The sequence below is a fragment of the Carya illinoinensis genome, chromosome 1 (assembly GCF_018687715.1).
Source record: "Carya illinoinensis cultivar Pawnee chromosome 1, C.illinoinensisPawnee_v1, whole genome shotgun sequence".
Taxonomy (NCBI): domain Eukaryota; kingdom Viridiplantae; phylum Streptophyta; class Magnoliopsida; order Fagales; family Juglandaceae; genus Carya; species Carya illinoinensis.
This window is the reverse complement of record NC_056752.1, coordinates 19,338,580-19,399,527: the sequence shown is the minus strand read 5'-3', so window position 1 is coordinate 19,399,527 and position 60,948 is coordinate 19,338,580. Positions and strand designations below refer to the sequence as shown.

The following is a 60,948-nucleotide window of genomic DNA, read 5'->3' as shown; positions in this document are numbered from 1 at the left end:
TAGAATGGTTTGTGTTTTGAAAGTATCATTTTTGCATTATTTCATGTAAAGGCTTCACTCACTGCTTGGTGCATCCTCAAGTTACTATTAATCTGTAGGAGATTGATATTAAGTTATAGACATTTAATTGTGTTATTTTGTGAAGTCATATTCAACTTCTTTTATTGCAGGATTTAATATTCAGAATTTCTACTGTAGATTAATAAACATTGTGTTTGCCCCTAAGTTAAATGTCGGCACAATAAGTTAACTGCATGCTTTGTTATGATTGTTGATACATGGTGATTAATATTTTAGAATTTCTCCATTTTTTATGAATCTTTTTTGATGTAGATGTTTTCATATTTTCTTTTCCTTCAAATCCTGAAAACATGCGTCAAGAGTTGGTTGTCCATTTATTTTCTGGAAAATATAAAACAAAGGGAATTTGTATACCCTGTTCATTATGTTCCTTTAAACCCTTTATGATTTGTCCCTTTCCATATGGCACACATTATTTAGTCATGTTTTTGACTTCCTAATTGCCAATTAAACTTGAGCCAATGCATGGTTTTTCCATGTTAGGAAACCTACTTATCAAAAAGTTGTTTGGATGCTTGGTTTTCACGATTGCAAAAGTTGGTTTTAGAGTTAAAACTAATACTAGGCAACTGCCATGTCCCATTAGAAGTCACTTACCAGCTGAAATTTTGTCCCAAAATTTGGAAGAAAACTAACTATACTAAATATCATCTATGAAGCATCTTTGTTGCTTGTATTTGCTACCATTCTATAGTTTTGTACTTGACGTACCCATAAAAACAATTGAATTGGGAAGAGAAGTAAAGCACTATCTTTAAATCCCCATGATCATGTAATGCTTTGGTACTTAGGCATTAAGACATAACTGACATTCCATTAATGCTTTAAGTTATAATAAATAAATGAAGTTCATTGGACTTAACAGACTACAAATCTCAAGAGGTTTCTTTTCATAGAATATAAATTCATTTATGGACTGCACTAGGAAAATTCTGTATTGTGCATAAAACATTTCCTTTTGTTTGAATCTTTAGGTGTCAAAAACCATTGAACAATGCATTAGTTTGAAGTACTCCAAGATCAAAAAAGAGAAGACAAAAAAAAAAAACTACATCTTTTGACAAACTATCTATCACTAGAGTTTTATTGCCTCCCCATTTAGTCTTAGGCTCAATTGTTTTTCAACCATGTTTGAATGTTTGAATTATTTAGATGAAATAATTAGTTTAGAAGTAAATTAAATATGAATTGTTGCATATAGTTTAAAAAAACTCCTATTTTTTAAACAAGTTTGGACTATTTTGCACATATAAAAAATGGTGTGAAGAAGTTCTTTTGATGCAATTTGTCAGCATGGGAAAACCCATCTCTCTCAACACCATCTAGCATAAATCTCGCAATTGTGGTATGTTATTAGATTTTTAAAGGCTATTACATTAGTCTCGTACTTGCTATTTATATGGTTATTTTTGTTATGTTAGGATATCCCAACAATTGCTCCAAACTTTCCAAACTACATGCATAGTTACTATGGACCACGTCCTGCATTTTCACCTGCTCTTATGTCATATCCAGATGCATACCAATATCAAAACAACATTCAGATGGTTAGAAACTTCGGTTTTTTTTTTCTCCTTTTATTGGAAGTTTAATTGCTGTCATGTTTAGCATAATGCTGGTTACTCATTTCAATATGGGATGAAACCTCCGACTCCTCTCATGGCTACAAGCTCCGAAATGATTGAAAGATTTGGTAAAGAGGATACACCTGGGTGTAGGGATGGTGACACGCCATGTTCCTTGTCTAGAGTTCTTGAACAAGTTAAAGAGGATAGGCCAGATTCACTGGAAACCAACGATGGCACTGCTGGGACAACTGTGACGCCCCCAATTCCTACGTACGGACACGTGGAGATCGAGGCGTTGGGATGATGACAACACGGGATCACCATCCTATCGCCAAGTGCCAAGTGTGTGTACATGCAACAAGTATACAACAAAAACACGCAGAGGATAATAAAAGTCTTATAACTAAGTACCAGAATATTTCTTTGTTTAATACAAATCTGATTAAAACATACATAATCAAATATTACAAGTTTCAAATATCGTTTCAAAACCAAACTACAAGGCATAAAACTCCAAATCAATACTCTAGCAGAGCCGCCTCCTCGGGCTCAGCCTCTTCCTCCTCCTCGATATCTGCATCAAAGTCTATAGTACCAAAATGGTGCCGCAGGTAAGTAAAGATCTAAACGCCACAAGATAAAAACATATTATACTTAAAAATATGCATGAAAGAATGCCAAATGTACATATCCCATAAATCTATATTTTTTTCACGCACGCCAAAAATCCCATTTGGCTCCAAAAACATATTACTTTCCAACTCATGCCAAAAGTCTCATTTGGTCTAAATCCAACTCAATTCAATATCCAATTAATCCGAATGCACCATGACCTCCCCTATGGGTCATCCGCACACCCTGGCTCCCATCGTCACACCACGAGTAACGACCATGCGTGTGACTTCGTAACGAGCAATGCCCAGTTCCACGCCCCACGCGTAGTTAGCCAAGCATCCTCTAGCCCTCGCCAGCAAAGGGCCACGAAGTCGGTACGAGAGCGTTGATTCCTACCCGCTCCTGTTGTCGCCCAGCGACAACCCAGGGGACGTTACTCAGTATATTACTCTCCTGAGTGACCAGAAGAGCTCCACATAGATAATACCCTATCTCGACTTAGGGTCGTGATACACATGCACCCGAAAATCCATTTACATAAATAACACCAATTTTTCTCAATTTAATAAATGCACATGAATGCATTATGCAACGCACACCTTAAAATACAAATCATTCAACCAATCACAAAATCAACAATAACAAATAACTCCGTCCTCAATCCATCCGACCCCTGACTTCTCGGACTCAGTCCAGAATTAACCAACCAATTAATGAATTTATTGTAAAAGTAATAATATATTTAAATCTAAAATAGAGTTTGAAAATTACTTACATCACTATAAGATAATTTTCGAATGATCAAGGAGCTGCAAACGGCGGAAAAAAAGTAACGTAACAATGTAAAATACATTGTGGTTGTGGGTTGTAAAATACCCACTTTTGAACGGGGACAAACCAAGACTCGAAATTTATAGGGAATGGCCTAGAGATGTTTATGAAGCTAGTGGAAGTGAGTTTTGGCCGTGGGTGGCAGTGGAAATGGCGGTGAAAGTGAAATAATGGCAAAACGGAGTTAAGCTCGTGGGAGTTGCTCCAGCAACGGATTGGGGCCGAAAATTGGTAGTTTAGGACGACAAGAGGTAAGTGATAAAGTGGTGAAGAAATGGTGGCTGGAGGTGGAACGACGGCGGCATAAATGCACAAAAATCGTGCGGCTTGGAGGGGCTCTCGGCGGCAAACGGCCGCTCGGATGGAGATGAAACTTGGTAGGGTGGTTCACCGGCCGGAGGGGAAGGTTTCTGGGTGGGTGGTGTAGACCACATCACTGGCAAGTGGCGGTGCTAGGCGGCAGAAGCTGGACAACGATAGTGAGAAGAGAGAGATGACGCAGCGCACAGGAGAAAAAACGGGGAAGAAGAAAGAAAAAATGAAAGAAGGAAAGGAAAAAGAAAAGGAAAAGAGAAAAAGAAAAAGAGAGAAGAAAAAGAAAAGATGGGAAAAAGAAATAAGGTCCAATCCTCACCTCCGGAATTTAAAAACTGATCCGACGAAAATAATTTTAAAAACTATAAAACGACTAAAATAATTTAAACACCACATCAAACTAAAATAAATCCAATTAAAATAAAATAAATTAAAATAAAAGAACTAATTTTTTAATTAAATTAAAATACTCATTCAGTGAAAATACACGTAAAAACGAGGTATCACATCCTCCCCTTAAAACAAATTTCATCCTCAAAATTTACAAGATCAAACACTAACTTGAAACAAGCCACATGATTCCATTGAAACCAAGTTTAAGAAAAGTACCGTCATTTACTCAAACAAATAGGGATACTGCTCCCTCATATCAGCTTCTCTCTCCCAAGAGAAATCTTGAGCTAATGGATCTCCCCATGCCACCTTTACCAGAGGTATTGTCTTGGATCTCAACTGTTGCTTCTTTCCAATCCATAATCTATGAAGGAACAATCTCATAAGGTCCGGTTGCAACTGAATACGCTCTGGGTTGACAAAGCGCGGCTCTTGTTGTCCAAAACTCTTCTTCAATGACGATACATGAAAAACATCATGAATTTCTCCAAAATATTCTGGCAATGCAATTCTATAAGCGACGGATCCTACCTTTTCAAAATCTAAAAAGGGCCGACATATCTCGAATCCAGTTTCCTACTTTTACCAAAATGCTCAACTCCTTTTATGGGAGAGACTTTAAGATAAACCCAATCACTTTCCTCAAAAGATAACTCTCTCCTCCTTGAATTTGCGTAACTTTTCTGACGACTCTGAGCTACCGTCATTTTATCCTTTATAATCCGAACTTGATTTTGCATTTCCTGAATTATTTCGGACCCAATTATTTTATTCTCCCCGACTTCATCCCAACACAATGACGATCTGCACTTCATAAGGAGCCATCTGGATGGACGCATGAAAGCTATTATTATAAGCAAATTTTATGAGCGGCAAGTGATTTTCTCAACTTCCTTGAAATTCCATAATACATGCTCGCAACATATCTTCAAGGGTCTGAATAGTGCGCTCTGATTGGCCTTCTGTCTGAGGGTGGTATGTAGTACTAAACTTAAACTTAGTACCTAAAGCTGCCTGCAAACTTTTCCAGAATTGAGATGTGAACCTTGGGTCCCGATCCGATACAATACTTTTTGGTATACCATGCAACCGCACTATCTCTTTTAAATACAAGTGAGTCAACTTACCTAAGGAATCAGTGTTATTAACATGCAAGAAATGAGCACTCTTAGTCAACCAATCAACAATCACCCAAACCGAGTTCTTTCCACTAGGAGTCCTCGATAAGCCCACTACAAAATCCATCGTAATGTCGTCCCACTTCCACTTAGGAATAGGGAGGGATTGGAGCATACCAGCGGGTCTTTGATGTTCGGCCTTGACTTGATGGCATGTGTGGCATCTCTCGATATACAAGGCAATATCCTTCTTCATTCATTCCCACCAATAATTTTTCTTCAAGTCTTGATACATTTTCATACTGCCAGGATGAACTGAATAACGGGCCGCATGAGCTTCTGCCATAATTCACTCCTTGAATTCTGAATCTTTGGGGACTACTCTACGATCTCAGAATCGAAGAATTCCATCCTTATCCATACTATAATGCAATGGCCCTCCAGATTTTCTAACTCTTTTTTTTATATCTAATAGCTTCGGGTTCTTCCTTTGAAGAGTCTTCAATTCCTCAAAATCAACTACTCGAATATCAAGAATTGAAGATAACACTTCCTCTTGCTTTGAACTTTCAATAAGAAGTCTTCTCATCCCGCAAAGTAAAGAATCAAATCCTGACGATTCACCTTCATCTTCCAAGTGCGACTTTCAACTCAAAGCATCTACAACTATATTTGCCTTCCCTGGATGATACTGGATCTCGCACTGGTAATGACTGATTAACTCTAGCCATCGCCTCTGCCTCATGTTCAGTTTCTTCTGCGAAAACAAGTGCTCCAAACTCTTATGATCGATGTATACTTCACAAACTTCTCCATACAAATAGTGCCGCCAGATCTTAAGAGCAAACACAATCGCAGTCAATTCTAAATCATGTGTCTGATAATTATTCTCATGATCTTTTAGCTGATGAGATGCATAAGCAACAACCCGTCCCTCCTGCATAAGGACATATCCCAATCTAAATTTAGACGCATCACTGAAAACTACAAATGGCTTGTGCGGTTCTGGAAGTGCCAATACTGGTGCAGTTGTCAATCTCTTATTCAATTCTTGGAAACTTCTCTCATACTTGTCTGACCAAATAAATTCTGCATTCTTTCTAGTCAAAGCAGTGAGAGGTCAGGATAAGTGAGAAAATCCCTCCACAAATCTTCTATAATATCCGGCTAGTCCCAAGAAACTCCGAATCTCACGCACGGTCGTTGGACGCTACCATGACAAAATAGCTTCCACCTTGTTAGGATCAACAGCCACCCTGTCTCGGGAAATCACATGCCCAAGAAATTTAATTTCCTCCAACCAAAATTCACATTTGCTGAGCTTTGCATACAACTGGTGTTCTCTTAATTTCTCAAGAACTAGACGAAGATGATAAACATGTTTTTCAAAATCTCAGAAATAAATTAAAATATCATAAATGAAAACTACCACAAAGGAATCCAAATAAGGTCGAAATACCCGATTCATTAAATCCATAAAAGCTACAGGGGCATTGGCTAACCCAAAAGGCATCACCTTAAATTCATAATGCCCATATCTCGATCTAAAAGCAATTTTGGGTATATCCTTATATCTTATCCGTAACTGGTAGTATCCTGATCTCAAATCAATCTTCGAGAACACAGCTGCTCCTTGAAGCTGATCAAACAAATCGTCGATCCGTGGAAGAGGATATTTATTTTTGATGGTCACCTTATTTAGTTCTCGATAATCATTGCACATTTTGAGAGTACCATCTTTCTTTTTAACAAACAGCACTGGCGCACCCTATGGCGAAGTACTTGGTTGAATAAATTTCTTATCTACCAATTCTTGCAATTGAACCTTCAACTCTTTTAATTTAGCTGGTGCCATATGGTAAGGGGCTTTATGTACAGGAGCCGCTCCAGGTTCCAAGTCAGTAACAAACTCTAACTCACGAACAAAGGGTAGGCAAGTCATCCACAAACACGTTAGGAAATTCTTCCACAACTGGGATATCTATCAATGACTTCTTCTGAAACGGCGTAGACACCATTTGGACTAAAAAGGTATTCGCTCCACAAGCAATCTCTCTTCTCGCTTGAATTGCCGATATAACTACCGGCTTTTCTTTTAGTTTACTTCCCGTAAATTCCAAGTAATCACTCGACTTCTACAATTAATACTCACAGAATATCGATATAGCCAATCCATCCCAAGGATAATATCAAATCCCAGTAGCTTAAATACAACCAAATCTGCATCTAGAAACTTTTCACCAAAATTCAAAGGACAACCCAACACAACTTTGGAACATCACACCACTTCGCCATTTGGTAGAGTCACTACTAATGATTTTGGCAAGGGTCCTGTAACCAAATTGCATATCCGAGCGAAAGTGGAAGATACAAACGACTGAGATGCACACGAATCAAACAAAGTGCAAGCATAAAATTCATATAAAAGGACTCTCCCTGAACCAATCATATTAACCAATGAAATCCAAATATAAAGAAGAAACCAAATCGCACCAAAGATCAAATCCAAAATTAAATTAGATCCATACCTATAATCACTCCAGCATCATGGGTCACTGGTGCCTCATCATCAACATCTCCGGGTGTAACAGCATATACCTGAGCTTGCACTGTTTGCCTCTGATTAGTTCTTCCACCACGTCGACCTCCACGACTTCCTTGAATTCTAACAGGGCACTCATGAGTGAAATGTCCCTCTTGGCCACAACGGTAACAATGGGTTCCACCACTTAGCCGACACTCATCCTCATGAGCTCTATTACTCCTTCCACAAACTGGCACCCGTCCTCCTATATGCACTCCCAAGGCTACTTGTGGTCCGGTTTCGGTCCGCTGAACAAATTTCTGAAGTGAACTAGAACTACTTCCTTCGCCCGTAAAACTCCGCCTTTTTTGTCCTGGAGGGGAGCCCATACTCGAATTAATCTCTCGCTCTGCCAGAGTGGCCAAGTCAACTAAATCCTTGAAAGTGGAAATCCGATGGCAGACCACCATTCTGCGTATATCAGGTCGCAGACCATCCTGGAAACGCTCGGTCTGCATCTCCTCCGTGGCGATGAGATGGGTAGCAAATCGCCCAAACTTTATAAATCTTCGGGCGTACTATTCCACGGTCATACTTCCTTGGACCAAACTTATGAACTCTTTTGCTTTTTGCTGCCTTACAGAAGCAGAAAAGAATCAATTATTAAATTCTTTCTTAAAACGCTGCCAGGACACAGCGGCAAAAGACCCAAATTCTGACTCCAACATTACTCTTTTTGTATCCCACCATTTAGAAGCAGTGCCTTGCAACAAATTACTGGCTTAAAGTACTTGTTGTGCCTCAGTGTAACCACAGATTTCAAATGTTCTTTCTAAATCTCTAATCCACTTTCCAGCCCGAAATGGATCCTTTTCTCCTGTGAAGGATGGAGTTCTATGCGCTTGAAAGCGCTCACATGTACATCCAGCTTGCACCACTCTACTAGGCTCTCCTTGTTGTGGCCTAAAATTTTGCTGCATGAATTCAGTCATTTGCCTTGGCGCTTGAGCTATGGCATCGTCTCTCGGCGTATCATCACAAGGCTCTTGAGTAGACTTCTTGGCCTTACCATCTTCCTGCCATAACACAACCTTTGACCCTCTTTAAAAAAAAACGAATAAAACAAACAACATAAAACCAAAACCAACACCAAAACCACATAACAAGAAAATAAAATATACTAGCATGCAATAACATAACTAAATAAAAAAATACAAACAAGCTAACTCAAATAAATTCAAATCGAATAAAACAAATCAAATAGCAAACTTTAATTAAAATAAATTTCAAATCACAACTTTAAAACTTGCTGGTACTACACCTACGGGACATGTGGTTTTACCCAAAGCCAAACCGCTCTGATACCACCTATGACGCCCCACATTCCCACGTATGGACACGTGGAGATCGAGGCGTCGGGATGATGACAACATGGGTCACCATCCTATCGTCAAGTGCCAAGTGCCAAGTGTGTGTATATGCAACAAGTGTACAACAAAAACATGCAGTGGATAATAAAAGTCTTATAACTAAGTACCAGAATGTTTCTTTGTTTAATACAAACCCGATTAAAATATACATAATAAAATATTACAAGTCTCAAATATCGTTTCAAAACCAAACTACAAGGCATAAAACTCCAAATCAATACTCTGGCAGAGCCGCCTCCTCGGGTTCAATCTCCTCCTCCTCCTCGACATCTGCATCAAAGTCTACGGTACCAAAATGGTGCTGCAGGTAAGTAAAGATCCAAATGCCACAAGATAAAAACATATTATACTCAACAATATGCATGAAAGAATACCAAATGCACATATCCCATAAATCCACATTTTTCCCACGCACGCCAAAAATCCCATTTGGTCCCAAAAACATATTACTTTCTAACTCACAACAAGAGTCTCATTTGGCCCAAATCCAACTCAATTCAATATCCAATTAATCCGAATGTACCATGACCTCTCCTATGGGTCACCGGCACACCCTGGCTTCCATCGTCACACCACGAGTAACGACCATGCGTGTGACTTCATAACGAGCGATGCCTAGTTTCGCGCCCCGCGCGTACGTAGCCAAGCATCCTCTAGCCCTCGCCAGCAAAGGGCCACAGAGTCGGTACGAGAGCGTTACCATCCCGCCTGCTCCCGTTGTCGCCTAGCGACAACCCAGGGGACATTACTCAGTATATTACTCTCCTGAGTGACCAGAAGAGCTCCACATAGATAATACTCTATCTCGACTTAGGGTCGTGATACACATGCACCCGAAAATCCATTTACATAAATAACACCAATTTTTCTCAATTTAATAAATGCACATAAATGCATCATGCAACGCACACCTCAAGATACAAATCATCCAACCAATCACAAAATCAACAATAACAAATAACTCCGTCCTCAATCCATCTGACCCCCGACTCCTTAGACTCAGTTCGGAATTAACCAACCAGTCAATGAATTTATTGTAAAAGCAATAGTATATTTAAATCTAAAATAGAGTTTGAAAAATACTTACAGTGCTATAAGATAATTTTCAAAGGATCAAGGAGCTGCAAACGGCGGAGAAGAAGCAACGTAACAATGTAAAATACATTGTGGCTGTGGGTTGTAAAATACCCACTTTCGAATGGGGACAAATCAAGACTCGAAATTGATAGGGAATGGCCTAGAGATGTTTACGAAGCTAGTGGAAGTGAGTTTTGGCTATGGGTGGAGGTGGAAATGGCGGTGGAAATGGCGGTGGAAGCGAAAAAATGGCAAAATGGAGTTGAGCTTGTGGGAGTTGCTCCGGCAACGGATCGGGGCCGAAAATAGGTGGTTTAGGACAGAAAGAGGTAGGTGATGAAATGGTGAAGAGATGGTGGCCGAAGGTGGAACAACGGCGGCGAAAATGCATAAAAACCGTGCGACTTGGAAAGGCTCTCAGTGGCAAACGGCGGTTCGGATGAAGGTGAAACTTGGTGGGGTGGTTCACCGGCCTAAGGGGAAGGTTTCTGGGTGGGTGGTGTCGACCACGTCGCCGGTGAGCGGCGGTGCTGGGATGTAGAAGTTGGATGACAATAGTGAGGAGAGAGAGAGGACGCAGCACATGGGAGAAAGAACGGGGAAGAAGAAAGAAAAAGAAGAAAAAAGGAAAGAAGGAAGGAAAAAGAAAAGGAAAAGAGAAAAAGAAAAAGAAAAGATGGGGAAAAGAGATGAGGTCCAATCCTTACCTTTGGAGTCCAAAATTGATTCGACAAAAACAATTTTAAAAATTATAAAACGACTAAAATAATTTAAACACTACATCAAACTAAAATAAATCCAATTAAAATACAATAAATTAAAATAAAAGAACTAATATTTTAATTAAATTAAAATACACTTTCAGTGAAAATACACGTAAAAATAGGGTATCATAACACCTCGATTAGACCAAATGGATGGTGGTGATTTGATTGAGGAGCCAAAAAGGGGGATGGAGTTTGATTTTTTTGAGAAATTAATGAGCTATTATAAGCTATATGCTAAGAAATGCGGGTTTGGATCCATGACACAAAGAAGTGAGAGGGATGACGATGGGAGTGTCAAATGTGTCACCTTTGGTTGTGCTTGGGAGAGAAAGGCTCGGAATAAGACGATGAATGTTGCCAAACCACGTTCGACAGGAAAGACTAACTGTAAGGCAAGGGTTAATGCCTTAAAAGTTGAGAGAAAGATGTGGTTGACTACAGTTCATAATACCCACAATCACGGACTAAGTCCACAAAAATCCTGTTTCTTTCGATGTAATCGCAAAATTAGTGAGACTGTAAAAAGAGTACTAGATACTAACAACCTGGCTGGCATCCGAATGAACAAGAGTTTCAGATCTCTTGTTGTTGGCATGGGAGGATTTGAGAACCTCCCATTTTTGGAAAAAGATTGTCGCAACTACATAGATAAGGCAAGACATCTACGACTTGAAGTAGCTAGTGCTGGAGTGTTGCGAGACTATTTTTCTAGGATGCATTACAAGAATCCTGGATTCTTTTATTTGATGGATTTAGATGATGATGAGAGGTTAAAAAATATCTTTTGGGTAGATCCATGTAGTAGGGTAGTTTATTAAGATTTTAGTGATGTGGTAACATTTGACACTACGTACCTGATGAATAGATATGGGATGCCCTTTGCACCTTTTGTTGGTGTAAACCGTCATGGCCAGTTGATTCTCTTGGGAGCAGGGTTAATTTTAAATGAGGACACAAACACTTTTTTATGGTTATTTCAGACCTGGCAGCAGTGTATGGATGGTATTGCCCTGCCAACTATTATTACTGGCTAAGATAGAGCAATGAAAATTGCAATCGCTATTGTATTTCCAAAAGCCAGCATAGATTTTGCCTTTGGCATATACTTAAAAAAGTCTCCGAGAAGACTGGCTCCCATCGTGCCTACAAAAGTGGCCTAAAAACTCAGCTGATGAAATCTGTGTATAACACTCAAACTATTGAAGAGTTTGAGAAATCATGGAAAAAGTTAATTAGAGCGTACACCTTGCAAGAGAATATCTGGTTACAAAGTTTGTATGCTGTGTGCACACATTGGGTACCGATATTCCTAAATGAGTATTTTTGGGCTGGCATGAGTACAACCCAGCAGAGCGAGAGCATGAATGTATTTTTTGATGAATATGTTCATGTGAAGACAAACTTGAAAGAGTTTGTCAACCAGTTTGACAGTGCCTTGAGAAAGAAAATCGAGAATGAAGTCAGCGCTAATTTTCACTCATATAGCATTACAATTCCATGCATATCTAGATCCCCAATTGAAAAAAAAATTCAAGAGTTGTATACGAATGCAAAATCCAGGGAAGTTCAGAAGCAAGTTATGGGTTTAGTAGATATGGATCCTTCTCTATTTGGACGGGATGGTGTGAAGAAGATCTATCTAATAGAAGATGAAGTTTGTGTTGATGAGTTTACTAAACATGTTACATATTATATGGACTTTAATGAGGAAGACTGTGATGTTAAGTGTTCATGTGGGTCATTTCAGATGAGAGGGATACTGTGTAGGCATGTGTTGGCCATATTCAAATATAATGGGATAAAAATTTTGCCAGATAGGTACATTTTAGATTGATGGAGAAAGGACATCAAACAGATATACATGTTAATCCATAGTACCTATGACACAAGGTATCAAGGGGAAGATACTAACAGATATTCAACTCTATTGAATATTTGTTATCGGATGATTACTCTTGCAGCAGGTTCAAAAGAGCATACTGAGGATGAAACTAAAAAGTTATATGCAATGATTGAGTTATATGGTGACACCCGAGAATCCCCTTCAATGGCCAAAACGGCTTCCATGAGTTATGTGAGGAAAATGCAGACCACCATCTCTGAGTGGAGCATCCAGGATGGAGCAAGACATGCAAAAAGTTAAAGCGAAAACGAAGAAAGCAAATGTAAAGTGAAAATGTAAAGAGATTCAATATTTTTAATAATAAGAACTATTTCCATATACATGTTTATTTGGGTTGATTTATTTATGCAAATATTATAATGACATAGAGTTTGTACTTGTTACTTGATTATTAGTGAAATGGAGGATATATGTCAGCCCAGGACACATGTAGGAATTTATTTGAACCATCAGAGATAGATTTTTCCAATGTTGGAAACAGGCAAGTATACATATTTTACTTTTGAATTGCTGAATTATTTGGAAAAGTAATTTTTAAATATGTTATACTTGTATTTTCCATATTTTTGTTCTCTATCTATCACTAGACTGTTTCAGTCAACTCAACGTTTGACATTAGTGGAACCCAAAATATGGTTGGAAGTCAAGAAAGTGTAATATTCTTAAATTTTGATATTTTAATAGTCATATTGATGTCACATTAATATTTTGTATTTATTATTTACAGATACAACTTGGTTTGAATGGATCACAACCTGTGCAACCTGGGTTGGATGGATTGCAATTGATGCAATGATATGGTGGTTATACTTTGTGCAAATATATTTGTTAAAACTTTACACCTTATAGTTCAAATTTTTAGTATGTGCATGAAAAGTATATGCATAGTCTGTGGATGCAAAGTCTATTAGATATGACTTCTTAATAACTGTTATTAATTTAGTTAGATGCAGGAGTATTATCTGTGGAGCTTGTGCTGGTTATTTTTGGATGGAGCTTGGAAGAAATCACAGACTAGCAACACCCAGTTTTTGATAAGTTTTGTAACTATTTTTGTAAGAAGAAAGCTTAGTGGTTGTTATAGTTTTTATAATTATTTTTGTAGAAAGAAATAGTGGTTGTTATAGTTTTTGTAATTATTTTTGTGGGAAGAAATATTGGTTATTATGGTTTTTGTAATTCTTTTGGGGGAAGAAATATTGGTGATTATAGTTTTTGTAATTATTTTTGCAAGTTGAAATCTGGCAAGTAATATACGATTTGAGTAGGATGATTATGCGGTTGCCAGGAGTATAACCTGCCATATTTACTTGCCAAAGAAATTGCTCCAATACAGCCATCTCTTCTTGCCTAATTTTGATTTTTTTCTTTTTTTGATAAGTAAGAAGTTGTTGGTTTTCCCTCCCTTTCTTCCAGAGAATGACTACAAGATTAAAGTCTGGACCTACAAGTTGCACATGTGTCTTTTCACTCTTCTCGGACATCTAGATTATATTTGCACAGTGTAGTTTCACCATGAATACCCATGGATTGTGAGTGCCAGTGATAATCAGACTATTGGTATTTGGAATTGATAGTCACGCACTTGTTATGTGTATCTGTTTTGACGGGCCACAATCACTATATTATGTGTTCTTCATTCTACCTTAAATGCACTATGTTATATTAATCAATAAAGAAAATTATTTTTTCCAACATTAATATATCTTAAACTGAAAAATTATTTTTTCCAACATTAATATATCTTAAACTGACATTAGTTTGAAAAAGTGGATTAATTAAAAAACAATAATGAAAGGGTGCAATTCCTAAGCATCCATTCCAAAATACATTTCAGCCATGCCTCATCCCAAAATCCACTAATATTCAGTACTAGTTTTACACATCAGTAGTAATTTTACACACTCAGTACATTTAAGTAGCAATACCCAAATAATTTCAGCAAGTTCAGTTACACATTAGCAAGTTTAGATGTTGTCACCAAAGCATCCATGATCAGCAGCCATGTGATGGATAGATGGTGGCAAAAGAATGATGAAGAGAAGGTTTAACTGAAACATAAACAGCCCACATCCTTTAATCAAATAGCAAAACCAGAAATGAGTTCTCAAATAGTTAACTTCAACAGGAATGAGTTAATGATACAAGTGAATATTAGCAAAACCCAAGAAACAAGTGAATATTATTAAAGTCAAAGTTGTATTCTAGATTACATCCTTTTTTATTCTCAGTAAAGTACTTAATAACTCATAGGATTTAAGCAAGCACCACAATGGCATCTACTATCCTCCAGAACACTAGAAGGAAAGCACTAATTCCACATTTCCCATGCATTGAAATGCTATGCCTATTGTCATCATTAACAAGAGAATTGTAGATTGCCTATTGCAAAGCATTGAGCAATGCAGATACGTATGATTGAATCAATCTAGGGTACTAAGGCTATGCCTATTGTAGATGCAAATGTAGATTCCATGCAAGGAAGAACATGTATACAATTTTAAATCCAAGAAACAAGAATGAACAGCAGTCCTATACAATTTTGACTTTTATACATCTACTCTCTAGTAGATGTATACTCTTGCACATGTAAATGAATGAGCATGAGTAAATTGCTCTGCCAAAAAGATATCTTGAGATGCCAAGTATAACAGTTCATATTGTGGTTCATTTGATGGGCCAGAGTTTAAAGACAATCATTTTGTTGTTCACACGCAACAAAGGATGGGCATTCACAATCCGAAAGACCCCATTCCTCTCCTCGTAGAATAAAGTAAACAGGACAAATGAAAATCTCAACAATTAAATGGAAGCAAGAAATTACATGAAATTTCAAAATGAGAATCGCTATGGATGTCTTTCTAAAGTGGAATTTATTTCTAAAGCAGATCAGTATACTAAGATGAGACAAGGATTCATGTAAGAGCGTAGAATCAAAACAACCATGGCAGTCTAAAGAAGAGTGTTAAGTCTAAATAAAATTGTGAGACCCATGTAAGAGCACAACGGGTCTTTCCTTCCTACTCGTTTCATTGTATCAAACAACTAATGCAAGTATCAACGTAATAAAGAAACCTATTCACATGCCAAAATTGATTATAGGAGAATTGCAGAAAAAGCATGAAATGAAGAAAAACAACAGTTGATGCTGCTGTAAAATATTCCAATCATCACCTATAACTTATCTTGATGGCCCTCAAGATACATGTCTGAGTCTCATTTACAAGCCTACCTTCATCTTGCAAGATATGAAAGTGATAAGAAATTTAATGAGAAAGGTCTAGAGTAAGGCAAAGTGGACATAACCTTATAAGCAATACATAATAGACCTATTTCAGCAATTGGTGTTCATTTGTTTTATCCTTTTTCAGAAACTTGGTGTCCCTAATTTATAGCAACATTTGTAGCAGATCTTAAAGAAATTAAATAAACTAGCTAAGTCGCACAAAGACTACCCCTTTCAAGTCTATAACCAAAACCCACATACCATATTATAGAAGAGTGATAAATAACAGCTATCAGATCCAAAACAAACACCACGACAAGTAACAGCTTGGAAACCATGCCTTCAACCCCAAAAATTCCCATTATTTGAAATCAAAACTCTCAGCTCAATCAACAATAAATTAATGCATGTTCAATTCCACCAAAATGGGCCTAAAAACTAAAAAAAAAATTATACTCCACAAATGCAGAGATGAAATACCTGAATTAGATCACCAAGATGGAGTATATGCAAAAATCGAAGCTACTATAAGTCCTTTTGCTGAAATTTGTAAAAAGAAAAATCGAAAGGTCAGAAAAAGTGCTCGATTGAGTTCGGAGCTGAGAATATGGCAATTATGGAATATGTGAGCACACAAAAATGGAAAAACTGGAATCAAAAACCCAATTTGAAGTTTTAAAAAATAGCAAATACTCGAAGAAGATCAGCTTAGAAACCTTGTGATTCAAGACAGAAATGCAAGAAAAATGCAAGAAAATATCCTTAAGCAGTGATTTCCTGGATCATCTACCATCCTAATTTGGGAATTTATTAGACATCTTCAACAATACCTATGCTTAAAGCATCCACATTGGCTTCATCAAAGCCATATTTAAAATTTGATGAAAAGTACATGCTTTCCATAAATTCATAACCTTTCTATCCATAACCCACATTGGATTAGCCATTAGATTCATCAAAATAATAATACAATATTATTTTTAATAATAATATTTTAAAAATATAATTTTGTTTTCATATTTTGCAATTATACCAACCATACGTACATTAATAATTTAATTTGAGACTTAAATTATTGTTTCCTAACTAATTTTTTTCCTCAACCTAATTACCCAACAAACTCATTTTGCTAACCCTCATTCTACCCAACAATTATATATAAAATTTATGAAACGAACAAATACATCTACAATTTGAAAAAATCACACTTAAGTGCAATATTAGCGGCCACCAATTCATCTAGTCAAAGATATTGAAAGCCCATTCTTACAATCCAGTTTGCTGTTTCATAAAGGTTGCCAAAGTCCTTAAGGTATAACTAGAGAGAGAGAGAGGATTTGCCCAAGCATGAAAAGCAATTCAATTAACCAAACCACAGAATATCGATCCAAACTGAGAATGAAAACAAGAAAAACATCCCTAATGAATTGCATTGTGGAGTTCCAAGTTCACCTTCAGTTAAAAAAAAAAAAATCTCAATTGAATCTCAATCCCTTTATTAGTTCTGCGATTTAGACACCAATTTAACTAGGCCAAGAAAAGGTAAAAACATAATCTAGCTAAAGATAGAGGCAACCACCATAGACAATATATATTCTCTCTATACCATTGCCTATGCTTAATATTCCCAAGACCAACTTGAATAAAAGGGCTGCAGCAGTGGTAGAAAAATTGCCATCTGATTGTTTGCCTACTTGATGTATTGAGAGAGAGCATCAAGCTCCGTTTTTGACTTTGCAAATCTCTCTTTGTCATAAGCATCAACCAAGTACATCATGGCATCGACCTATAGAATAAAATGATCACAAATGATCAGTGAGGAACCAATACCATCACATAAGTTGTTTGGCCTTTTCATGTATCACCCCTATCAACCATAAATTGCTAAAAATTGAAGTTTTATGCCTTCTAAACCCAGAGTACGTCAACAAGAATAATAATTGAAGAATACTCGGTTTGCCTTATAAAATATACACAAGGTACCAAGACAAAAAAAAGTTAATGGTGCAACATGTTAGAAACCATAATTAAATGCCCGTTTATTTTCTTCTCTATAGTTTTCGTGCAGAAACAAACAAATTAAACACATGTGGGAACATCCATGCATTTGGGAAAATTTTAATTTGGAATGTACACAATGGTTGGAAGTTCCTGTTTGGTTTAACATGTAGCGTTTGGCCTCATTTATCTGGGTTTTTCATAATGGTAGGCAAAAATTGTAATTTATTTTCCACTTTTATTTAAAATAAGCAAACAAATTAAGCATGGCTCTCTTTAAATAAGAACATTATCTTACACACCATATTTAGCTATCTTCAATAAGGAATATGTGACCTAATTTACTTAATTTTAAACGTAATATGGTGAACTCTAAAGCATAAAGAAAAACCAAGCTTGCAAAGATCACCTAAGAATCTTCAATAGAGTTAATTACTTTAAACAAAACTTTCGTAACTTTAAATTTTGGCACATAATATGCAACTTCCTTCGTAGTGAAAAGCAAATTTTGTTTTTTTTTTTAGTTTTTCTTTTCTCGTTTCTATATATACAAGCATATTTTCTAGGAAAAATATTAGAAGTGGTTGGATTTGTGGCTTGACAGAATTATGACAAACAATGAATTGATCGAAAAGTAAAACAAAACTAATAACAGACTAAGAAAATAATGCATAATACAAAAGGAATACTATGTACTTGCATTCCTTCTGGACCGGATAGGGGCGACTGTCTTCCTTCTTCTGTCACGACCATATTCTAGTATTAGGGCTTCGGGATGAAGGGAAAATGGACTTGGTTAGGGTTACAGTTTATGGTTAGGGTTAGGATTTGGGGATGAAGGGAAATGGGCTGGGTTAGAGTTAGGAGGGAGGGATGTCTACTGGGTCATCTTCGAGGGAGGTGAGAACTTGGGATGAATGGAAATGGAAGGGCTTCGAGATGAAAGGAAGTACTCGGGATGAAAGGAAGATACATAGAGGCACAGAGACAAAAATGTAGAAATACACAGAGATGAGGCTTCGGGGTTTGAAGGTCATCGTAAATCGAAACATACAGATGGGGCTTTAGGGCTTCAATGGTCTTTGTAAATCGAAAGCACAGAGAAGAAAGGAAAGGGCTTCGATGATCTTTGTTAATCGAAAACATAGAGAGAGAAGGAGCTTGTCCAAAAGCACAAATAGTGAAGGAAAGGGCTTCGAAACATAGAGAGGGGTAATACGAAACTAAGGAAAAAATGGAGGGAAATGTAAAAAACACAAAGAGCAATACTACATACAGTCGTAGAATTACAAACGCTGCGTAATCGCTTTGAAAAAAAGTGGGGTTCACGATTAAAAATTTATTTATTTTCATGTGAGTCCCATATTAATTTATTTTTTTTAAAGCGACTGTACGCTACTTGTACAATTACGACTACAAATATCATTTCTCAAATACAAAACGGTTCCGTTTGATTTTTTCCACGTCAGCATCGCTTGCACGGCGCTTGCACGATCCGCGTTTAGCGTTTTTCTTTTCCCAAAACTTATGGACTTTGCTAGACGCAGTCGACAAATACAATCGGCATGCAGTCGGCTGTACGGAATAAATAAAAAAAATTATAGTTGTACAGAATGAATAAAAAAAAGTTATAAAAATAATTTTTTTTTCATATAGGTCCCATATTAATTCATTTTTTTCAAAACGACTGCACGTCGACTGCATTTACCGACTGCACAGATCATTTCTCTTCTTTTCCCAAAACTTGTATACCGACCGGGCAGGCAAAATTGGTCGTGGTCCTTTCGGGTGGGAGTGTGCTGACATTTCATTCCCGAATCACTTGGACAAAGTATGAAATGAAATTTTGGTATATCTATCGTTCTCTTTGAATTTGTTTGCTAGTCTCTTTTCCTTTCTTTTCCGTCGTGCAGTCGTTCTGCAACGGAGCCCGGAATGAGTGATGAAAGCGGGAGCGGAGAGACAGGCGAGCGCTGCTGCATTTCACACCTGTTCTTGAGAGCCGCATCCAATAATCCTAACAAAATCGCGGTCATACACGCCTCCGGTGGGGCGCAGCTCTCCGGACATCTCAAGCAGCACGAAAAATTGCCGTTCCCTCCCGTGTACCGTGGTGATCGGTGCTTCACTTACTCTGATGTTTCGGCGTCCGTTGATTCCCTTAGTGCTCGCATCAGCTCCATTCTCTTCCCAGCACAAGGTTTCGTTCTTTCCTATGGAAAATTGTTTTTTGTTCCTCATTTTCTTTACCATTAAAAGTGGCCGGTAACGAAGGATTTACGGGCTCTCGACATGCTGGTTTCTGTGTTGGAAATTTCGAAACTTTCGTTTTTCTTCATTTCTTTTTTCTTTGGTTTCCAATGATCCAATCACCGAATCCGACACCAGAGAACATATTGTTAAATGGAAATTGAAATGATTGAAAAAACTTTATTAATAAAAGATAAAAAACAATTAAAAAGAAGATATTATCATACTATTGTTGACGTGAACTGCCTATGGCTAAATCTTTCAATTTCTCAGAGATAGTAGGAAATTTACCAGTAAGTGAAGTACAATTCTGACTGAGGAGGCAAAAGATTTTGAGCTCATTTAAAAAACGTGGAGCGTCAGTTTTGGATCATTTTAGAAAGCATGAACTTCTTGGAATCCAATGTGTGGAAGTAATCTGATTAGGCAAACCTAGAAGGCGTCTTTGGTTTTATGTGTGATGCTACATTCTCATCCTTAGCTTTCTTGAAGGTAATAATACTTATAATGAGCTGCTCAATCATGCTCAAATGACCAAATCTTCAGCACCGAGGGCAGAGCAGTGGCCTGAATTTGAGAATTTGTATGTGCCAAAAATAGTGGGATTATTCATGCCGCCTTCTGTGGAATACATAGTTGCTGTTCTTTCTGTATTAAGAAGTGGGGAGGCTTTCATGCCTCTAGATCCTTCATGGCCGAAAGAGAGGATATTATCACTCATTGGTTCGTCAGGTGCTGATCTGATTATTGGGTGTGCTTCTTCATCTGGGAGGAGTTGCAGTTACTTGCTTGATAAATCACATTGGCTAGTAGAATCCTGCAGCTGTCCTGTGCTGTGCTTTTCCATGGAAGAAAATCGTCAAGAGTGTATTTGGGCAACAACATTAGTTTGTCCTTGTAAAATTAGAGAAGAAAGACTCTTCAGCTATTTGATGTACACATCAGGATCAACTGGAAAGCCTAAAGGCGTTCGTGGCACTGAAAAAGGTTGCCCAATATCATATCTCAACCAAAATTCGTTCTTTAAGTATTAGAGTGTAGCCTCTCTTTTTCCATCTTGTTCTTTTATATAATTTATTTTTCTTTGGGATTCTCTTCATTTCCAATGGACTCCTTTGTTCTTATTATGGATTCTTATATATTTCATTTATTTATAGGTCTTCTAAATCGCTTTTTGTGGATGCAAGAACTGTATCCCATGCAAGGAGAGGAACTTTTATTATTCAAGACATCGATTAGCTTTATTGACCATCTGCAAGAATTTCTTGCTGCTATTCTAACTACTTGTACGTTGGTTATACCTCCTTTCAATGAACTAAAAGAGAATTTGTTTTCTGTTGTCAATTTTCTACAGGTACACTTTGATGTTGAGGTTGCCATTATTTGTTGGACTTATAATTCCAGAATTTGCTTTTTGTTGCTCACCTTTAATTTCAAATTCTTTTTGCAGGCTTATTTCATTACCAGGCTTACTTCTGTTCCATCATTGATTAGGGCAATACTTCCTGCTTTGCAAAGTCAAAGTCATAGGGGCACTGTGCATTCATTAAAATTATTAGTGCTAAGTGGTGAAGTTCTGCCTTTATCCTTGTGGCATATGCTTTCCAAGTCATTACCAGAGACCTTAATTTTAAACTTATATGGGAGTACAGAGGTTAGAAATATAGATTCTCATTTTTATTAGGTTGTCCAGGTTTTATAACACATTGAGTAATGCTTTTAGGATTCATTGTTGATGACTGCTGAATCAACTTTGTTGGATTAAGGTATCAGGTGATTGTACGTATTTTGACTGCAAGAAGTTGCCAATGATTTTGGAGAGGGAGAGGCTAACAAGTGTCCCAATTGGTATCCCTATTTCTAATTGTGATGTACTACTTGTTTGTGAAAATGACACACCCAATCAGGGAGAAATATACGTTGGTGGTGCGTGCCTGTGTGGTGGATACTATTCTGATGGCGAAAAATTGCCTCATAACTCTGTTGGTAGCAGTTTCACTAAACATGGAAGTCAACTATTTTTTAAAACTGGTGATTTTGCTAGACGGCTGCAAAGTGGTGACTTGGTTTTCTTGGGAAGGAAAGACCGCACTGTGAAGGTTAGTGGGCATCGTATTGCTTTAGAGGAGGTTGAAGATGTGTTAAGGCGACATCCTGATGTAGTTGATGCTGCTGTAATCTCTGTAATTTCAAGTAATGCTCATGGGGAACTTGTGGTTCTTGAAGCATTTATAGTCTTAAAAGAGGAAAGATCCTGTGAGATATTCAGATCTTCTATCGGAAGTTGGATGATTGACAAACTTCCTGTAGTCATGCTTCCTAACCGCTTCACCTTTAGGAAGACATTACCTGTATCTTCTAATGGAAAAGTTGATTATGGTTTGTTGGAAAGTTCATCATCTCTCACTAATCATGTTGAAGATAGAATTGATGACAAGGGCAAGAGTGATCTGTTACAAGTTATTAAAAAGGTTTGCTCTTTATCCTTTTCATGCTTTCTAGTTTTTATTTTTATTTTCTTTTTATCTATTTGGTTACAGCATTCTTTGAATCTAATAATGGAAGAGAGCATTCTAGATGGTATGGGGACAATTGGTGTGCATCCAGAAGACCAGAACCCTTGTTTTCCTCCTAAATTAGGTTATGTTTAAACACAACATTCTTGTTGTGGAAGACCTTTGTGTGAGATATAGTGATGGATCCAGAAAACCTGTCCTGGATGGAATCTGTTTCTGTATATGCTATTTTGGGCTAGTTACTTTTCAATAATTGCTAAGCTTGGTTTCTTTATGGTCAATTAGCATATTAGTTACTATATGACTATCTCCCTTCCCATTTCGGAAAAGAGAATTGGCATGGACGACACCGTACATGGTTTGGTCATTATTGATTCTTTCATCCTCAATTGACCCTGCAAAGATAAAAAGTTGTCTGTGAACACAACTTATTGATATATGTAGTCTGATATTACCTATTCTGAATAACCCATGATGTAAATATATTTTACCATCTCTGACAGGCTTTTTGTGATGCTTTAATGGTTGAAGAGGTTTCCAATGATGATGATTTTTTTACTTTGGGCGGTAATTCTATCGCTTCGGCACATCTTGCTCATAATTTAGGGGTTAATATGAGATTAATATATTACTTTCCCAGTCCATCCAAGCTTTATCTTGCACTTCTGGAGCGAAAAGGATCATGCGATTTACATGTCAAAAAGGATGGTAATTTGGAGATGAATCTTGATGGAGGTACGAGGAACATGCTTCTTTCTATGAAGTCTGTTGCTCCCAATCCTCTTATCTTTAAACCACAGGCAAGTCTATCGAACACCTCTGTTGGAATGGATGGTGCTAATGCTTTAGTCTCTAAATGCTTAAAGATGGATTCGAATATACATTTTGCTTCAGATGATATTAGTCATGGGGGTGGGTATCTATGGAATTCTTCGTTAGACTTCGTGTCATGTTCATTCAGCCGGAGCAACAAGGTTATTTATGAAGGGGGGTACAGGGGCAATGGTATACGGCAAGGAAGTTGGTCTATGAAGATCCCAAGAGGTAGAAATGGTTTTATGCAAGACTTTTGGAAAGTTCACATGGAGTCTTGCATTGATGCATCGCCGATGGTTGTGTTTAGAGGCCAGGATATCTATTTATTTATTGGATCCCACTCACGTAAATTTCTGTGTATTTGTGGCAAAAGGTATAGATCTTCTCTCTCTCTCTCTCTCTCACTCTCTCTCTCTCTCTCTCTCTCTCTCTTTAATTTAGTGATTTTTTTCTATGATCTTTAGAATGATTCTAATATATTTAGTTTGTCAGCCTTACCTTAAGATGATCGGATTTAAATTTGTTCTCATGTATTGTATATTCTCAAAAACCACAATATATATATATATATATATATCAGTGTGTGTTTTTATGTTATGTGTGTACTCTTACTTACAAAAAAAAACTTGTTTGTACTCCTCCAATCTCTTGCTTTACCTAGAAATGAGACCCAACCCTAATCCTACCATCACTTTCAATTGGTAGGTATAACAACATGCAAACTGTGGCTTAGCCAATGGCCACACATCTTTCATCCAGTAATTACATAGCAGGGGAAGGGGATGGAGAGGTGTGAAATATGAGCAAGAGCTCATCAGCAAAACCCTATTGGAGTTAATGGTTTTCTTTTTGTTTTTTGTTTTGACACAGTATTAGAGCTTGAATTATAGTTCCCTATTAGCTATTAGAGTTACTTAATTTTAGTTGCATAATTCTGATTTCCTCTCGCAATTCTCATGTTTTTACCCATAAACAGTTACTGTGTGATGATATTTAGTACGGGGTTTGGTTGACTGGCACCTTATATACCCTTTGGAATAAAATTGGTAGATAGGGTTGCAATGCCTGATGAACCATTTGTCAAAGATTCTACCATGCATATTCATTGTTTCATCCCACCCTTGAATGCATAGTGGCTAGTATTGTTGGAACTTTTACATTGGAAGTGAAGCTTCTAACGTTTTGTTTTAGTGGTACGTTAAATGTTCATCATTCTGTTTTAGGAACATGATTTCATTCTGCCATGCACAAATTTTATAGTGTTGATGATTATATTTTGTCTCAAGCATTGTGCTTTTACATGATTGGGTTCAGTGGTTCTGTTAAATGGGAGATCAAACTAGAAGGGCGAATTGAATGTTCAGCAGCAATTCTTGGCGACTTTTCTCAGGTTTTACTTTATTTTATTGTGTGCTTACATCATTTTATTCTACCAGGAAATATATCTAATTAATTTATATTGTAAACTTTACCATCTCTATTAGGTTGTAGTTGGGTGTTATGAAGGGAAAATTTACTTTCTGGATTTTTTGAATGGCAACATATGCTGGACATTCCAAACATCTGGTGAGGTATGGTATTTTTAATGTTTTGCCTCGTTCTCATTCCTTATTGTCTAAAGAAATTTCTACTTCTTGTGTTCTCCTAGCATTTGGGAGAAGATGTTTGAGGATGTAAAATCCAATTATAGGGTCTATCTTGTTCTAGATGAAGTATTTAACTAGCAGATATGGCATATATAACATGTTTCAAGATTTTGTCCAGTTTTGGATCTTATGATTTGATGGTTCATACCCAATTGGGAAAACATTAGAAAAATTATCTGTTTTAATCACAGCTGCTCAGATAATGGGTCCTCTAGGCTCGCGCCCCCAGGGTGGGGGACTTTTCTTTTGTCGATTAAAGCAATAAATTTAATGAATTTCAGCTACAAGTTTTAAACTAAAATCAATACTAATATAAAGCAGATCGCAGTGTAAATAGAAGCTTTTAAATACATTACATAGTTCATTTTCTTTTAAATTTTTCATTTTTAATATTTCTATGATGTTTTTTAAAGCTAATGCTTAAATGCTTGTTTCAGGAAAAAAATACTCAAGTGTTTGAGTTTTCACTTTTTTTGTGCAATATGTTTTAAATCCTATGGATCTGTCTCTCTCCTCATCCCTACAAAACTATTTAGGGTGTCCAAAATCATCTCTCCCCTCATCTGATTTGTCATATATACTTTTGGCTGTAGGCATTAGTCCCAGTGGTATGTAAGTTTTGACTGTTTCATCTTTGTGTGTTATTGTGCGTGTGGTGGCTGCCATTGTAGTTGCATTAGGCCTTTTGGCCTATGCAATACATGCATGCATATATACATTTATCTATATATAAATATGCCTTATAAAAAAACATAATTAAAATATTTATATATAAATGTGTATGCATGTATATCATTGGTTGATATTGGCTTCATAAGTTGGATTTTTGTGTTCAAGGCCTCGTTTGGTTATATAAATGAGATGAGATAAAAGTTGAAAATTGAATAAAATATTGTTAGAATATAAATATATATATATATATTTTATTTTTGATTTGGGATTTGAAAAAATTGAATTGTTTCTTATATTTTGTGTGGGAGTTTGGGAAAGTTGTAATGATTATATGATCTCATCTACCAAACCAAACTAGTCCTAAGTGTGTTAGAGGGCATAATTGTAATAAGTATAACCCATGAGGGTATAATTGACAATTGAATGTTTAGTAAATATATTGTAACAGTAAGAAATATACATCAGTTCGAACAACTCGTTTTCCCTCTGTGTTCTCTCTAACCTTTACAACATGGTTTCAGAGGATTTACTAAATGATTGATACCTCACTTCTCTTTGATTTTCTCTTATGTTTGTGTGTGTATATATATATTTTTAAAAAAAAGTGCAACTGAAAGTGTTGCTTCTGGATCGTGGTGGTTGTTTGATGACATTAATGCTGCCGATTGTCAATTGGTATGGGTCAATTGTGGTTGCCGGCCCTTTATTGTGGTGGTTGGTGGTGCAATGGTGCCATTGGGTGAGTTTTCCGGCTTTTTTCTGGTGTCAAATCTGGTATTGGCTGTTGGATTTAAGCTCACCATTGTCTTCTGTTCCATCTGGTGACTTTCTTGTCATTGAAGGCCGTTAGTTGGGCCACTTGTAGCCAACAACATCGAAGCTAAGGGATTGTTGGTTGTAGTGCCCAGATATTCCATCTCGGGTTGAGGTTGTCCTTAACTTTGGATTAAGGGGATGTTTGGACACAAAGATGAGACACAAAATTCTCAAGATTCTCAAAATTTCTCATAATTTCATTCCCAAACATCATTCAAGCACAAAACACTTTTCAATTTCAAATCTTCAACTTTTTATCTAAACATTATCTAATCATTATCCAAATAAAAAACCAATACAATTTTTACAAACTTCAAAACAAAATACAACCACCAATACAACTTTTACAAACTTCAAAACAAAAATAATATTAAAAAATAATATTCAAACAATTTTTTAACTTTATAATATTTTTATTCAACTCTCTCTCTCTCTCTCTCTCTCTCTCTCTCTTTCCCAAAACCCAATAAATATCTTAACTTAAACCATTTCACTACTATTTTCAGAATTATGAGATACTCCAAGTGTCCAAACGGATCCTAAGTGTCTGTTCCTATCTGGAGTAGCACCAATTTGGTAACAAGAATAAGGTAACCCACAACCTACTTATTCTCGTTGAAGATATATTAAATCTGATTTTCAAGATGAATCTTGTACAAGGCCATCCATATTGGTACATACCTGGTTTGGAGCCAATTTCTAGTTAACCAACCAGTACAAGCTGAAACCCAATCTCAGGCCTGTTTCTTGTGCTATATGTCACACTACAACTCAGATTTGTACTTTTCAGATTGGATTCAAGTTGACTTCTTAAGTTTTCATCCATATTGCATATTGTGGAGTGGTTTACTACCTTTTGGTTGGATTTTATGGTATTTTCAGCTCCCATATCTACTAAATGTGGGTTATTGTCTCTTAAATCAAACTTTAATGTGCCTATTACCTTTGTAAAGTTGAATGGAAAGAACTACGTGCTTGGTCAAAACTTGTTTAAGTGTTTTTGAAGGGCAAGGGTCTTCGTAGCCATTTGGTTGATATAAAACCCTTGTCAACTAGCCCTACATATGCTCAATGGGAACAAGAAGATGCTCGAATCTTGTACCTTATGTTGCCTAGCATTGATTTTAATGTATGCTCTAGTTTGATGTATCTTGACACTGCTCAAGAAGTGTGGGGGCACCTCATGTAGATGAATTCAGGTGTTGGGAACCAAACTCTCATTTATGAGTTGTAGAAGCAATTCTTCGGGTTGAAACAATGCACTTTTGAGTTTTGAAGAGTATCATTCTTAGGTGATATGTGAAGAGCTCAAAATGTAACTTATTACTTATGATGTTTCACATATGCACCAACAATGTGAAGATTTCAATGTTGTTTGGTTCCTTGTTGGCTTGAAGCCAGCCTATGAGTCCGTTCATTCCCAAATTTTGGCCAGTCCATAGCTTCCCTAATTTCTTGATGCATTCTCCCCACTTCAACATGCCTCATTGACTGGACACGAATCTCAATTGTCTTCTAATTAGAGTAGTGAGAGATATGCTTTAGTTGCCTCTCTCTTGTTAGGCGTGATGCTCGTGGTGGTAGAGGTGCACATTGGGGACGTGGTGGCTGTAATCACTCGGTAGACTATTGTTGTGATTTATATGGTCGATCATCTGGATCCACTAATCAGGCCATTTGTCAAGATATTGCCTCGTCAGTTCTAACCCACCTCCAGATTCAGACATGATCTCGACGCAGTTCTAAGCCACCTCTAGATTCAGACATGATCACATATTGAGGGATGAGTATACTCAGCTTTTGCCTTCAACACATGCCCCTTCATTTTCCGTAGCTACTTTTCCCAGTCAAGTACAACATTTGTATGTCTTCTCTCATCCTTGCAAGATCCATGGATCATCGATTTAGGAGCTAATGAACATATGATCGGTTTGTATTATGCTTTAAATGATTTAGATAATGTGAAATCTTGAAAGAATGTTACTCTTGCTAATGGTTCCTTTGCTAAAGTTATAGGTTTTGGATCCCTATATCCTTGTCATATATTCTATATGCTCCTGGCTATTCCTTTTTTTGCTTGTTCTCCATTAGTAAGATTATTCAAAATCTCCAATGTTCAGTGAGTTTTTAGCCCCCTTTACGTATCTTTCAGGATCTCAAGCTGATGAAAAAGACTGGTACGGGGCAAGAAGCTGGTGGCTTGTATCATCTTTATTTCAAGCATTTACCCACTTGAGTTCTCACATCCTTCTCATCATTTGCTTTTGAATTGCATTGTCGCCTTGGTCATCCTTCCCTTTCCATTTTGAAATGTCAAATTGGGAATCTTGGAAATGTATCTTCCTTCCCTTATGAAGCGTGTCAACTTAGCTAACACCATTGTGTCTTTTGTACCTTGAGTTAATAATCATGTCTCGAGTCCTTCTAAATTGATTCACTCTGATGTATAGGGGGGACACTCAATATTGAATCAAATAAATTTCAGTAGATTGTTACATTTGTGGATGATTATTCTCGTATGACATGGTTGCTTTTGATGAAGGCACGATCTGAGCTTTTTTCCATATTCCAAATCTTTTGGAAAGAAATTAAAACCTAATTTGGGGACACAATTTAAATTACACAATTTGACAATACTAAAGAATATCAATCTAGTTCCTTTGCTAAGTAATAAATGAATTTTTCATCAAAGCTAATGTTCTTATACCCTTGCAGAATGGTGTGGCTGAATGCAAAGAGTTTCATTTGTTAGATGTAACCCGAGCACTTTTACATCACATGCATGTTCCTAAATGTTTTTGGAGGATGGAGTCCTTCTGCTTGTCATGTTATTAACTGCATGCCTTCATCTGTCCTCAATGGAGCCTCTCCTTACTCTATTTTGTTCCCTACATCTCCTTCATTTTCTCTTCCTCCAAAAATTTGGTCCATGGGCCCTAGTTGAAGGTCAGCTCAAACTTAGAACCTAGGACTTGGGTGTGACAATATTGATGGATTGCTATTGTGTGTAGGAACAATCCATCTTCTGTTGCATTGCATTGTTGCTAGAGAGTTGTTGGTTACGATTTTCTCTATTTTTGGAGTAGAGTGGGTAATGCCTAGTCGGCTGGTGGAACTTTTGTACAGCTGGCATGGTCAATTCTTTGGACATCAAATGTTGGACGCTTGGAGGGTGACATGCCATTGCATGATGGGTGCATTTGGAGAGAGTGCAATTTCCTACGGTCTTAAAGGATCTGCTGTGTGAGGCTCTTCGTGGTGGATTATTAGTTACTAATAGTTTTGGTTTTCTTAAATTTGTGGGATTTATGGCTTACTAGGACTTTGTTGATTATGGATACTTTTCCTCCTGCCTGAGTGGGGTTTCTCTAGTGCACTTCTTGTGTATTTTGGTTGTGTCCCTCTATTCTTTAATTAGATTGATTTATTTATCAGAAAATTTGTGGGTTATTGTGCCTAACAGTTAAAGGCAGAGGTGCATATTGGTGTTTGCATTATTTCTTTCTATTTTAGAACTATTCACTTAAAAACAAAAGTATTCTGCAAGGTAGGTATCATCTAGTTGCTTCTCTTTGTGTATATATAGGACAATTGATAAGAAAACTCCTTCAAAGTTGCATCAGGAATCTCTAGATTTTGTCTTTGATACTGTTAAGTTGGTTCTATTTTATTTCTTTGTACATCTAAAACTAAAGCATTGCTATTTTTCCTAATAATCCGCTGTTTTGGCTGATACAAATTTCACTTTTAATGTTTGAAGGTGAAGTCACAGCCAGTTGTAGACATACGTAGACACTTGATTTGGTAATGTTTTCAAATACTTCCTCTTACATTTTCTTCTATTGAACTGGCCTTATTTCTCTCCCGTCAATTTTAGAGAGATACCAATTATCCCTTTAGTAATGCTGATTGAAGATACCCTATTTTGTCCTTTTCATCTTTAATAATCACGCATGGCATTATTGTGATGAATGTATCCCCTAAAATGTACATTGATCTCAGAAAATGAATGGTTCATTTTTGCCAATAGTCTTGGAACCAAATGCCTCTCCTTCCCAAATAGTATAGTAACAAATTTACTTCAATTTTTGTTTTAAAATTTATGTTATTTACGTGTGGGCGAGGATAGGAATTTTTATGAATTTTATCTTATTTGGAGTCTATATGCACGGTTACTCCTTGTTTAAATTAGATTGGTTTGGTTTTTATGTTTTGGTAACTTCTATTACGGGCAATTGGTCGAAGTCATAGACCGGGAAGGTTTAGAGTTTTATTTGTGTTAGAGTCAATTTAAGAGTGTTGTATCTGTAAACCTATATAAAGGTAAGACTTTACTTATCAAAAAAAAAAAAAGGTAAGACTATGGTCATTTTGAAAACGAGTTGATTATTATTATATGATATTTATGATGAAAATACACTTTTTGAGGGAGTTTTTCCCTATTTCAGTTATCTGAAAGTGAGATATTTGAGATTTATGGAAGAGTTGCTTCATTTTCATGAAGCATATTTGTGTTTTGTCAATTCCGCTGCAGTGTTGCATCAGATCTGGTCTGCATGCTGCTTCAGTTTAATTGCATGTGAGGTAGTCATAATTATCTATTGCAAATGTAGGTGAATAGTTTGTTTTAGTTTTTAAAGCAGTATTAGGGCGGGACCGGTGGGTTGGAAAAGGTTTGCAGGTTGTATTAGTTTTGTGGTTGGAGATGGTAGAAGAGTACACTTTTGGGACTATGCTTTGAAGGTAGTATGTATAATTGTTTTCGTTTTCTTCATATGAGTTTTTTAAAGGCATATGATTTACTAGAGGACACTGGCCTTTCTTTTACAAGGACTTAAATCTGCAACCAATTATCTGCAGGTGTGGATCGTATGACCATAACTTATATGCTCTTGACTACGAAAACCATTGCTGTGTTTATATGCTTCCTTGCGGTGGAAGTATATATGGATCGCCTGCAATCGATGAGGTGTATTTTTGCATTCAGTCATTGATCAAATCATTTAATTTTGCTTCATGCTTGGTTGATTGCCAGAAAATGCTTTTGTTTTGAAGTACTTTGTCACTTGCATCGATTATGACGTGACGTGTTTCCCCGATATGTACTATATAATCTTTTTATATACCAGTTTATTTTTTACACATTTTTACACAATTAGCGAACCCAACACGTAATAATAGGGTGGCTGTGCATAATTGGATTCGGGCCAATTCAGGTCAATTTGGGTTGACCTGAATTTGACCCAATTAATTTACGGATTGTGTTGGGTTGGGTCATGGGCCGATTGACCTGCCTCATATTTTTTGCTAGAAATTGATTTTTAAATTGAAACATATCTGACTTATTTTAAATATTTTTTGTTGTAGTCTTTACCTTGTTATCCAATAGTAGGAATGATAAAATATGTGTGTAGTTTTTTAATTTTTTGGTTAAACAGGTCGTATCAGGTTTGAGTTGATTAAAAAATGGCACAAACCCGACATGACCTGACCTGATGGACTGCCCTGCCTGTATGTATTGGGCTATATTTCTTGGATTGTGGTTGCACTTTGGTTTGGTTATGGGTATGAAGATTCTGTGCAGATGGATAAGAAATAGCTAAGTACGATTTTGATCATTTTTGGCTAACATTTAACTAAAATTTAAATGCAGGTTGATAACCTATATTGTTATAGTAGCTTGTATTTAAATAAATAACTCCAAACAATCATTAAAAGCATTTTACCAGCTTAGGAATTGTAGTCATCTTTTGCGATTATCAATAACGAATTATTAATTATAAAAAAGGTGTGGGAATTGCAGACATGAGCTGTAAATGGGTTCTCTATTTTTGGTGCTAGGGTGGGGGGTAACGGGGGATTAGTTCTGCCATATGTTCTGTATAGATTTTCACGATCACGTGCTTGTGTTTCAAATGAATTGTGTAAATGATGGGATATTATTTTTGGTTTCTTGGCTTGAGAAGCTAAACTTGCTACTGATTCTTTGCATGCATGTGCATGTTTCTTTTTTGGTAAATGTCTCACTAAGGTACTGTTTGGCCATTTGAATTTTTTATCTCAAACACAAAATTCTCATCTCATCATTATAATTTCCCAAATCTCCAGACAAAATATAATAAACAATTCAAATTTTTCTTAACTTTTTCAAATCTCAAAATAATAATAATATTAAAATATAATATTTTAATATTTAATCTTAAAATTCAAAATTCTCATATAAAAATTCTCAGTGGCCAAGCAGAACCTAAAACAGAATACCCCTAACTTGGAGATTATTGATTTGTCTTTTACCTGATATAACGTCTAATTTACTTTTGATGTAGGTGCATGAAACACTTTATGTGGCTTCTACAAGTGGCCGTATGACAGCTATATCAATTAAAGTAAGGAAAATTTCAATTATCGGTGTATTAGAGTATAATGTGTTTCTCAAAGGTGTATCTAATCTGTTCAGAAAATTTGGCCAAGAATGGCAATAGGATTTGCAGTTATTGTGTTTGAAATGGATTCTTTAGTTTGGATTTTGATTTTTGCCTTACATAGTGCAGTGAATAGGGAAATTTTTTTCTTTCTTAATCAGCAAAAAGGGAAGTGTATTTAAATGAAAAACTCTATCTTCAAATCCTGCAAACAAAATAAAATAGAGTAGGTAAACAACATATTTCTATTACATTTTTTGTTGCATGATTTTATGATTATTCTACATGGCCATTCACCATTATCTCCCCCCATTTTATCATATGAACCATTTTCTTCACTACCATGATTACTGCAAAAACCATTTCTTTAAGGGATAGGAAAAGGTAGCAACAATTAATTAATATAAGAGAACTATGAAGGATTAGGAGGAAGAGGATGATAAGGTGTTCAACCTATAATTGAAATTGAAAAGGAATGAAATAGAAACAAGTACTACTTGTTCTTTTGCTGAAATATGGTGTTCTTTTAGTGGAAAATTTAATGATTCTTGTACCTTTGTACATTCCCCTTATAATGTCTTACCTTTTTTTTTTTTTTTTTTTTAAAAAAAATTTATTTTTTAATTTTTTTATGAACTTTCATTACTTGCAAATTAACTTGGATTAATTTGTTGATTTAACCTATGATTTGTATTTGCAGAGTTTACCATTTAATATACTGTGGCTGCATGAATTCGAAGTGCCAGTGTTTGGTTCTCTCACCATCAGTTCTCTAAATGAAAATGGTATGCATGTTCTTCATTCAATTAATTGTCTGTGTCTTCTCCCTTTGTGATCTTTGTATTATGTATTATTAGAGTATTAAGTTTTCTACAATTTCCTGCATTGTTTTTCACTGCAGTTATTTGTTGCTTGGTGGATGGGCATGTTCTTGCATTGGATTCAAGGGGATCCATCATTTGGCAGGTCCTGTTATGTTGACTTTTTTTTTTTTTTTTAAATATTTTTTAAATTTAATTTAATTTATTTTTTATCAAATGGATCTTAATTTCATTACATGTTGAATTTCTCACAATCCACAAGCCTAGAATCAAACCACGTAAAAAAGAAACAGAGAGTCAGGAATTCAAACAAGAAACCCAAACATATAGGACTAGGATGTGGTTAAGGACATTTTCAATTCCAAACAAAAGTACATATTACTCACAAGGAGAAACAAATGAGATGAAGAAAGGGATGGGAAAAGAAGAACTTGACAATTGAAATAGATAGGGGAATTTGAATTATCTAAGTAGCGCGATCGATAGAACATCAACCCATTTTTGCTGCAATGTTCCTCATCAGAAGCACACATCCAAGAGGCAACAGCAGCACAAAGCAGCCAAACGGCCTTCCACGAAGCCACTGCTGCCTTGTTGCTGTTGATGCGGGGGAGGCTGCCCGTACTGGGGCATAGGGTGGAGCATATCCCTGCTGAGGAGGATAACCCTGTGGTGGATATCCCTGTGCTCGATAGCCTGGCGTTGGATACGCGTCCTTAGGATATCCTTCTGGCGGATAACCTTGAGGGAGAGGGACACCAACAGGTGGCTGATTCTGGTTGTAATAGCTCATACTTTAGTTTGCTTGATGGTTTGGCCTTGGAATGTGAGATCTCCTTTCTTATATCAAATCTTTCTCCCCCAAACAGAGTTTTTGAGAAGGTGGGTGTACTGTTTTGTTGCCTAATATTTGTGTTAACTACATACCATTATATTTAGTTTCCCTTCATTGTTTTGATTGATTTGCATATCAACTTGCTTTGCCATTAAAATGAGATTCCCACGCATGTTTACTTATATATAAAAAAAAGAGATTCCCATGCATGTTTCTCTCCGTACTTGAGTGATATTCTCTCCGTACATCCATAACTCAGATGAGGAAAATTTTTTCTCCAGTGATGCTTGGTGGTTTGTAACGGTGAGGTTACTGTTGAGTGTTTTGTTTGTTAGGGTGACTGTGATAGAATGGGGTTCTCAAAACAATTAGTGATAGAATCAAAAGTTTTTTCATTGTCAAAGGATGGAAGCCTCTTGCTAATAACCAAGAGAAGCTGGAAGGTGGTGAAAGAGCTGAGGATGGGGTTGTCCATGGTGCTGTGGTTTACTAAATCACTGGAGGGCTGTCTGAAGGGGGAAAAAAAGGACTTATACACCACGTTAAGGAAAGGAAACCACAGCTTCATAGCGCAAAGGTGTTCAAATGCTCGTGTTCGTTGCTTGGCTGTAGTCGAATATGGAGGTGGCAACAGGCGTGGTTTTATTTTCATACTTGAAGAGATGGAGGAGGATGGCAGAGGCATTGTGGAAGTTTGCAAATGAAGGAAGGGGCTTAAGTCATAATAGAGGAAAGGCATATATGAGACCGTAGGTGGTAGTGTGGAGCCTTTGAAAGACCAGATAACAGGCATGGGACTGACAAAGCTCCTCTTACAGCAAATACCGTCAGTGCTTAGGGTGGCGTTGGCAAGCCTACTGTCGGTCTAGCAGAGGAAGGCGTACACTGTTGGACGTGAAGTTTCAATTAAAGGTACTCCCAGGAGAAGGTTGATTTCTTATTAAGGGGATCTAGGGAAGGCTTGGGCTTGGGCTTTGGCCTAGGCATGGAGTTTAACAGTAGAAGGGCAGGGCTTGGTATAGACTTGGCCTCAGAGACAAATGGACTGAGTAGGTCCATAGCAGTTGGTTAGCTCCAAGTGGGCCTAGGCTTGGGGGTAACTAGACCTAGTATTGCAGATGGGCAAAGGAGACAAGTGGGCCACTCTTTGGGGCCTTAGCCCATGGGGCATAATGCAGGCCAGGCAAGGCTTAGGACCCAACCAATTTGGAGAATTAGAGGGGGTGGTGCTCCAAGCCCTTCTGTTGGCAGGAGTTTGGCAAAGGGTCCCTTTGTTCCGCGACCGGTCGAGGAACCCTTGACGGTGGCCTAGAGGGTGACGCCGATGGTGGGAGAGATGATGACAGATGTCTTTGAAAGGGTCTTCCTGGTTTCCTCACCACCGAGGGTTGTTTTTCCGGCACACCATGGCCAGACAACGCCATCAAGTAGCAAGGATGAATCTTTTTTGTTTGGAGAGAGAGAGAGGGGGGGGGGGGGGGGAGGAGATGACAATGGCCTTTTTAATGGTTTTGAGCGTTCCTCATCACCAAGGGTTGGATTCTCGGCACACCACAGCTAGACAATGCGGAAATGTGCCTAGTAGTTGGACCCCGATGAGTAGCAAGGACATGGTTGCTTTGGAATCTTTGATGGTATCCTGTCCGACAAAGGTTGTAGAGCAAGTGGACATGGCCAGAGACATGCCCGGTGCAAGATTTGCCTACAGTGCTGATGCTAGGCCCTCACATATGCTAATTTTGATGTAGGCCTTCCCTGAATGGGATTGCAGTAATATATTTGCAGAGGAGATGGGGACGCCATTGGATTCGCAGTGGGCAACTAGGGATAGGATCAACATGGTTGGGGAGCCCATACCTCTGATCTGTATGTTCAAAGTCAGTTTAGAGCTTTTGATTGGGTTATACATAAGGTGAATGAAATTCAACACTGTGTAGGGATGGAATGTGAGGGTTTTGAGGAACAATTCATTGCTTTGCTTACTGCCATTGAAGTTGGTCATACTCAGATCAAGAAATCAGGATCTAAAAAACAGAGGGAACTAAAGAGACTAACTTAGTCTCTTAACATTGAGGGTAGCTCAAGTCAAGAAAGATCTAAAGGGAAGGGGCTAGCACCTTCTTTATGAAGCCCAAAATTGTTTCTTGGAATGTCTGAGGGGTCAACAAGGCCTGTAAGCGTCTTTGGATTAAAATTTTACTTCACAAGTGGAAGGCGGATATTGTGTGCTTACAGGAAACAAAGCTGAAATTTATTCCAAGAATTGTTTGAAGTTTATGGAGCTGTACATATGTGGATTGGGCTTATCTTGCATTTGATGGGGCTTCAAGAGGTGTTCTATTTATGGGCTTCATAGGGGAATAGACAATGGCATGTTCGTTTAAGAATGTGGAAGACAACTTTTTGTGGGCTTTTGCTGGTGTTTTTGGGCCAAACTTGGACAACAATAGAGGACTATTATGGGAAGAAATAGCGGGAGTTCATAGCTGGTTGGAACTACATTGGTGTATAGGTGATGACTTTAATGTCATAAGATTCCCAAGTGAACGTTCAGGAGAAATTAGGCTGCGACCAACAATGATGAAATTCTTAGAGTTTATTTTTGACTTGAGTTTGGTGGATATTCCCCTCATAGGTGGAGCATTCACGTGGTCCAACAATCAAGCGGGGGATTGGACAGATTTTTAGTTTTATCGGAATGAGAAATTCCCTATCCAAATGTTTGTCAAAAGAGGTTGTCTTGCCTATGGTCGGATCATTCCCCTATCTTGTTGGATTGTGGTGGTATTCAAGGAGGGCATCGGTACTTTAAGTTTGAAAATATGTGCCTGAAAACAGAAGGTTTTGTGGATAGGGCTAGGCAATGGTGGTCTTCTTATCAGATTTATGGCACACCTAGTTTTGTCCTTGCAGGTAAACTAAAAGCTTTAAAAAGAGATTTAAAGCTTTGGAATGCTCAATCCTTTGGCAATATAAGTGACTGCAAAAGGTCTATGTTGGAGGAGCTACAGGAGTTAGAGTGGATACATAATGGTCGGGTTCTTTCCTTGGAAGAGTTATCTTGGAAGTCGGAGGTAGTTTCAGATTTAGAGAGGGTTATCCTACTAGTGGAGATTTCTTGGCGCCAAAAATTAAGAGCACTATGGTTGAAAGAAGGGGATCGAAGTACGAAATTCTTCCATAGAGTGGCCAACTCTCATAGGAAAACCAATAGTATTGAGATGCTAATTATAGATGGTGTGGTTTGTATGGAGGCCCTGTGATTCGAGAGCATGTTGCTGATTTTGTCGATCACTTGCTTACCAACAAGTGTGGTGGTGGCCAAAGCTTGATGGACTTGTCTTTGAGTCTATCAAGCAGCCAAATGTCTCTTGGTTGGAGAGGCCGTTTGACGAGATGGAGCTTCATGGTGTAGTGAGGAGAATGGTCAAGGACAAAGCACCTGTCCCTGATGGATTCTGTATGGGATTCTTCCAAGCTTGTTGGGATGTGGTGAAGGAGGATCTAATGAAGGTGTTCCAGAATTTTTTTTGGTTGGAAAATTTGTGAAAAGCCTCAATCTCACTTTTATTGCACTTATTCTGAAGAAGATTGGGGCATTAGAGGTGAATCAGATGGTGCTTGTGGATCAAATGGTGTATCTCAATGGTGAAGTCCTTAGTTCTAGTAAATGGCAATGTTGTCAGCTTCTTCAACAGCTCCTGAGGCCTAAGACAATGGAATCTTTTGTCCCCACTTATTTTTGTCCTTGTTATGGAGGCACTTAGCAGGATAACTTTGGCCTTGGTTAACAATGGCTTTGAGGATGGATTCTCGGTTGGTGACCCCAATAGGTTGCTCTTAAAATTTCAAACTTCTTGTTTGCAGATGATACACTAATATTTTGTGAGACAGAACAATACAAGATTCGGGCTTTGAGGGCACTTCTACTTTTTTTGAAGTGGCATCAAGTTTGAAGGTAAACTTTGACAAATTAGAGTTGGTTCCAGTTGGTAATGTTTGTAACATCCGGCAGTTGGCTAATATCCTTGGATGTAAGGTTTCGTCTCTTCCTTTTAATTACCTTGGTCTTCCGCTGGGGGCATTCTCAAGGGCTAAATCGATATGTCATATGAGATACAATGATTGAGAAGATCGAACGTAGATTGATAGGTTGGAAGAGATTATACTTGTCGAAAGGTGGTGGGATCACCTTAATAAAAAAGACCGTCTAATTTACCAACTTATTTCCTATCTTTATTCCCAATTCCAACAAGTGTGGTATTTAGGATTGATAAACTTCATCATGATTTCCTTTGGAGTGTGTTATAGGGAATGATTTCAAATTCCATCTGGTCAAATGGGATAAATTATGCTCTCCAATCTCTTCTGGTGGATTGGGAATTTGAAATATGAGGATTTTTAATCGGGCCCTACATGGAAAATGGTTATGGCACTTTAATTTGAAACTGGAAGCCTTATGGAAGTTGATGATTGATTGCAAATATGGAGGCTTTTTATTATTATTATTTTTTTTTTGGGGAAGGGGGGGGGGGGGGGGGGGGTTGCACTACAAAGGTATGTGGGGCCTATGGTGTGGGAGTCTTGAAGCACATTAGATGTGTGTGGGGGTATCTATTCGGCATTCTAGACTTGTATTGGGAGATGATTCTGGAATAAAATTTTGGAGTGACTTATGGTGTGGAAATAATGCCCTTATGGATTTATTCCCCTCAGTTTTCAGGATTGCTTGTGAGAAAGAAGCTCTAGTGGCTAATCCTATGGTGATATTTGGTGATCAATTCCAATGGAACATCAACTTCAATAGGGCGGCCCAAGATTGGGAAGTTGGCAGCTGTGAGGATTTTTTTAGCCTTCTATACTCCTTGAGATTGACCAATCAAGGAGCTGACACGCTGTGGTGGGCGCCTGCAAGGAAGGGGAAAATCTCAGTTTGCTCTTTCTTTAAGTCTCACACAATCGTAGAACAATCAGTTTCCATGGAGAAGGATTTGGCAAACTAAGGTGCCTCCCAAAGCGGCATTTTTTGCATGGACAACTTCTTTGGGTAAGATTTTGACAATGGATAATTTACGGAAACGTAGGATGATCATAGTAGATTGGTGCTGCATGTGCAAGAAAAGTGGTGAGATTGTGGATCATCTTCTACTGCATTGTGAGATTGCTAGAGCATTGTGGGATGTCTTTTGCATATAAGAGCTAGCCTAGGTTATGCCAGCTATGGTGGTTGCACTTTTGGCCTGTTGGATAAATCTAGGAGGTATTCCACAAATCACAGTTATGTGAAAGATGTTTCCTGTTTGCATTTGGTGATGCCTATGGCAGGAGCATAATGACCTGACGTTCGAAGACAAGGAGCACTCATTAGAGGAACTTAGATCACTTGTTATAACTTTATTTCTTTGGGCCATAGCTGTAGATTTTAATGGCCTTGGTTTTCGTGACTTTCTTGTTTCCATTTCTTCCTCCTAGATAGGTGTTATCTCTTGTATACCATCTTGTGTACTTGGGCTATGTCTATTCTTATTAATACAATTGTTTACTTACAGAAAAAAATATCAACTTGCTTTTATTGACCTTGCCTTTCCATATCGCCAGTGTGACTAATTTAGACGTAGAAATGGCTGTATCCAAAAAGTCCCTCGAACTATTTGATGTCAAACCCTCGACTAATTTATGCTATCGATTTATTGGTTCTTTCTCTTGCCTGGTTAGGTATGTTTGGGAACCAGAAAATTTTGAAAATTTCTCAAAAGTTTTTCAATTTCAATCCGAACATCTTTACACCAAAATAATCTCAAGTTCATCTCGAGGTTTTGCCTCGATTTCTCTAACAAACAAAAACTAAAACAACTTTTACAAACCTTTAATGAAAACCCTCCCAAAAATTTTCTTCCCAGACATAGTTTTAATAGACCCTATGGATTTTTTGACCCCCAATAAAAACATCTAAAAAAACTCTCAATTCAAACATTTTTTTAGTGGAACCACCACTTCATCAAAACCCATAAAAACCAACCTCTCGAAGTTTTCAACACTCTTCAGAAATTTTCAAGAAAACCTCACGTGTAAACAAACCCTTAGTCAAAGACTTTTGCACACGATTCACAAAACATGAGATATATCCAGAGGGGTGGAACCTCAGATGTAAATGTTATAGAAAATAATATTTCCTGATTCCACTTTAAGGTTACATGTCTAAATTCCCAAATCAATATTTTTCAAATTGAAAAATTATCTGTCATATAATAACTGATTATGAGTACAGTCTATACCTAGAACATCTTTCAGAAGTTTATTGATAAATGAGGTCTAAAGGGAAGGAGGTTTAATTTATTTTGCTTTCAGTTTTCTAACATTCATGCTGGACTCATGGCTTTTAACATGATTTTTTCAACCCTTTGCCTAACAAATGACTTACTTCTTCAGTATAGAACTACTGGTCCAATATTTGCCGGAGCCTGCATTTCTGCTGCCCTTCCTTCTCAGGTATATAATTTTCTTCAAGAAACTAAATTTTGTTATCTATATTATTGATTATGAAGTTCATCCCCCTCCCCTCTTCAACCTGATATAACCTTATCTTCTATATTTAGACTGATTTTCAGCTTTGGAAGCTAGGGGTGCTACCCCCACCCTACTGGGCGGGGTAGCCCCCTTCCCGCCCCCACATGGGCAGTGGGTGGGGTTTCTCCCCTTGGAACCAGTCCCCCGCACAGGAAGGGGCACCATGCACCGGTGTCGGGGGGGGGGGGGGGGGGTGGACCCCTACTCCATCTGTGCCCCCCACCCACACGCCACCGTGCACAAAATCCACAAGAAATACAGTGAAACACAATAAAAAATCCACAACAAATCCACAAGAACACAACAATTCCAAAACCACTTGCAAGAAATAATCAGGGAGAGAGAGAGAGAGAGATCTTTGACTCGGAGAGGGACAGAGTGAGGGAGAGACGGTGTCGTGGCGAGGATCGAGAGAGAGATGGCGTATCGGCAAGGGAGAGACGGCCGCGGCGAGGTTGAGAGTTAGTGAGCCACTAGGGGGAAGGGGGCCGCCGGGCGGGGGGGGGGGGGGGAGGATTGGGAAAGAGAGGGAGGGGGGGAATTGGGAAGAGAATCCCTGGGGCCGGGGAGGGGGGGGGGTTGGGTTAAATAAAAGACATTGTATTCTTTAAAAAAAAAAAAATAGTTCGTTACCAAAACGACGTATGAATTTATATATATATGTATATATATTTATAATAATTTTAAACATAATTTTCTTCGAGTAAACACAGCTTTTGGATCTAGTCATTAGGTTATGAGTTATAGGCATTTTTACATGCAAGGGCAGATCTGAGTTTCATTAAACTAGTCGCAAGAAAATGTCCATCAATTCATTAGTAGGAAAAAACCCGATTTTTGTGTAGTATCTAAGTAGAATCTGAAGGGTTTTTTGGGAATTGAAAATCGAAGTGTCTTTTGTGAGTCGAAAATGATGGGTCTTTTGTATAACAAATGATCATTCAAACAAAATGCTTATAAGAAATCAAAATTGTTTGAAAGATTAAAACAATAATTGGGGGAATGACTAATGTGGCTTAATATGTGCAAAAAATCTGGTTCTTTCTTTTTGTCGAAAGCTTCTTGCTTTATAAATCTGGTGGCCAACTTCCTAATAAAGTAATGCATAAGGTAAATCAAATTGATGTATGCCTTGAGATTTTGAACTAATTCGTTGCGTACTATAGTGACCCTTTACTCTATATGATCTTCTGTTTGCACACCTAATTATGATAACCTTCTGAGTTCCCAACAATGAAGAATTGAGAAGAAAGAAAGACAGAACGAACATAATGTTTTGGCATGTCTTATTTCTTAAAGATTATTCTATGAAGAAGATATCATAATAATATATGAACAGAAGCATCTCAAATTTGTGGAAACTTATGTCCTGCTTAACATGCCTTAGTATCATAAAGTTTGGGCACGTCCTTGTATTTTAAGAATGCTCTTTTAATGTCATTACTAATGACATATAGTATTGATTCTGATGCTACTTTACACAATGTCTCTTTTTTGTTTGTTATTCTACAGGTGCTTATATGTTCCAGAGATGGAGGAGTTTATTCACTTGAACAGGTAAATTCCCCAAATATCTTGTACAAAAAATGTCCTAAATAATTTTGATCATCTGTAACGACTTTTTTTATTGGGCAAGTAGCTGATTGGTATGTTGTGTAGTAATGCAATGCTGGATTGACAACAAAAGAAGAAAAAAAGCTCGAACAAAAACAGACTCACTCAGTTGCCACCAACAGCTCAGCAATTATTTAATGGATGATCACAGCGTACTATGACTATAGCAATAACATCTACCAAACAAATCACCACAGTATATCACAGACTTAATTGGCACAAATCAGTCCAGTATCAGAATGAGGATTAAACTCCATCACGCACTAACTCTTAGAGGATTTAGAAAGAAAATAGAGACTTGAGGCCTGTAGCACAAGAACAGTTCCTCATGGCAGTAAACCTCCCACCCCCTTTGGCTGCAATAACTGTAACAACAGCTCTCTCTAATTATAGCAGGGCAGGAAAGTATGAAACCGCAATTCTTTGATGAGTATATAATCCTCTACAAACTACAAAGCTTCTAACTACTATAACCTGAATATGGATGGTACCCAACATCATTCATCACAGATCTAACAATACTGACCTAGATCTGACAAAGATCCAAAGACATGACACAGATCTAACAACTATTTGAAACTAGAGAGAGAAGGAAAAGTTTTGCTTTCTTCTACACACTCTTGAATCTATAGAGGGAGAAAGAAGAGAGAGATGAGCTGTAACGATGAGAAATTGGATGATGGTTGCACTTTTTCTCACTAGATTTCGAGATGCTCCTTTTGTTTTCTAACCAAAGGATCTCCTTTAAAAAGAAGCTAATCTACATAATCACATTCCCACCTCAATTAGAATCTATCCTCGAACTTGAACTCTTTTAAAAGGATGCTTTGTTTAATGGGTGGTTGGTAATTCTCTATTTCTTTACAGTGATTTAATTGCATAATCTGTTGTTTTGAATCCCACTTTATTGTGTGTCTATTTGGATTCCTCTAATATAGTATTAGAGCGAGAAGATAATGCTTTTCCTTATCTCAAGTTGAAAGCCCATTGGCCCTTCCTAGCTCCTAACATAGCTTACCTCATTTTTTGTTCTCGAATTTGTAAGTACCTATCCCATTGCTTGATAATCATTGTTATTCACTACAAGTAAAATCCATCAAGGAGTTCATAAATTTGTTAACAGAAAAGCTGCACAAGGGAAGTTCTACATTCACAAATTGGTTTGTCGTTGAAATCTTACACATAAAGTATCCACGTCTTATCTGGCCATCCACATGTAAGAGTAGCATAAAATAAGTCCGCAAGTCTCAGGCATTAGTGTCCTCTTTTGTGCAAATAGTACCTTTTAGAATAAACTTTTTGTGGCAAAGTATTTATTTCTCCATTTAAAATATAGACATCCTGAATAATAAAATGCTACAGCATGAATCTTAATACTTCTTTTTCCAGATTTTGTAAAATAAACATTCAAATTACTCATTCCGATGACTATTGCTCATTGGTTACTGCTGAATTTTATTACAGGAAAAGGGAGATCTACTCTGGGAATACAATATTGGCGATCCAATTACTGCATCTGTGTGTGTAGATGAGCACTTGCAGCTCCTATCTGATCCTTTCCTTAATTCTGACAGGTGGAGGAAAAGTAGACTTGGCAGAAAACGTGAATATATATATATATATATATAATATGTATATATACACACACACACTAGATCATTTACAAACCTGTCATTATGTTTCCAGGTTGATTTGCGTCTGTTCCAGTTCGGGAAGCATGTGTTTGCTTCGGGTTAGCAGTAGCTGGGATATCAACGGAGAGGCAAGTCAACCAGGAATATACGTGCAGGAATTTGGAAGGTTGAACCTACAGGGAGATGTATTCTCATCACCTGTCATGATTGGTGGCAGGATTTTTGTTGGTTGCAGGGATGATTACGTGCACTGCATTACTCTTGAAATTGAAAGTCAAGGGAATCAGCCTCCGAATTTTGTCCAAAAAGGCTGAGGTACACGAGATAACTCCAATAAAATTTTCTTAAATTAAGGAAGCCACCCCTTAATAAAAGAAAATTTAAGGGGTGGCTTCCTATCCCTTGGATGACTAGTCTGGCCAACCCAAGAGGGGTGATTGGGGTGGGCCGACTACCCTAGCCGCTCCCATGGCTGGCTAACCTCACCATTTGGTGTGGAGATCCATCTGCACGACTGGAGAACCCTGTACTGAGCTGGTCTTGTCACCCCATGCAAGTTCTCTTGCACAAGGTGGTTGGAGGTGGCGAGAATCAATATTGGGTCAGCCAACTGCACTTCAAACAGTGTGGTTGGCCTACTCGGGAGTAAATGTCCAACCACTGCCTACAAGGCTATTTTTGAAGGAAATGGTTTTTCAATTCTTGTGTGTAATGGGCCCACATTGTAACTGCTCCATAATGATAAATCTCCAAGAATGAGGAAGAGTTACAAAATAGGAGAGGAAGGAAGAAGAAGAGAATCAAAGAGAGATAGAACTGAGTATAAACTTCGCATGCCTCCTTCATTCATTCAAGTTTGTTTTTGTAGTTGAGAATTATTATAACGACACTGTACACCCTTGAATCCACAATGACGTTGCACTACTTAAGTCCTTTGTTACAAAATAACCGTTGAACCCACAATGACATTGCACAACTTAACGTCCCCTATTATAGACTAAACGACAAGCCCTATGACACATTAACTACTAACTGTCTTCAAATCTGTCGTCTATGCCTCCACATAACTTCTGCACTGCATTTTCTTCACACAGCTCTTTACATACTCCTCCCGATCAAAGTACCTTGCCCACAAGGTAGGGATATTTTTCCCTGAGTTTCTAGTATGGCTCCCATGTGGCCTCCTTTGGTTCAGCACCCAGTCACTGAACCAATACCTCCACCAAGGTTCTATTGTCCACCTTCCTACTCGTCTACAGAATCTGTTGTGGCTCATGCTCAATTGCTCCATCTACATCAACTAGTGGCAAAGTTGATAAGGGAGAAATATTTTGGCCCAACTTCTTTAAAGATGACATATGAAAAATAGGATGTAAACGAGATTAATGTGGCAACTCCAATTATAAGCAACTCTTCTAATTTTGTAGGCAATCTTAAATGGACAAAAAAACTTAGGTGCCAGTTTCATATTTCTTCTAAGTGTCAAAAGATTCCATTAAAATTTGAATCACTACTAATTCCTTAAAATCAGTACAAAATTTGAATACTTAATTATCTAAAAAAAAAAAATTATGCTTCCGTGCGCACTCTGATAACTCACCAAAATGCAAAAAGATTATGGCCTCATAAATCAGCAGTACAAGCTAATTCAACACTTGAAAATAAGAAAATCATTTGCCACACTTCAATAGAAAATAATATACCTCCAAAAGCTGTGAGCTATTACTCACTCTTCATTTGGCTCTTGCTACCTTAATCAAAATCAACATTCCGCAAAAATATATCTATTGATTGATGACAGAAATCAATACTAATTAATCTCAAGGTCCCAAATTGAAAACATATAACATCATTCCAAAATACACCTGTCACTTTTAAAGATAAGGAACATATCCAAAAGGTTCAAGTCCTTTCTGGCCAACCAATGAGAGCGCCTATAACTTCTACCCGACATCCTACATTTCAAGCTCATTACCTATATTTTGAATATCATCTAATCTAGCGGAAACTAAACTCATTATAAACTACCATTAACCCCACCTAGACATAATCGAAATGCTCTTGGTAAATCATCCATGTGACGCCCCCAAATCCCACATACAGACACGTAGAAATCGAAACGTCGGGATGATGACAACACGGGTCACCACCTTATCGTCAAGTGCTAAGTGTGTGTACATGCAACAAGTTTGCAATAAAAACACGCAGCGGATAATAAAAGCCTTATAACTAAGTATCAGAATTTTTTGTTTAATACAAACCCTTTTAAAACATACATAATAAAATATTATAAGTCTCAATATAGTTTCGAAACCATAATACAAGACATAAAAACTTAAAATCAAAACTCTGGTGGAGCCGTCTCCTCGGGCTGAGCTTCGTCCTCGTCCTCGACATCTGCATCAAAATCAACGGTACTAAAATGGTACCGCAGGTAAGTAACAATCCAAAAGCCACAGGATAAAAATATATCCATGCCACAACAATATGTATGAACATGATGCTATATGCCTATGTCTCAAAATTCACATTTTTCACGCACGCCAAAAATTTCGTTTTGGTCTAAAACATTTCCTTTAAACATAGTCTTGCCATTATCCCAGATAATGACCCAAAAACCAAACCATCAGAGCACTGTAGGTGGGAATTGCAGGTGAGACTCTACCACCATTCCTGCTCACCACCATCCCTACGCATGCACTGTAGGTGAGAATCGCATGTGGGATTCTACCACTATCCCTGCTTACCAGCATCCCTACGTTGCGTGCACCGTAAGCGGGAATCATAGGCGGGACTCTACCACCATCTTTGCTCACCACCATCCCTACACGTGCCTCTCACTCAAACTAGTCAATCTAATCGTTCACATATAACAAAAAAACATTTCTCGCTAAAAAGTCCAGTTTTATATGCAATTACACAAAAACTCAATTTTTCTTTTTAAACATGAATATTTATACACTATGCAATGCAAATATTAAGACACAAAATATTCAATAAATCTCAACATCAACCAAACATAATTAACTCCATCCTCAAATCTATCCGACCCCCGACTCCTCAGACTCAGTCCGGAATAACCAACCAGTCAATGAATTTATTGTAAAAGTAATAATATATTTAAATCTAAAATAGAGTTTGAAAAATACTTACAGTGCTAAAAGATAATTTTTGAAGGATTAAGGAGCTGCAAATGACGGAGAAAAAGCAATGTAATAGTGTAAAATATACTGTGGCCTTGGGTTATAAAATACCCACTTTCGAATGGGGACAAACCAAGACTTGGGATTGATAGGGAATAGCCTAGAGGTGTTTATGAAGCTAATAGAAGTGAATTGGTTGTGGGTGGAGGTGGAAATGGCGGTGAAAGCAAAAAAACGGCAAAACGAAGTTGAGCTAGTGGGAGCTGCTCCAGCAACGGATCGGGGCTTGAAATGGGTGGTTTAGGATGGTAAGAGGTAGGTGATGAAGTGGTGAAAAGATGGTGGCCGAATGTTGAACGACGTCGATGGAAATGCACAAAAACTGTGTGGCTTTGAGGGGCTCTCGGCGACAAACGGCTGCTCGGATGGAAGTGAAATTTGGTGGGGAGGTGCGCCGGCCAGAGGGGAAGGGAATTGGGTGGGTGGTGTCGACTATGTCGTCGGCGAGCGGCGGTTTTGGGCGGAGAAACTTAATGGAGAGAGAGAGAGAGAGAGAGAGAGAGAGAGAGAGAGAGAGAGAGAGAGAGAGAGAGAGAGAGAGAGAGAGAGAGAGCACGTCGCGCACGGGAGGAGAAAAACGGGAAGGAAAAAAGAAAAAAAAAATAAAGAAAAGAAGGAAAGAAAAGAAAAAATAAAAAAGAGAAAAAAAGAAAAGAGAAAAAGAAAAGATAGAGAAAAGAAATGAGATCCAATCCTCACCTCTGGAGTCCAGAAACTGATCCGACGAAAATAATTTTAAAAATTATAAAATGACTAAATTAATTTAAACACCACATCAAGTTAAAATAAATAACTAGTAAAACTAAGAACTAAATTTTAAATCTAAAAACAAACTAAATTAAATTACACAGTAATTTAAATTTAAAACGATAATTAATATAAAGAAAGCTTCACAAAATAAATATTACAACTAAATAAATTTAATTAAAATATAATAAATTAAAATAAAAGAACTAATATTTTAATTAAATTAAAATACTCTTCCAGTGAAAATACACGTAAAAACAGAATATCACATCCTCCCCCCTTAAAATAAATTTTGTCTTCAAAATTTGTAGGGTCAAATATCAGCGCCAAGCGGGATACAAGATACAACTCATAATATGCTTGAGAAAAAAACATACTATCAACCATTCCTAAACATGCATGAGTAATGCTCTCCCCAAATCTACATCTATAGGCAATTCCATCATATTTATACTAGTCTCCCAACGACGCATCATGTCTAGAACTCCTAAAGCAGCCACATAAACCGAAATCACCATATCCACAAGAATCTCAATACCGCACCCAAATAAATTCCAACAATTACTATCTTTCCACAATAACCTGTACTAACTTCAATCGACTCTTGTGCTATAACCTCTAAACCTTCACTGTATACTATACCATGATATCTTAATATCCACTCCAAAGTAAACCATCAATAAGCATAAATTGCTCAACCAAATGATTGATCTCACACTAAAACTCCGAATTACTCCTAATTCCTTAAAATCAGCATATAATTTTATACTTGATTATCTCCAAAAATCATGTTTTCGGGCGCACTTTGATGACTCGTCAAAATATATAGTGACTATATCCTCATAAATTAACAACATCAAGTACAAGCTCGCCCAACACCTATGAACAAGAAAACTTATACCATATTTTGATAGAAAATAATAATAACAATAATAAACTTTCAAAAATCACGAATTATCACTCATTTCTTAGTTGGCTCTAGCTGCCTTAATAAAAATCAACATTCTGTAATTACATCCATGATCATGGATAGGAAGCCAGTACTAAATCAACCTCAGCATCCCAAATTGAAAACAAGTAATTTCATCCCAAAAGATACTCGTCTCATCTAAGATAAGGAACATCCCTTAAAAGGCTCATACCCAACCCGACCAACCACGAGGAGAGCCTATAAACTTCCACTGACAACCTAATCCCGAAAACTCATCACCTAAATTCTAAACACCATCTAATTTGGCAGCGACTAAATTTAATACAAATCATCGTTGAATTCACAGTAACACTAATGAACACTTCCTAGTAACTCTCTCACCTATTTTTACTCTCATAAACTCTAGTTTTAGCACAACTAATTCCTTCAATAGCACTTTATGTTTAAACCTCAAAGCAGGCCATCTCTAATCCATCAAACTATAACAATTATTTTTCAAATAGATCAATATTTTCACTCCCTAGACAAACAACGAACTAGATCAACATCTTCAATCCTAAAAATACACAAACTAGGTCATTACATTTAATCCTCAAATAAACATTCTCCTTGAAAATTCCTATATCTATTATCCAACTATGTTCAACCCCATTTTAATGGTTACAGCCTAATCAATCTCCAAAATAATTAATACTAGTACACCACTCATGCGAAACTAAAAATTTCAATCTCATTATAAATTAATCCTTCAAATCTACAATCATATAATTTAAATTATGCAAATTTTTTTTTTTTTTTCCAAAATCCATTAGGTCGATGAACTGATATCTAATAATAAAACAATCGATTCTTGAAATTTTCAAAATCTAAAATCTTAAATAATAACTAATAATTTCCTAAAATCTGCAAAACTTTAAAACTTTGCTAAAATTCCATAAAATCTATTTTTGAAATTTGTTGAACTTGCGACTTACTACGTTATAGACCATTTCACGAATTCCACAGAACCAAAAAACTCAATTATTCTACTTCTCTAAAAGATCACAGAGATCATGCCATTCTCTCCAAGCCTCGATAATAAAAAAATAGAAACCACACAAGGCGTTCATCACGAAAGATTAGATTAGACCCATACTTGCTATGATTCCAGTATTCTGAGTCTCCGTAACCTCGCCTCCAACGGTACCAAGAGTCACTGCGTACATTCAAGCCCGAGCTAAATGCCTCTGGTTAGATCTACCACTGTGACAAGCTCCACGGCTTTCTTGAACTTGACAAGGGCACTTACGAGCAAAATGCTCCGTCTGACTGCATTCAAAACATTGGTTTCTACCCAGATGGTACTCGCCTCCGTGAGCTCTATTACATCTGTTACAAACTGGAACTTGGCCTCCCATACGCACACTTGGGCCAGCCAACGATCGAATTCTTACCCTCTGTATGAACTTTTGTGGTGACCCAGAATTGCTGCCTTCATCATCAACGTTTAGCCTCTTCTGAGCTGGAGAGGAGCCTATGCTGGAGAGGAGCCTACGCTCAAACTAACCTCAAGCTCTGTTAGAGTGGCCAAGTCAACTAATTCTTGAAAAGTTGTAATTCGGTGGCAAACTACCATTTTGCGTATATCTGGTCGCAAACCTTCATGAAAACGCTTGGCCTGCATCTCCTCCGTAGTGATGAGAGGAGTAGCAAATCGCCCAAGCTCTATAAATCTCCGGGCATACTGTTCCACGGTCATGCTTCCTTGGACCAAGCTACTAAATTCTCTTGCCTTTTGTCACCTCACAGAAGCACGAAAGAAACGATCATTAAATTCTTTCTTGAAGCGCTGCCAGGACACAGCGGTAAAGGACCCTAATTCTGACTCTAACATTACTCTCTTTGTATACCACCATTCAGAAGCAGTGCCTTGCAACAAATAACTGGCATAAAGTACTTGTTGCGCTTTAGTGCAACCACATACTTCAAATGTTCTTTCTAAATATCTAACCCACTTTCCAGCTCGAAGTGGATCATCTTCCCTCATGAAAGATGAGGTTTTATGTACTAGAAAGCGTTCATAGATGCATCCAGCTTGCACCGCTCTACTAGGCTCTCCTTGTTGTGGCCTAAAATTTTGCTGCATAAACTCAGTCATTTGCCTTAATGCTTGAGTTATGGTATCGTCCTTCGGCATATCATCTCGAGACTCTTGAGTAGACTTTCTTGGCCTTACCATCTTCATGCCACAACACAATCTTTGACCCCCTTTAAATATCGAATAAAACAAACAATATAAAGCCAAAACCAAACCAAAACCACATAACAAGAAAATAAAATATACTAGGATACAATAACATAACTAAATAAATAAATACAAATAAGCTAACTCAAATAAATTCAAATTAAATAAAACACAGCAAATAGCAACTTTAAATAAAATAAATTTCAAATCACAACTTTAAAACCTTCTGGTACTACACATATGGGACATGTGGTTTTACCCAGAGCCAAACCGCTTTGATACCACTTGTGACGTTCCAAAATCTCACGTATGGACATGTGAAAATCGAGACATCCGGATGATGACAACACGAGTCACCACCCTATCGCCAAGTGCCAAGTGTGTGTACTGGCAACAAGTGTGTAATAAAAACACGCAGCAGATAATAAAAGCCTTATAACTAAGTACTAGAATTTTTTGTATAGTACAAATCCGTTTAAAACATACATAATAAAATATTACAAGTCTCAATATAGTTTTGAAACCATAATACAAGACATAAAAACTCCAAATCAAAGCTCTGGCGGAGTCACCTCCTCGGGCTCAGCCTCCTCCTCGTCCTCGACATCTGCATCAAAATCTACAGTACCAAAATGGTGCCGCAGGTAAGTAATAATCCAAAAGTCACAGGATAAAAATATATCCATGCCACGAGATAAAAATATATCCATACCACAACAATATGTATGAACATGATGCTATATGCCTATGTCCCAAAATCCACACTTTATGCCAAAAATTCTATTTTGGCCCAAAACATTTCCTTTAAATATAACCTCGCCATTATCCCAGATAATGACCAAAAAACCAAACCATCAGAGCACTGTAGGCAGGAATTGCAAGCGGGACTCTACCACCATCTTTCTTATCACCATCCCTACGCATGCACCGTAGGTGAAAATCACAGGCGGGATTCTACCACCGTCCCTACTTACTACCATCCCTACACGTGCCTCTGACTCAAACCAGTCGATCCAATCGTTCACATATATCAAAAAATATTTCTCGCTTGAAAGCTCAATTTTCAAGTTCCAATACGTGTACATACATGCAATTACACGAAAACTCAATTTTCCTTTCTAAACATGAACATGTATGCACTATGCAATGCAAACATTAAGATACAAAATATCCAATAAACCTCAACATCAACCAAACATAACTAAGTCCATCCTCAAATCCATTCGACTCCCGACTCCTTGGATTCAGTCCAGAATAACCAACCAGTCAATGAATTTATTGTAAAAGCAATAATATATTTAAATCTAAAATAGAGTTTGAAAAATACTTACAGCTGCTCCAGCACGGATCGGGGCCTGAAATTGGTGGTTTAGGACGGCAAAAGTAGGTGATGAAGTGGTAAAGAGATGGTGGCCGGAGGTGGAACGACGGTGGCGGAAATGCACAAAAACCGTGTGGCTTGGAGGGGCTCTCAACGGCAAACGACTGCTCAGATGGAGGTGAAATTTGGTGGGGAGGTGCGCCAGCCGGAGGGGAAGGGAACTGGGTGGTTGGTGTCGACCACGTCTCCTGCCAGCGGCGGTTCTGGGCAGAGAAACTGAACGGTGACAGTGAGGAGAGAGAGAGAGCACGTCGCGCAAGGGAGGAGAAAAAGGGGAAGGAAGAAAGAGAAAAGAAAAAAGAGAAAGAAAGAAAAGAGAAAAAGAAAAGATGAAGAAAAGAAATGAGGTTTAATCCTCACCTCTGAAGTCTAGAAACTGATCAAATGAAAACAATTTTAAAAACTATAAAACGACTAAATTAATTTAAACACCACATCAAGCTAAAATAAATAACTAGTAAAACTAAGAACTAAATTTTAAATCCAAAAACAAACTAAATTAAATTACACAGCAATTTAAATTCAAAACAATAATTAATATAAAGAAAGCTTCACAAAACAAATATTATAACTAAATAAATCCAATTAAAATACAATAAATTAAAATAAAAGAACGAATATTTTAATTAAATTAAAATACTTTTCTGGTGAAAATACATGTAAAAACAAAGTATCACAACCCACCTGCTTGTACCCTCAAAACTCTAGTATTAAAACTTCTAATTCCTTCAATTGCACATCACAAATAAACCTCAAGACAGGCTATACTCTTTAAATCTTCACTCCATCAAAAACTATTGAACACTCATGGATCCTAGTGTTTTATGATCTCATACATATGATTATGCTACCTACTGTTGATGCATAAGTTTCAACTTCTAAGATTTTATCATACACTGCACATGGCAACCCAACAATATCTTTCCAAATTAATAACAATATTCATAATTCTTCCAATTGGATGCTCGATCTTCAAAGTAGAGTGTAGCCTCCAGAAATTTAAATTCCTATACGACCTCAATTAACAACTAATTCCTTAAGGTAATCATAATAATTATTGCCAACCAACATTCCACAGAGTAACACTCTTCGACTGAACACTCCCATCGACTTACCACTATCGCGTGTTGATCTCATGCACTTTGACCAAAATCAATAATCATTCCAACGTACAAGTGATTCATTACTACTATTTCCATTATTTGGACTTATATCCACAAATGAACATAAATCATTCTTAAATCTGCTCAACTTATACCCTTAAAATCAGCAAACAACTATTGCTTAAAGTTTTGTACCGAATTAACCTCAAACATGCTATTAATCCATTTCCAAAAGTCTACGGATCATAAAGCCTCAAATGTTATTGCATTTAATATTAACACAAACTACTTTTTCCAACATCTCGATGGACCTATTTTTTCAGAATCAATAAAAATCATTTCCTAAAATCTGCTACTACAACCTCAAGTTAACAATAATCATTTTCTGAACTAGATCGATATCTTCAGTCATTAGAGAAATACACGAACTAGATCATTACCTTCAATCCCCAAAGAAATACTCGAAAAAATTTCACATATCAGTAACTCAACTCTGATCAATCCTATTTAATGGTTCTAAACTAATCACTCTCCAGAGTAGATCAAGCTAGCACACCAAGTCTGTAAAACTAAGAACTCAACTCTTATTATAATTCAGTCCTTTAACTATGCAATTCTAAAATCTTAACTCATATAAGAATAATTTTCTGGAATTTCTAAGATCAATGAACTTATACCCCATAATAGAATAATTGACTCGCAAAGCTTTCAAAATCTAAAACATTAATGGATAATAAATCATTTTTTGAAATCCTCAAGATTGATGGCCTTAATCCAAAACATTCACCTTAAAAACTTGTAAATTCTAAAGTCTCAATTGCCACCAAATTACTCATCCAAATTAGCGAAATTTAAAACTTGCAATTTAATTATTTCCCCCAAAGCTTGTCGAACCTAACACCTTACTTACTATAAACTTATTTCCTAAAATCTATAAGGCCTCAAACCTTAGATAAAATTCTCTTAAACCTATCCTTAAAGTTCGTTGGACCTACACTCTCCTATTCTATAGTCTCATTATATAAATTCTACAAAACTTGACCTCAATCATCTTAAGCGACTTAAAACTAATTCCTCTCCTCATTGCGACGTGAGTTCCTACATTACAAAGATCGCCTAAACCATGATATTCCCTTCATACCTCAATATTATAAAAGCAAATCACATCGCTAGGAATTCAAGCCTACTATACTAAATGTTCATGCCTAATAATAATATTCTCGATTATACCACATTCCTGTCATAGCGTAACCCTTAACCCTAATTTTAATTCTGAACAAAATAAATCAAAATAAATTAAAACAAAATAACTAAAATTATAAATAAACCAATTAAATAAAATAACATACACTGAAATAAATAAAACCAATAAAACAACATACTTCTAATTCAAATAAGATCAAACCAAAAATAAAATAAATTTAAATTTAATAAAATAATTTCAAATCAAATAAAATTGAATCAAGTTAAATAAAAACAATTCAAATTAAATAAACAAAATAATTTCAACTCAAGCTTTTAAAATTTTCTGGTACTCCACCTATGGGACATGTGGTTTTATCCAGAGTCGAACCACTCTGATACCACTTGTGACGCCCCTAACTCTCACGTACGGACACGTGGAAATCGAGGCATTAGGATGATGACAACAAGGGTCATACATCTCATTACCAAGTGCTAAGTGTGTGTACATGCAACAAGTATACAATAAAATCACGCAACGGATAATAAAAGTCTTATAACTAAGTATCAAAATTTTTGTTTAAATACAAACTCGTTTAAATCACACATAATAATATATTACAAGTCTCAAATATTGTTTTAAAACCAAATTACAAGACATAAAACTAGTAGAGATAATTTTTAACGTAAAACTACTCCAAGCCAATACCCTGGCGGAGCCGCCTCCTCGGGCTCAGCCTCCTCCTCCTCAACCTCTGCATCAAAATCTACGGTACCAAAATGGTGCCACAGGTAAGTAATAATCTAAATGTCATAAGATAAAAATATATTACACTCAACAATATGCATGAAAATATGCTACATGTACATGTTCCAAAATCCACATTTTTCCACGCATGCCAAACTCCCATTTTGGCCAAAAACATATCATTTAAAACAAGTTCTTGCTATTATCCCAGATAAAAGCCCAAAATCAAGAAAACCACCATTTTCTCAGAACATGGATCATAATATCCTCTTATCAAAATCTCGTCATTTTTCCAGAAAATGACCCATATCCAATATCCAAAACCAGTTCCAAATTAATGCATGCACCATGATCTCCCCTAAAAATCATCCGCACACTCTGGCTTCTGTGCCATACTGCAGGTAATGACTATACATGTGACACCTAAACCTAAACGAGTGATGCCCAGTCTCGCGCCCAGCGCATACCTGGACCAGGTCATTCTCTAGTCCCTGCCAGCCTAGGGACCACGGAGTCGACACGACAGCGTTACCATATCGTGCGATCCGGTCATCGCCCAGCGACAACCCAGGGGATGTCACTCAGTATTATCCACTCTCGAGTGACCAGAAGAGCTCCATCGAGATAATACCTTATCCCAGCTTGGGGTTGTGATACATACGCACCCAAAAATCTATTTACACAAATAAAATCAGTTTTTCTCAATTTAATACATGCACACCTCTAGATACAATTTATCCAATAAAACTCAGCATCAACAATAACCAAACAACTCCGTTCTCAAATCCATCCGACCCCCGACTCCTCGGACTTAGTCCGGAATAACCAACCAGCCAAAGAATTTATTGTAAAAGTAATAATATATTCAAATCTAAAATAGAGTTTGAAAAATACTTACAGCACTATATAATAATATTCAAAGGATCAACGAGCTGAAAAGAGCGAAGAAAAAGCAACGTAACAGTGTAAAAACACTATGGCTGTGGGTTGTAAAATACCCACTTTTGAATGGGGACAAACCAAGACTTGGAATTGATAGGGAATGACCTATAGGTGTTTATGAAACTAGTGGAACTGAGAATGAGCCTTGGGTGGCAGAGGAAATGGCTGTGGAAGAGAAAAATGGCCAAAACGAAGATGAACTCATGGGGGCTGCTCCGGCAACGGATCAGAGCTGAAAATAGGTGGTTTAGGACGGTAAGAGGTCGGTGATGATGTGGTGAAGAGGTGGTGGTCAGAGGTGGAATGATGACGGCGAAATGGGAGAAAAACTGTGCAGCTTGGAGGAGATCGTGGCAGCTAACGGTGGCTCGGATGGAGGTGAGACTTGGTGGAGGGTACACCGGCCGGAGGGGAAGAGAACTGGGTGGGTGGTGTTGCACACGGCACCGGAGAACGGCGACACTGGGCGGCGAAAGAAAACGGAGATAAGGAGATGAGAGAGAGAGCGCGGGAAGGGGAGAACCGGAGGAGAAAAAAGAGAAAAAGAAAGAAAAAGAAAGAAAAAAGAGAAAGAAAAAGAAAAGAGAAAAAGAAAAAGAGAAAAAGAAAAGATGGGGAAAAGAAATGAGGTACAATCCTCACCTCTGGAGTCCAGAAATTGATCCGACGAAAACAATTTTAAAAGCTAGAAAACGAATAAAATAATTTAAACGCCACATCAAGCTAAAATATAATAAATAACTAGTAAATATTAACAACATAATTTTAAATCTAAAAACAAACTAAAATAAATTACATAGCAAATTAAACTCAAAATGATAATTAATATTAAGAAAGCTCTACAAAATAAATTTCACAATTAAATAAATCCAATTAAAATACGATAATTTAAAATAAAAGAACCAATATTTTAATTAAATTAAAATACTCTTTCAGTGAAAATACACGTAAAAACGAGGTATCACTAATGTGTTTTCCAAAGCAAGACCACCTCCTCCTTTTTTCTATCTTCTCCACCACCCCGTCCTAAATAGCTCTAGCCTTAAAAGTTGCTCCCAATAGGAGACCCAGATACTTCAGAGACAAGGAAGACACCTTACAATCCAATAGACTTGCTAAATTGAGTATGTTCGAAACCACACTCACTGGTACCAACTTGTCAAGATTCACCTTAAGCCTTGACATTGTTTCAAAGCAAAGTAACAATGCATGTAAAGTTTGGATCTGGCTAGTATCTGCTTCACAAAACAATACAGTATCGTCTGCAAATAAAAGGTGTGAAAGGGTAGTCGAGCTATCAGAACCATGACCCACTTGAAAACCAGATATGAGCCCTCCCCTCACCGCAGCCTGTACCATCCGGCTAAGGGCTTCCATAACTATAACAAATAGGAGAGGAGATAAAGGATCTCCTTGCTGCAAATCCTGAGAACTATAAAAAAACCAGCTGGTGTACCATTGACTAGAACTGAATACCGGGCGGTAGAAATACAATGACGCATCCAAGCAATCCATCTATCACCAAAATCGCACCTCCTAAGTAGATATAGGAGGAATTCCCAGTTCACATGATCATATGCCTTTTCCATATCGAGCTTGCACAGAATCCCTAATCTTCCCTCTTTCAATCTATGATCCAAACACTCGTTTGCTATAAGTATCGAATCAAGAATTTGCCTCCCACGAATGAATGCATTATGAGGCTTAGAAATAATAAGATCCAAAACTGGGCTTAAACGGTTGGCTAGCTAGCACCTTCGAAATAATTTTGTAGATACCACTAACCAAATTTATCGGGCGAAAATCCTCTATGATTGAAGCTCCATGTTTCTTGGGAATGAGAGCAATAAATGTTGCATTAAGAGATTTTTCAAACTTTTGAAAAGAGTGAAATTCCTTAAAAACATGCATAACATCCTTTTTTACAATGTCCCAATAGGTATAAAAGAAGCCCATAGAAAAACCGTTCGGTCCTGGCGCTTTATCCTTGGTCATACCAGAGATGACCTTGTAAATCTCTTCTTCCTCAAAAGGTTTCTCCAAGACACACGCATTCTGAGAATCAATAGTCTCAAAAGATAAGCCATCCAACTTTGGCCTCCAATTAGCCGATTCTGTGAGAAAAGACTCATAATAATCCACAATGTGATTTTCTAACTCAGGAGGAGAGGATAACACCTGGGAACCTGAACGTAGAACCTCTATAGAGTTACAACGCCGATGTGAATTGGCCACTTTATGAAAAAACTTTGTGCACTTATCTCCTTCTTTCAGCCAAAGGGCCCTGGATTTTTGAAGCCAAGAAATCTCCTCCGACAACAAGACTCTCCAAATTTGCCATAGCCGTGCCTTTCCTCACACGCACCTCCTCCGAAGTATCTCCCAATAATTATCTTCTCTCTAACTCTTGCAACTCCTCCAACAGGTTATTCTTCTGGTTGTCAATGTGGCCATAAACTTCCAAGTTCCACTTCTTCAGGTCTAATTTCAAAGCTTTCAACTTGCTTGCAAGAATAAAACTTGGAGTACCGATGAATTGATATGATGACCACCAAGCATGCACCATCTCTACAAAACCCTCCGTAGCAAGCCACATGTTTTCAAACTTGAAGTACCGATGTCCACTGTGAATGCCCCCACAATCCAATAATATAGAAAAATGATCTGAACTGACTTGAGCGAACCGTTTTTGGCATACCTCTGGAAAGTGGGCTTCCCAATAGGGGGATACCAAAAATCTATCCAGTTTTAACCAAACCCATCTGTTTGACCACGTAAACTCTCCTCCAACCAGTGGGAGATCCATGAGATCCAAATAAAAAATGAACTCTGAGAACTCCTCCATAGCCTCAGAATTCCTATAATGTCTAAATTGCTCACTAGGAAAACGAATAATGTTGAAATTACCACTCATACACCACGACACCTCCCAAAAAGAAAATAGTCCCGCCAACTCCTCCCATAGCCTCCTCTTATCCCTATCCACATTACGACCATAAATGCCCACAAATCCCCATTCCCACCCATCGACGACATTTTTAAATAAAGACGCTACCGTGTATTCCCCCATATATTCCTTACTTGCCTCTACTACTCTTTTGTCCTACATCAATAACACTCCACCTGAGGCACTCAGAGAGACCAAGTATGTCCAGGCCATGTATGGACATCCCCATAAACTCCGCACAATTTTCCTATCAATGTACCGCAACTTAGTTTCTTGTCAAAACACCACATCAGCCTTCCACGACCGCAACAATGATTTGATACGAAGGTGCTTATTGCAGTCATTAAGCCCTCACACATTCCAACTAATTATTTTAGATTGCATGTAAACGACTATTGCCCCTCCCTTTCGATCTATCCCCTCCACCGCTCCCATCCTTCACATCATACTTTATAGAACAAGTTAGCCTTTTAAGTTCCCTATCCTGTTTTATGACTGACTTCGAATGGCTATCTTCGATTGCCACTAGGAGAGCCTTGAACTGTTCTGTGTAGCCTCCAATAGAGATCCCAACAATGTCTTGTATTTCCTCCACCTTCTTGAACACCCAAGAAGAGGAACCACTTCCATAAACAAGGTTGGGGGGAAGAGTACATAAAGGGGTTATCACAGCCCCATCCCCACCGAAAAGGTCCCTGTTCATTAAGGCTAATTGCATATTCAAGGAAGAAGCTGAGATTGAAGAACTAGATTCATTTCTAGGTGCCAGCAAATTTTTGGCTACCCTACTGCCATCCCTCAAACTTATCCCCTCAACTCCTCCTAGTTCACGGACTAAAAGCCCATCCCCCACACTTTTCCACTCAAAACCACCTAGATCAAAGTTTACAGGCTCTGTCGACAACTCAGAGAGCAAAAGGCTCCCCTCCGACGCATCAGATGGCCTAGAGGGGATGACAGTGCCTTTATCCACCTCCGGGGACGTGTTCTGTGCTATCTTTGACAATAGAGAACTTGCCGGCGACGAGTTGACCCTACCCAGACTCTGTTCTAAACCTCTGGGATCTTTCTACACACTGTACAAC

General features: G+C 37.5%; 2 protein-coding genes, 1 long non-coding RNA gene and 1 pseudogene across 6 annotated transcripts; 2 read left to right on the top strand and 2 right to left on the bottom strand.

Annotated features, from left to right (window-relative positions):
• The first annotated feature begins 10,865 nt into the window (after nt 1-10,865).
• On the top strand, nt 10,866-12,862 carry LOC122316926 (protein FAR1-RELATED SEQUENCE 5-like). Its single transcript, XM_043133823.1, has 4 exons — nt 10,866-11,488; nt 11,585-11,721; nt 11,835-12,452; nt 12,684-12,862. The coding sequence occupies exons 1-4, from the start codon at nt 10,866-10,868 to the stop codon at nt 12,860-12,862; spliced, it is 1,557 nt and encodes a 518-aa protein (XP_042989757.1).
• A 1,817-nt stretch (nt 12,863-14,679) lies between these two features.
• On the bottom strand, nt 14,680-19,064 carry LOC122312753. 3 transcript variants are annotated; one of them, XR_006243213.1, is made up of 4 exons: nt 18,543-19,063; nt 17,543-17,634; nt 16,329-16,388; nt 14,680-15,860 (listed from the first exon to the last, which is right to left on the bottom strand). It is a non-coding gene; the product is annotated as an uncharacterized LOC122312753 (long non-coding RNA). The 3 variants fall into 3 exon arrangements; XR_006243212.1 differs by having other exon boundaries at nt 14,680-16,388; nt 17,455-17,634; nt 18,543-19,064; XR_006243211.1 differs by having other exon boundaries at nt 14,680-16,388; nt 18,543-19,062.
• A 555-nt stretch (nt 19,065-19,619) lies between these two features.
• Nucleotides 19,620-45,384, top strand: LOC122312734 (putative acyl-activating enzyme 19). 2 transcript variants are annotated; one of them, XM_043127398.1, is made up of 17 exons: nt 19,620-20,046; nt 20,589-21,083; nt 21,254-21,450; nt 21,547-21,750; nt 21,863-22,567; nt 23,116-23,801; nt 24,743-24,818; nt 24,913-24,999; nt 30,323-30,366; nt 31,423-31,531; nt 32,889-32,948; nt 33,685-33,769; nt 33,886-33,950; nt 41,070-41,129; nt 42,720-42,764; nt 44,286-44,395; nt 44,508-45,384. In XM_043127398.1, the coding sequence occupies exons 1-17, from the start codon at nt 19,782-19,784 to the stop codon at nt 44,767-44,769; spliced, it is 3,555 nt and encodes a 1,184-aa protein (XP_042983332.1). In that variant the 5' UTR covers nt 19,620-19,781; the 3' UTR covers nt 44,770-45,384. The 2 variants fall into 2 exon arrangements, with proteins under 2 accessions (XP_042983332.1, XP_042983335.1); XM_043127401.1 differs by lacking the exon at nt 20,589-21,083.
• Nucleotides 34,165-34,637, bottom strand: LOC122312744 (annotated as a pseudogene).
• Nucleotides 45,385-60,948: the final 15,564 nt, after the last annotated feature.

Bases quoted from the DNA above. Each gene is read 5' to 3' on its own strand.
- LOC122312734 (XM_043127398.1), top strand. From the start codon at position 19,782: ATGAGTGATGAAAGCGGGAGCGGAGAGACAGGCGAGCGCTGCTGCATT. The intron at 21,451-21,546 runs GTACACTTTGAT...TTCTTTTTGCAG, and splicing joins CTGTTGTCAATTTTCTACAG to GCTTATTTCATTACCAGGCT. The intron at 32,949-33,684 runs GTAAGGAAAATT...TTGTATTTGCAG, and splicing joins TGACAGCTATATCAATTAAA to AGTTTACCATTTAATATACT.
- LOC122316926 (XM_043133823.1), top strand. From the start codon at position 10,866: ATGGATGGTGGTGATTTGATTGAGGAGCCAAAAAGGGGGATGGAGTTT. The intron at 11,489-11,584 runs GTTAAAAAATAT...CCTGATGAATAG, and splicing joins GATTTAGATGATGATGAGAG to ATATGGGATGCCCTTTGCAC. The intron at 12,453-12,683 runs GTGGGTCATTTC...CTCTTGCAGCAG, and splicing joins CTGTGATGTTAAGTGTTCAT to GTTCAAAAGAGCATACTGAG.